The 72,089-nt window shown below is 35.4% G+C and overlaps 2 protein-coding genes across 2 annotated transcripts; both read right to left on the reverse strand.

Annotated features, from left to right (window-relative positions):
• Positions 1-32,319: 32,319 nt before the first annotated feature.
• On the reverse strand, positions 32,320-32,952 carry LOC147503601 (uncharacterized). Its single transcript, XM_086604901.1, has one exon. It carries the CDS (start codon positions 32,950-32,952, stop codon positions 32,320-32,322), a length of 633 nt encoding a protein of 210 aa, XP_086461027.1.
• Positions 32,953-33,102: 150 nt separating this feature from the next.
• Positions 33,103-33,738, reverse strand: LOC147503602 (uncharacterized). Its single transcript, XM_086604902.1, has one exon. The coding sequence runs from the start codon at positions 33,736-33,738 to the stop codon at positions 33,103-33,105; it is 636 nt and encodes a 211-aa protein (XP_086461028.1).
• Between the last annotated feature and the right edge of the window lie 38,351 nt (positions 33,739-72,089).

The following is a 72,089-nucleotide window of genomic DNA, read 5'->3' on the forward strand; positions in this document are numbered from 1 at the left end:
GGAAGTTATAATTTCTGTTTGAACATAAAACCATGACCGTACATAAGAAGCTTTTAATTATGAGTGTTTTTGGTTTTTCTGTTGTTAAAAAATAATTTCCATGTAGGGCAAAGCTTTAGGATTCTTTTTGCTCTAGTGGGGGTATCAGTGCTCTGCAAGTCTGCAACAACAAAGTTGTTTTCTGCTTTTTTTGAGATTCCTTCCTGAGTTAACAAATATTATTGATTACCTCCCCAGTCTCCCTACTCCCAAGGCCATTTGACTTGTAAGTTGCAAGTTCTCCATTTTCACGAAATTACGTGCTATTATTAGTACTAAATTCTTTGAGACAATAGTAGTAACAGTTTTATAGTTTTTACTCCTTCCAGAATTTAGACCAATTAGTTTTATCCCCTCTCTCCTAGTTCTTTCATCTAGATATTTACCCTCCTTTCCCTCAAGATCACACTACATCCAAGTCATGTAAAAAGACTTCGCTGTCTTTTGTCATGCCTTTTTAATAGTTTTCTAGCTTTACCCTCTCCCCTCCCGAACTTAGGCCAATTAGCTTTATCCTCTTAGTTATTTCATCTAGAGGTCAAGACAAATGAAAACCCTCTAGTTCTTTCTAACAAGTTTCCTTTTCACAACACATCCAAATTAACTGAATTTAACTATAACATTTTTGGTCAAGACAAATGAAAAGACTCTAATGTCCTTTTCTAGGTATAATTACCGTGTAACTTTGACAAATACAAAATTCGAATTCGAATTATTTTGACACATGTCATGATCTTGTGAACTCTATCCTCTATCCGACAGCCGTACACTACTCTAAGAGTGTGGATGTCATTTGATAAGAATTGGTATATAACAAAATATATAAAATATATAATTTATTTATTTATTTTTTTTGTATAAAATATTATATAAAATCATAAACTAATAATATAAAATTGTAATAACAAAATAATAATAATAAATGATATATATATATATATACTAGTTTTTATAATGGTAAAATTAATTATTCAAAACAAATAAAAATTTAATTAATTTTAATTTTCAGATTGGATATCCGAAATTGGATTCAGATAATTTTTTTAATATCGTTCGGATTCGGATTCGGATATCGGTATAAATTTTCAGATTCGGATACAACCATATCTGAATCCGAATCTATCCATTTGCACTATAGATGGTAGTGATTGTGTATAGCCGTCAGATATAGTTTACAAGGTCGTGACATGTGTCTTAGATGATTTGAATTCCAATTTTGTATTTGCTAAAGTCACAGAGTATTTATGTAATTATACTTAGAAAAAGGTATTAGAATCTTTTCATTTGTCTTGACCAAAAACATTACGGTCAAACTCAGTTGATTTGGATGTGTTGTGGTCTTAGAGGGAGAGGGGGGTAAACCTCTAAATGAAAGAACTAAGGGGGTTACATGCATTGACCAAAAAGATAACAATTGATTTGGATGTGGTGTGACCTTGGGGGAGGTAGATGAAAGAATTGGAGGTGGGGGGGGGGGAGGGAGGGGGGGGGGGGAGTAAAGCTAATTGGCCTAAATTCTTTGGGGGTGGGGGTGGGGGTGGGTGGTAAAGCTAGAAAACTAGTAATAATGCTGCAACCATGTATTTAATTTTAAATTTTCAAATGCAGAGAAATGATACTATGATAGTAGAAGCTAGAATCCTATGTATCGGATTTTTGTGTACATAATTTTCATGTGCTGTGTGACTTTAGTTAATCTCGGACGAGCTCTCACAAGAAAGCAGTACATTCTTTTTTTTTGATAGTGCAAAGGCAGTACATTCTTGGTCAAATTATCATTTTATTGTTTTATGGTCAATATGTCCATGATAAATGAAGCTAATAGATACAGTACAAGTATTTTCTTTGTGATTCTAATTTGAGCCGTGAAAGTAAAACAATATTTTGTATTGTCATTACAGTTGATGACTTCACATAAATTTTTATTTGGGCGGAATTTTTCAAACTAGGTACACGAAATATTCTCTTTCTAAACGACAATGTCAACATTATCACATATCGAGTGTGGTTTGTTCATTGTTTAAAAAGAAAATATTTGGAAAATGCTTTTTTATAGAGTGATTTTGGACACACCCATAAAAACACTCTCATACTCTATAACTAACTAAAGTTTTTGTTATACTCCAATAACTGTCTCAATTCAATAATATCTTTCAAATTAATATGAGATATTTTCAATAAGGGCAAAAAAGAATTGAAAACAACACACATCTTTTTTTTTTTCAGCAATTTTTTTCTTTTCTCATTTGTTAAAATTTGATTTTGATTTTTTATTCTTCATTCTCATTCTCATTAGGTTGGTATTCATCCTCATTATTTTTGTATGGTTAATTCAAATCAAAGGTGGGTGTTTGCATGTTTATTAGTGAGAAAAATATTGCTAAAAAAGAGGTTATTGGAGAAGAAATCAAGACCATCTTTTGTTTTTTGATAGAAGAAAAACATGTTATTGTTCTTTTTTAGTTACAAGTGAAAGAATGTCTAGAATTTAGTATTGGGCCTTTAATATATATTGTAATAAATAAATTGTTTTGTCGCGGGTATGCTATAATAATAAAAAAAAAGATAATTTAGGAACGTAAATGTGTCTAAAATAATTTAATTTATTTATTTTAAAATTGGGGTATAGTAGTGTTTTTATAAGTGTGTCTAAGATCACCCTTTTTATAGAGCTGCCAATAGGCCAAGCAAAGGCCCGAAGCCCAATTGAATCTGGACCAATAAGATAGGGACTTAGAACTTAAATGTTGTCTGATAAATCTATTGGACCAGTTATGGACATACTCCCATCTGACCCGATAACGGCCCGCCCGAAAACTAAGGTTGGTTTTTTAGTTTTTCAAATAAGTACTATTAAATTTGTAACTACTAGTATACATAAAATGTTAAGAGACTTATGGATTAGTGTTGTACTACCACATATAATGTTTAGGTTCGAGTTTTACTACACTCTATTTCAATTTTTTTTAGAGAAATAATAAAAAAATACACTATTTCCAATTTTATTAGACTTAGGCTAAGCCCGAATCCGATCATGTCCAACGGGACCTAGACGAGGACTTGAACCTTCTAAATATAAATATAATTTGGATGGGAATAGGTGAGTCATGTTGAAGTCCGGCGGTTGACAGCCCCTCTACCTTTTTATAAAAAAGGTTAAAAGTAACAAATAGATAGAAGAGCAAAAATTCTGTACCTAAGTCTCTTTTAATAGGTTACCAAAAAAAAAGTCTTTTTTTAATAAAAGGTTGCATTAATAATCTATAGCATGAATGCACCTAATTTTGTTTTGGCTCAAGAAACTAGAGTGCGAGTGCATTGCTTTATAGGCTGAAGTGCCGAAGTCATATTATATATAGCATAATGTATGCAGGTATGTCATACTAATCTCTTCTTTTCTTTTAGTTTGAAAGCAACCAATGTATAGTCAAAGGCAAAGGCTTTCGGTAAGTCAAAGAATTTTTTTTTTTACTTTGCCGTTCTGCGATCAGAACAAATATATTTCGAACGGTGTTTATTATTAGGCTAAATCTATGGTGCGCGAGATGTATAGTGCGCCATTACATCTCGGCCACTCATACCAAAGGGTGCGTGTGTATTTAATGGCAAAGTACTGATCCAAAGGCCCAATATTACCTGCGCACTATACGACCTGCGCACTGAAGATATGCTCTTATTATTATATTTCGATGATAATTCGAAAGGTGTTTTAGTGTTAAGTAATTCTGTAAATGGCTGTTAGGCAGTGAAGTTTGTCAAGTCCACAATGCCCTTGTGAATTGGAGGGATGTTGGGCCACCTAATTTAATGAGGCTACTGTTGTAAATGAGAAAATGGTATCAAATAATGGGGTGATTGTCTTCATTAACGAGGTCGTCAAAATGAGTCTCTATTAAATGCAATGGAGAAAGGGTAAATTTCTGATTCGGCCATGATAATGTTAATGTGTTTCCAATTCGGCCACAAATTGCAACTCAGCGCATTTTGTCAGCAACTAGTGGGATAATATTAGAAACTTTTTGCACCGAGTTGCTGACAATGGCCGGACTAAGAACAAAATGACATTATCATGATTGAATCAGGAATTTACCCATAGAGAAAAGAGTGCCCCACCAAGTTTTCCTACTCGTTCCCCAAGAATTTATTCTTTCGATGATATTATTGTGAAACGAGATGTATACAAATTTATGCAAGACTAGAGAGCGAATATGAGAGCGATAGGTTGTTACATAACTTAATGGGTAAATTTCTGATTCGGCCATGATAATGTCAATGTGTTCCCAATTCGATCACAAATTGCAACTCAACGCATTTTGTCAGCAACAAGTAGGGTAATGTCAGCAACTTTTTGCACTGAGTTGTTGACAATGGCCGGATTAAGAACAAAGTGACATTATCATGGCCGAATCAGAAATTTACCCTAACTTAATTAACTAGTTTTGTGATCCTGTTCACCGCGTACTTTTCTGTTTTTAGTTAATTTTAGTTGGTAAGTGATTTTTAGCTTCATCTTCTACCAAAAAAAAAGCTCCTACTTCTGGTAAAGTTTCTAGACAAGGTAGAAGACGAAGTTAAAGGTCACAACTTTTTAGTGTTTTAATTTTCACTATGGCAAGCAGTTCTCCAGCACCTCCTCCACCTGTAAAAGGAAACCTTTGGGTTCCTGGAGCCTCATTATTTGGAGCCTCATTATTACTACAGAAAAAACTCATATATCACTGTTTTTAAGTGTGGTCAAAGATTTTTTTACCACTGTTATTGAACCGTGATAATAGCTAGTGTGGTATATAATATTTGTAAAACCATGGTACATGTGTCTTTCTGTAGTAGTGCCTTTTTTGGAGTTCACTGTTTAATTCTTCCTAGGGATCAGGGGAGGATCCAGGATTGCCACTCAAAGGGGCTGCTACAACTAACATACACTACAAAAAATAAAAATAAAAATTGGAGTGAATTATACACTATTATAACTATTATAACTAGTATTTTATTTTTCGACGGAAAAGTTGGGTGTGCTGCAGCCCAACCCCCCTGATCCGCCCCTGCTAGGGATGTTAAAAAAAATCACAGAACCGAAAAACCAATTCGGTGAAATTAACAGTTTTTTACTTTTTCGGTTCGGTTGCTAGTTCTTAAAAGACAAAATCGACTGGTTAGGTCCGATTTTTAGTTTGGGGGTTTGGTTAATCGATACAAACCGAACCGAATAGGGTGCTAGATGGTATCAATACTTGTTTTTAACTTGAATATTTGTTAACCGATACAAACTGAACACTTGAATATTTGCTTCTTATGATTGGCATTATAACTTGTCAACAAGCCTAAATGGTATCAATACCATTCAACAAATTTATTAAAATTCACTTGGCTAGTGATCAATAGGCCTATATAGGCTTCGATTTGAAGCTTTATAGAAAGCCCAAACCGACAACCGAAACCGAACCAAATATGGCATTAGTAAGCCCATATTCGGTCCGGTTTCATCTCGGTTTTTGTTCAAATTCGGTTCGATTTTAGCTTGGATGTTTAGAAAATCGAGTATATCGGTTCGGTCTATATTTTCTCTAGGAACTGGTAGAAACCGGACCGAGAACAACCCTAATTCGATCTTCCTTACAAGCTCAAATTAAGCACACTATGTTGAGCAAGTACACCACAAACTTCGTCGGTGGGATAGCAGAAATCCCACCTGACATAGTGGACGCGGGAGTTAACTTGTGGAACGAATATGTAGTGGGGTTTTTTGTTGAGAAACGACTACCTTATCCACTTATGAAAGAGAGCTTGTCAAAGCAATGGAAAATCAAAGGTCGTAGCTATGATATCCACTATCAATATACTAAAGCAAAGACTTCTAATGGAGGATTTTCTCTCTCTTATGTGGCACTCTAATATGAGAGTTAGTTTTTTCTCTCTCCTATGTGGCATTATAATATGAAAGATAGTATTTTCTAATAACCTACAATCTCACGTACATGGAACCTCTTTGGAGAGTTTGAGTGTATTTCTAATTCTTATATTTGGAGAGTTTGAGTGTATTTCCAATTCTTATATATTTGATCAAATAAAAAAAATTGCTAAAAAATAGGTGATTTATAAAAGATAATTTCCCATTACGAATCAAACACTTTTAGTGTTCCAATTCTTATATATTTAATTAAATAAAAAAATTGCTAAAAAATAGGTGATTTGTAGAAACTAATTCCCTATTACAAATCATATAATTTTAGTGTCTATGATAAAGCATCAACTTATTTCGAATATATCTTTAACACGGCCTCAAAACATAGTTAAAAACAATTATACAAAAAATAACATCACAAAATATATAATAAAAAATGAAAAAAAAAATAACTGCAAAGCAATAATGACAAATATTTTAAAAAATATATAATACTGAATGAAACTAACGTCAAAAAACAATTAATGGTGAACCGAAAACTGGATGCAAATAGATCGAACTAACCTCAAATAATATTTAACAGGAAATCGAAAACTGGATGCAAATGCAAGCATTAAACTAATCTTAAAAAGTAATTAATAGAAAATTGGAATATGGATACAACTGCATTAAACTAACCTCAAAGAATAATTAACGGAAAATCAAAACTTGGATGCAAATATATCAAACTAACATAAAAAAATAATTGTCGGGAAATCGGAAACTGGATGCAAATGCATTGAGCTAACCCACAAAGATTAAATTAACGGGAAATCTGAAACTGGATGCAACTGTATTGAACTAACCTCAAAGAAAAATTAATTATGAATTGGAAATACGATGCAAATGCGTTAATCTTAAAAAATAATTAATAGGAAATCGAAAACCAGATGCAACTGCACTGAACTAATCTTAAAAATAAACTAGATGCAAATGCATTGAACTAAACTCAAGAAATAATTAATGGAAAATCGGAAACTGGATGCAAATTCATTGAACTAACCTCAAACAATAATTAACGAAAAATCGAAAACTAGATGCAAATGCAACTTTATCAAATAATAAACTAAAAATTGAAAACTAGATGCAAATGCATTACACTAATCTCACAAAATAATTAACTGGAAATCAGAAACTGGATGCAAATGCATTGAACTAACCTCAAAGAACAATTAACATGAAATTGGAAATTGGATGCAAATGTATTGAACTAATCGAAAAGAATAATTAACGAGAAATCAGAAACTGGATGCAATTGCATTAAACTGATCTCAAAAAATAAATAACGGGAATTGGGAATTAGATGCAACTGCATTGAACTAACCTCAAAATATAAATAATGTATGGAAAATCAGAAACTGGATGCAAATGCATTGAACAAACCTCAAAACATAGTTGGGTTATATGTTGTGGGAATGTCTCGATAAGTATAGTTTTGCATTTAAAATGGTGTTTATTTTATCTCCTTCCATATGATTGGGAACTCCTTACTATTCAAGTAGCTTCAATATATATGAACTTCACCTTATTAGGCAATCTCACAAAATTTCAATCAAACTTCTATTATTAAACAACAAAATGAAGTTGAAGGGTCTTATCAAAGGTGAGTTTTTTTTTTTTATAATGGAGAGTGAGGTTTTCACATTATAAGAAATTTGGTTGAGTGATCAATATAATATTAATATATAATAGTTCTGCATATTTGCAAATATTTTTCAGAATAATTAATATAACAACAACCATTTGTAGATAATCTTTGAAGATTTCACATAGTGAGTCATGCATAATATAAAGAATAATTAATGGGAAATTCGGGAACTGGATAATCTTCGATGATACCACATAGTAAATCAAGCATAATTTACTTTTTATGCCATGTTTGCAAGGACAGTATAGATGGATCAATAGAAGTTGGTATTACACACCACATTGGATAATTAAAAGGAAATCGAAAACGGGATTCAAATACATAACTGAGCTCTAAGAATAATTAACGGAAAATTGGAAACTTTATGCAAATGCAATAAATTAAACTTAAAAAGTAATTAACTAGAAATCGGATGGGTGCAATTGCATTAAACTAACGTCAAATGATAACTAACGGGAAATTAGAAATTAGATGCAAATCCTTAAAAAATATTTAATGGAAAATCGGAAATGGTATGCAAATACATCAAACAAACCTCATATAATAATTAATGGAAAATCGGAAACTGGATGCAAATCCATTGAACTAAACTTAAAAAATAATTAACAGAAAATAAAAAATCGAATGCAGTTGCATTGAACTAACTTCATAGAATAATTGGTGGAAATCGGAAACTAAATGCAAATGCATTGAAATAATCTCAAAGAATAATTAACAGGAAATTAGAAACCGGATATAATTGCATCAAACTAACCTCAAAGCATAAATAATCAGAAACTAGATGCAGATGTATTGAACTAACATTAAAGAGTTATTAATGGGAAATCAGAAACTGTATCCAAATGTAATAAACTAATCTCAAAGACTAATTAACGAAACATTAAAAAATAGATGAAACTGCACTGAACTAACCTAAATGAATAATTAACGAAAAATTATAAATTTGATATAACTGCATTGAACTAACCTCAAAAAATAATTAACGGAAAATCGGAAACTTGATGCAAATGCATTGAACTAACCTCAAATAACAATTAACATAAAATTGGAAATTGAATGCAACTGCATTGAACTATCCTCAAATAATAATTAACGGAAAACCAAAAACTGGATGCAGCTGCATTAAACTAAAATCAGAGATTAATTAACTGGAAATCAGAAATTGGATGCAAATGCATTGAAATAACCTCAAAAAATAGTTAATTGGAAATCGGAAGTCGGATGTAACTGCATCGCACTGACCATAAATCATAAGTGTCTGCTTTTTTAGCCTTCTCACATGAGTAATTACGAGTAATTAGGAACCCAAAATAAAAGTGAGTTTATAAAAACAGACTCTTACATGTATGCAAACTGTATAGAAATTGTAAACTATTGAACTAACCTAGAAAAACAATTAATGAGAAATTAGAAACTGTATGCGGATGTATTGAACTAACCTCAAAGAGTAATTAATGGGAGATTGGAATGTGGATGCAAATGCAATGAACTAATCTCAAATACTAATTAATGAAACATCGAAAAATGGATGCAACTGTATTGAATTAACCTTAATGAATAACTAACGGGAAATCATAAAGTGGATGCAATTGCACTGAACTAACCTCAAATAATAATTAATAGGAAATCGAATACTTGATGCAACTGCATTGAACTAACCTCAAAGAATAATTAATGAGAATTTGGAAACTGGATGCAACGTACTACATTAAACTAGCCTCAAAGAATAATTAATGGAAAATCAGAAACTTGATGCAGATGCATTGAACTAATAACCCTAAAATATATTTGTATTATATGTAGGGGGAATAAGTGTCTCGACAATTTTTTTTTTCATTTTAAGTAGTGTTTATCATAATTCTTTTATTGTGATTGAGAATGTCTTGCTATTCAAGTAACTTTAATATTATCTTCGCCACATTGGGCATTCTCACAAAACTTCAATCAAACTTCTATTGTTAAACCTAACAATAAAAAGAAGTCGATGAGTTTTATCAAGGTTTGATGTTTCATTTTTATAGAGAGTGGTGCAAGAAATTTAAATGAGTAATTAATATAATTTTCTTATCTCATAGCTATGCATAGTTGCTAATATTTTTTAGAATAATTTAATATAACGACACCCGTTCGTAGGACACGTTCATATATGTGATAAATCTTTTCAAGTGGGGGTAGTGTATTCTTTGAGGCCGAATATGGAAACAATCAATCTGTTTTAGTGATTTGTACACATTAGTACGTAAGCCGAGGGGTGATGATTTACCACTAAATCACCATAAATCTAATAAAATTATTATACAAGCTAGATCGAGTTTAAGATAATTCTATTTGAAAATTACGGATTAATATACTAAACCACAAAGTGAAGAAGCTATCTCAATTTGATCCCTTAGTTTTCAAGTACTTATGCACCATAATCGCTACTCATTAACGTATTTCGATTTATTTTCAATAAAAATATATTCTGATTCGAAAATTTGCTGCTAAATCACCATAAATCTAAGAAAACAATTATACAAGCTAGATCGAGTTTAAGATAATTCTATTTGAAAATTACGGATTAATATCCTAAACCACAAAGTGAAGAGGCTATCTCAATTTGATCCCTTAGTTTCCAAGTACTTATGCACCATAATCGCTGCTCATTAACGTATTTCGTTTATTTTTAATAAAAATATATTTTAATTCAAAAATTTGCTGCTAAATCACCATAAATCTAAGAAAACTATTATACAAGCTAGATCGAGTTTAAGATAATTCTATTTGAAAATTATGGATTAATATCCTAAACCACAAAGTGAAGAAGTTATCTCAATTTGATCCCTTAGTTTCCAAGTACTTATGCACCATAATCACTGCTCATTAACGTATTTCGGTTTATTTTTAATAAAAATATATTCTGATTTGAAAATTTGTGTGAGACATTTTGTAAAGTCTTTTCAGCACACAAAATATTTAATAGATCTCGGGCGTATGCCCGAGTCCAAAATCTAGTCTCAACTGATAAAAGTTTTTTTTTTTTTTTATTTTTATTTTAAGTTTAATATGGATGAGGATCATAATTATAAAGGTTTTAGATGCAGATCCGATATATATATATATATATATATATATATATATATATATATATATATATATATATATATATATATATATATATATATATATATATATATATATATATATAATGTGGAAACTGTTTTATGGTAAGACAGTGGACTATTGAGGTATATGCGCAAAGGCATAAAATCAAAGTTATACCAGTTTGGGTTAAATTCTTGGGTTTTCCCAAACAATTAGGGGCGCGGTATTTACAACCTAAATAATAGGATTGACACCCCTCCATTAATCATATAAATTGTTATACACCCTTTTTTTTTATCAAACAAGTACCCTTCTTCTAATTCCAATTAAATCTAGATATTTACATATAAAAAGAATAAACAAAAAGAATACAAAAGAGGAAAACTCTGGTGCTCAACTCGTGGCATCTAAAGCCCCGTTCATCGCTCAATCTTGTGAACTTTGATGATAAGCACACATAACAATTTAAATTTGAAAAAAATAAAAATAAAATCACCCACGACAAGAAGTTGTAGTGAAAAGGTAATGCCCACAACAAGGAGTTGTCGTGAGATGGCAAATCCATGGAAGATTGTTGTATTGGGTCCTTTTTTGTTTTAAATTTTTTTTTTATAGCCACCACAAAAAAAGCCAATTGCCACGAGATGGTAGTGTTCACCAAAATGGAGTATTTACTTGCGTTAATTACCAAAACTCTTCTTCATCAACTTTATCACAAGTTTTTCTTAGAGCGTATGAAAAAAATTGCCGCGAGATAGCAAGACTATGCCTCGATTATACATTTTTTTTCATGGGGTTGGTGTTGTTTTTGGAGCGTATGAAGAAGCTCTAAAGAAGAAGATGAGATATATGTATGTCGTGTGTGTTCAAAATTTGAAGTGAAAAAATAATAATAATAATTAGTAAGTGATTGTCTCCGTGCTTAGCACTTGTTGGATGCCATGAGTGGTGCTGCATCAGCTATATCGTATGACTTGTTAGAGGCCTTGATCCATGTGGTGAATCTTTGGTTATAGGGACGATGTCCACAGCCATTAATAGAATCCATAGTGAGTGCTCCACTTACTCCATTTCTTAAGCCGGATAATAGCATTCGTCCGATAGTTGTAGGCATGGGTTGGAGTTGTCTTGTCTCCAAGATTATAATGAAAGGAGTTTCCAAAGATGTGGTAGAGTACTTGTAGGATTTTTAGTATGGGGTTGGTGTTTCTGGTGGAGCAGAGGCAATTTTACATGTTGTCAATCATATGATGTATGCTAATAGTGACAATACCTCTCTTTCTATGCTTCTTGTAGATGTTCAGAATGCTTTTAACATGGTTGATCGGACCACCATGTTAAGAGAAGTTTGTATCCGATGCCCAGCTATTACCCCTTGGGTCGAGTACTTATATTGTCAATCCGTGAGGTTATACTTGGGAGGTGATTACATATGGTCTGCTACTGGGGTCCCCTTTGGGTCAGCATATGGTCAGCAAGGCGACCCTTTGGGTCCCCTTCTATTTGCATTGGTGTTGCATCCTTTGATTCTACAGATCCAGTCCAATTGTCAATTATCGCTACAGGCTTGGTACTCAGACGACAGGACTCTGATTGGGGATACAGAACAGGTGGCAACAACTTTGCGGATGATTTAGGAAAAAGGACCTTCTTACAAGCTGGTTCTTAATGTGGCTAAAACTGAAATATTTTGGCAATCTCTATATCCACGTCGCTCCACTCCTTGTCTCTTCTCTTCAAATTTGTCCCTTCTTCACCAAGGGGCCAGGTTGCTTGGAGGGGCAGTCAGCACTAATTCATCTTTTCTCATGGGCCTTGCTCGCAAACGTGTTGAAAATGCTATGACTTTGATGGACCATTTATCTATTTTGGAGGATCCACTGTGTGAGTTAGCGTTCTTACGAGTTTGTGTTGGGGTCTCTAAGTTGGTATTTGCAATTTGTACTTGTCTACCATCCTTTTTTAGAGAGGTAGCTAAGACTTTTGATCGACATTTTTGCAATGTTCTTCAGGGTATTGTAGTTTCTGATGGTCCTGGCTTCGGTGATTTGCATTGGCATTTAACGACACTCCCATTACGTCTTGGTGGGTTAGGTATTTATCGTGCCACTGATATCTCTACATTTGCTTTTGTGCTCTCCCGTTTTCCGACTTCTGAGCTTCAAAACCACATTCTTAGGAGTTGTGCTCTAGTGCTTATGGATGAGATCTTTGATGATGCTCGCAGAGCATTAAGTCTCTGTTTACCCAATTTTGACATTAATTCTCTGGCTGTGAATGTTATCATCCCCTCAAAACCACAAAAAGTTTTGGCAAAAGCGTTTTACAGTAAGATTGTTGTTGGTCTTGAGAGGGAGTTTTAGTTATCTGCTCGACAAAAGGCAATTAATGTTTACACTTTTGTATATGGGAGATTTTCAGTCTCACACACACTCAAATGCAACTTATTCAAATACCTCGCTCACGTTCACGTTCACATTGAAATATAGTTTGAATAAGGGTTTCATCCTAAACCTAAAGACTTAAACACTTTGTTATCGTTCACTGGAACCTACTCTTTAAGGAACTTGTGAGAATGATTTTTTATTAATGTCGACTAAACTACTTACTACGTTACTTGGATTACAAGTTACTAAAATTTTTAATTTTACTAAGTACTTAATTTTAATGCAAAAGAGAGATATAGATAGAAAGAGATATGTGGAGAGCTAAATCCATTCATGCAAGATTTAACTATCAATAATGATCTTCATCATTGCATCTCTTAATCAATTTTTGGGTTCATAAATAAACCTGTAAAGGATTAGAGTCTTGGTCCCTAACAAAATGAACTCATCTATGAGAACACTCTATTAGCATAAGAAGTTGAACTAGTACTTCATCTATGAATGTATAATTCAGCTCCTAGCTTGACCTTTCACCAACTGCCTAAAGTTCACATTCTGATTCCACCAAGTAGTAGCGCACACGACTAGTCTCAGTGTCACCTGGGTTATGCACGCAAGTCTATTTTGAGGTCCAGACTCCAAACTTGGTTGGTCACTACCATTTTGTGGCTGGTAGAATGTCAAGTAAAGCTTGATATTCCTAATGCTAGTGACTGAACCATTTTACATATACGGATTCCTCACATGAGTTTCATTAACCCTCCACAATGGAGGGTTTAGCTCATGATCATAAGAATCAAGATATGTACAAATTCATAAACAAGAAAATAGAAAGAAGAAGTAGAAGAATTCCTAATTTTACACTTGAAGAAAACATTTATTAGCCTTTTAGAGTTAAAGATGTTATAAAACTTAAGTTTACAAGACTAGAAATCTAACAAAAATGGAAGTTTGCTTGATGAAAAAAAATGAAAAAGTAAAAATGGAGTAAAATCTAAAAACTAGTTATGGAGTAAGCTGCTAGCTAGCTATGGAGTAAGTGCCAACCTCCTTAAGCATATCAAGGGATTGCTTTCCTTTCCACCCATGTGAAATCATGCACCTTCATTTAATTTCCATCCATCCTAATTATTTCTTTCTTATCCATTTCCTAATCAAGACAAAAATGCAATTAATAACATGTGCACAAAAGTCTTCAATCATCAATTATCAAGCTTGACTTGAGAGCTTGACTTGGTCAATAATGGAGAACCAAATCTTGTGGGACCGTATAGTGGGCCCACATACTCTGACCAGTGGCGGGTCTAATAGTTAATTTTATGTAAAATCTGGCATTAGATAGAGCTCGTCGCACTGATCGTTCTGATGGTTCACTTGTTGAATTTGGAGTCTAGGTTTAGAAGTTGTGAGCGTCGGAAGTCTGATGCTTGTTGGCACGTTAATCCTGTTATGACTTGGAAATGTCCTATTTCAGTCCCCGGCCTTTAGTCAGGTTTCATTGTTTCACGTGGGGTAAATCATAATACTTCATGCATACAGACCATTCGGTGCTTAAATACTGACTTTGTCATTATTTTTACGTTGAGTGCGAAAACCTATAAAAACACGAAAATACAATTATTTCATTATATTATTAAACACATAATTAACCAACTTGCTATGTCTCTACTACGGGGGGTTTTATATTATAGTTTTGGGTGTTTATCAGCAGTCATCGGATGCTTACAATAGGAACACACAAAAGATTTTCTACTTGTTATTCTGCCAGTCGAAGGGACTTGGATAGCATATGTCGCCAGTGGAGTATCATGCTATTCTTTGGTACCATCTTATGATCCCTCTGTACTTTGGTGGTAGTCTTTGCCCTATATGGAAAAAGAGTAGATTCGATGCTTTTAGGGACCATGCAATACATTGTAGACATTTTCCAGTTTTCAAATACCAACATGATCGTGTCAGAGACATCTTATGTGATGCATTTTGGAGGGCTGGGGTACAAGTGAAGAAGGAGGCTCCCGTTAATTTTCTCACTGATTCGAATGAGGATAAATCGACACTTCAGCCTACAGATGTCTTGATTTATAGTTGGTCTGAGGGGAAGCATGCATGTGTTGATGTAATTGGAGCCTCTCCATTGGTAGGGCTTAGGAATGGAGTCTTTGATGTAGGAGAAGCAACAAATAAAGCAGTGGTAAGGAAAATAGGGAAACACGAGGATGTGTGTGTTGCTAACCAACATGCTATGCCCATTTAGTTTCGACACTTTTAGTTTCTTGGCATAATAGTCTGTTGAGCTCCTTAAGATATTACATAACGTTATGAACAATAACGTAATGATGACTGGTTGTAATGAGTTTGATTTTAGGAAAATAGGATTTGCTATTTAGAAAGGACTTGCGGCGCGCAGCTTGTTGCACGCTTGTCATAATTATTGTAAACCTCTTTATCAATAAAATTTCCACTTGTTCAAAAATTAAAATAATAAATAATAAATAAATCCTTTGCGGCAACTCGCTACCGTGGAATGTGGGATCTCACAGCAACCCGATGTCGTGGATTGTGGGATCTCGCTGTAACTCGATGTTGTGGAATGTGAGATCTTGTGGCAACTCACTGTCGTAGAACTATTAGGCATGTCGGGTGTAAAAGGACATATAAATAATAAAGTGGGGTGTAAATACCGCACCCCAACAATTATGGACTCTCGAAGGATTGGGATATGTTTCTAGCCTAATAGGGGGTCCTATTTGTATTGATGAGGCTACCATGAAGCGACAGAATATTGAACTATGTTCAGGTATGCGTGGAGGTTCCAATGGATCACAAGTATGAGAAATATGTGCCAGTTAAAATCTCTAGTAAGGTGGTCGATATAGAGTTAGAATATCTAAGGATTCCATTGTTGTGTACACTCTATAACAAATTTGGACCCAAAGATTCAAGGTGTCCTAACATAACAAAGCAAGTTTGGGTGCCAAGAGCTACATATCAAGGTGCTAGAGCAACTACACTTGCTGATGGAACAACAACATCTCAACCACCTAATGTGCCGTCTGATCATCAAATTGCCAATTATAATTGAGGAACTCTTCACCATGGAGTACGTATATGGCAGAATTAGTTATGTTGAACAAGGTAATGAAGTTGTTAGAGCACAAGAAAATGAGGAACAGGGAGGACAAATCATTGAATGGTATAATGCTGCAGAACAGAATATAATACAGATATTGGGATTAGTTTTGAACTAACTAGGTTGAAAGAAATAGTAGTACAAGCTAGATAATATGGTGGTACATTACAAGATAATATGGTGGTACATAATGCAGTAGAGAATGTCTCTAAAGGTGATGGCAATCTAGAAGTTGAGAATATGCATATTATTGAGGAGGGTTATATACGAGAGCCTAGAGGTAGTGCTTCTAGAGTTAAATGTGCAAGAGGATTGCAATGTAGAAATTGGTGAATTCATTACACCATCAAGGAAAGAAGTGAATCATGGCAGGAATGCTTACGGTAAAGGAGATACAATAAAGACTACAGGCTATGCAGTTGAACATGAACCAGTTCCAGACTCTAGCAGATAGTGAAGAAGAATTAGAATATGAAATTTTTGAGAATGAAGAAGACTTATTTCATGATCACCTTGCAAAGGAGAAGGCAATTGTGGAAGTACCTATTAAGGCGAAGACAAGGGCATAGAAGAGAGCACAAGAGAAAGAAGTTACCATTATAGACAAAGGTAAAGAAAAAGAGGAAAAAAAAAGGTGGTAGACCTAATTAAGAGGTCTGGAGTTCAGCAAAACAACAAATCAAATCGATCTTTAATGGAGGTAAGCCTTTGTACTTGGAATGTGAGGGGGTTGAATGATAACAAGAATGCTAAAGGCATAACTAAATTTATAATGGAGAATAAGTTGTATTTTTTTGGGTTTGCTTGAGACTAAAGTAAAACAAAATTAAGAAATGCAGGTATGGGTCTATTAAAAAAAAGTAAAACAAAATAAGTTTGAACACATTGGTAGGTTGTGTGGTACTGGTTGGCAATCTATGCATAACTATGCAAGTGATGGGAGTGGTAGAATCTGGGTTTCGTGGGATCAGGGGCGGCCCTGAGTTTCGAGGGGCCCTAGGTGAGTTCCGAGATGGGAGCCTATGTAATATAATAAAAAGGAAAAAAAAACACATCTCAATTTGATGGAGAAAATGATCTAGTTGTTGTTTTTGCACTGTTAATAAAAAATTTATTTATGGTTTGAAAGTATTAACATAAGCACTATGGGTAACTTTTAGTCAACCATGAAAGTTGGAGGACAATACAAATAAATGTAACTGTAAAAATAATCACAACTAAATGGTCTATTAAAATTGTTTGTGGTCTGGCTTATTACATGTAGACATATGGCACAGAGTAGAGACTAGAGAGTTAATGGGACTTGGCATGGCAGAGGGACCAATTTTAGGTATAAAAGTATTGAAAATATTGAGTAGACTTGAAACAGGCTTTGAGTTGGATAGTAGACTTGAAACGGGATTTGAGTGGGATATAGTTGGATCTGGGCAAGTTTAGCAGACTGGCTGATTGGGGGCCTTAATTTGGGCTGAAAGTTTGGGGGGCCCAGCCAGCTGCCTGTGTGGACTGTCCTCAGGGCTGGCACTGTGTGGGATGAGGCAATATTAAGGCTCTGTTTGGTAGCACGAATAGCGGACCCTATTCATGGGTTAGGGCACACTATCCATGTTTTTCTATGTGGTCCATCTGAAATATGTATAGCTTGTTAATATAGTTGTTGGCAAAACCACAAAAAGGTGGATATTGGTATCCATGTGGGAACATGAGATTACGATCTACTTGTTTAGTTAGAAGGCTCAAAGACAAAATAATAAAACAAATATCGACGAAAAAGGAAAAAAGAAACAGAAATTTGTCTTCGTTCACCAAAAATTAGTCTCCTCTTCTCCCAATCTCCCATGATGAGTATCAAGCTTCTCTTCAGCCTCCATCCCACTACCAAGTAAGCTCTCCTCCCCAGTGCCTCCACTTCATCTTTTTTTCCAATCAAAGACAAAGTAAAATCAAAATCAAAATGAAGATGCCTCCACCCCAAGTAGTCTACTCTCCTCTTCAAGCACTTTTCTAATCTATTGGAATCAATCAAAATCATTTTGGGATAATGTAATATTGGGGTTTTTGTGTTTATGGGTTTGAAGAAGAATTTCATACTCTATAAATCAGTTTTATAATGTATTGAGAGAATATTTGAGAAGAGAATGGAGATGTTTACTTTTGTGAGATGGTTGATTGTTGAAAAATGGGCACAATTTTGGATCTGTATTAAGTTTCCCTCAAAATTTTGGTTTTTATTTTTATTTTTTTTTATTGATAACAGAAGTGAGACCAAACAGCTTCCCCACTAATTTTGTGTTGTTTATACATCTAATGAATTAGTTTTCATAAGCGAGGTTATCTACTACATATTTATCTTATGCCAAACAGAGCCTAAAGATTAACAAGATTCATAAGACAACTTAATTTGTGCACTGTAAGGTAACATGCATGCAAACTTATTTTACTTTCCTTTTAACAATTGTTTATGCAAGCAATTATAGAGTTGATAGACTGAGATTATGGATAGATATAAGGCTTATTTATAATGGAATTAATGGGCCATTGTGCTTAATAGGTGACTTTAATAATGTGATGCACTCTATTTAAAGAGTATAAGGTGAAGTAGTCTATCCTAGAGAAACCTCTACCTTTGTTGAGCTTCTAACTGATTGTGAATTGTTTGATCTTAAGTTAGTAGGGTGTTTCTTTACTTGGACAAACTATGGATATGGAAATAATAGAAAATGGTCTAAGATTGATAGGGTTCTAGTTAACTATCAATTGACTTCTATGTTTTCAAATGGTGTTACAGAGTTCTTAACACAAGGAGTATCTGACCACTCTCCCATGATGATCAACATTGGGGGAAAAAGTACGTAAAGGGTAAGTTTCCCTTTAGATTTTGCAACTATTGGGCTTTACACCCTGATTTTAAGGACACAATTCAAATTTGCTGGGACATTCAACTGTATGGGAAACCCTTGTATATACTCTCCCAGAAGTTGAAGTTACTCAAGCCAAAACTTAAGGTGTGGGCAAGGAAGTTTCTATATGATCTTTACAAAAGAATTGAGGCTACTAGAGATGACCTTTCATAAATACAAAATATTTTACAACACCCCTTGGATCATACTTTATGTAATAGAGAAAAGGGGGCTAGAGTGAAACTCTGTGATCTAATGACTATGGAAAAGGAAGATGTCTGATCAAACCCCAAATGTGCATATTTATCCCCTTATATTACTGCATTACAACCATTCTTACGCATAATAAATAGGCAACTCATAGCTTTTACAATCATTTGTAGGTTATAGGCCATTTCAGACTACTTATCGTAAAAGATGCACTTTAGCACCAAAAAGAGCTCTATTAACGCTACTTAGGAAGACTCTAGCTTATATAAGAAAGTGTTGAAAAGTCAAAGTCAACGGTCAACGGTCAAGAACTCAAACCCAAAAGACCGAAGATTCTGTCTTTAACTCAAAAGACTGAAGATGATGTCCTTATCTTAAAAGTGGTCTTAGCTTGCTCTTGCTTGCCCTAGCTTGCTCAAGAAGAAAAGATAAAGCATAAAGCAAAAGGAAAAGCAATTGTATGAGGTGTCTTACATCTAAAGGAGGAGATCAAATCAGTAAATATAAAAGTAGGGGTATATAAACAAAAAGTGTAGAGAGAAATCATTATTCAATTCATGGCTTGACAAACCAAGGATTGAGATCATTACTCATGCTTTTTTAGATAGATTTATTTTATTTCAAGTTTTATTTTTTTGTTTTGGTATTTTCCATTGTTCAAACTTATTGCTTTCTTTACTATAAAGTCTTTCCTTGCATTTAAATACTTGTATTTCAATTTTGTTATCAATCAACTTGTTTCCTACACTTCCCCTTTTGTCATTTCAATCAATAGAAGCAAGTTACACTCATTTGAATCAATCAAATGAGTGTGACTTGTTAACCAAGTTATTTCTTTTCTTCCCTTGTTATTTCAAGTATTTAATAAAAAACAACCAACTTTCAATATTTTCATCTTCCTAGACAACTTGTTTTCAATCCTTTTAGAGTTTAGAACATGAATAGGAGAAGTTTTAGGCAAGTTATTGTTTTTAGCCATCAAACCATTCTCTCCAACATAAGATTTAGGATGAACTCAACCCCAATACCCTTACTCACCACACTTCATACACAACTTCAATGTCAGACAGAGAACAGATAATGATTGGCTAGTATATGGTGACATGTCTAACTCCTTTCACAATGCAATAAAAGAGAAGACAAAACAGGAATACTGTGTGGGTTTTGAATGATCTCAATGGGAATAGAGTTCAAGGACAAAAAGATCGACCTAGGTGAGGACTTTGTGAGTTACTACAAAGATCTTCTAGGTGCACAGTTATAAGTTATGTGCAGTGTGATGTACATTGATAGGTTGGAAACATTACAGATAATAAATGAGGTGGATGCTCAAACTGCTATGCATCTTACATAAGAGATTATTAAGGATGAAATCGATCACTAGTTCTCTTTTCTTTATGCAAGACAACAAGGCTCCTAGTTCAGATGGATACAATGTATATTTCTTTAGAGCAGCATGGTCTATATTGGAAGGTAATTTTTATTAAAGATATTAAGTTTATCTTTTTCAATAATAACATTCATAAATGAGTTAACTCAACTTTTATATGCTTAATCCCAAAAAAACTAAGCCTTCTAAGATAGATGAGTTTAGGCCCATAGCTTGTTGTAAAGTCATTTACCAGTGTGTTTCAAAGATTCAACATGTTGAAGCCTCATATTCCTGAGTGGATTGACATCAATTAAGTTGCCTTTGTACCTAGGAGAACTATTCAAGACAATCTGCTCTTGGCACATGAACTGATAAGGGGCTACAACATAAGCTCAGAGATATACTATCAAGGTAGACATTCAAAAGGCTTATGATTTTGTGAGTTGGGATACTATGCAGAAGGTTCTCAAGAGATATAAGCTTCAAGTTATTTTTATTGAGTGGTTAAAGATGTGTTTCTCTAAACCTTCTAACTCTGTATTAGTAAATAGTATGCCTCAAGGATATTTTGAAGGAGGAAGAAGGCTCAAGCAAGGTGACCCAATTTCACCATATTTGTTTATTACGTTAAAGGAGATTTTGGCAAGGCTCAGGTAAGGCTCTACTTAAAGATGTTGTATATATATATAACAAGAGGATTGCCTATCACTTAAGATGCAAAAGAATGGAGATTGCACATCTGTGCTTTGCAGATGATGGTCCACTATTCTATAAAGGGGAAGAAAGTTCTATTGCAGGAGTTAAACATGTACGTGTTATATGAATTCTATGAGTTAACAGGACTCAAGTTGAATACTAGCTAGCAAAACTACTTTACTTTCTAGTAGTATGAGTCATGATGATGGAGTGGCATACTAGATCAAAGATGTTGGAGGTGAGTCTCATTACTCCTCCAGTGAACTACTTAGGCTTACCACTTACTGGATCAAGACTAGGAGCTAGAGATTGTATACCACTCACTGAGAAAATAAGTATGTGGATTTCAAATTGGAAGAATAAGTCATTGACCTTCGCAAGAAGGATTCAGCTGATCCTGTCTATGTTCTCTTCTTTCAATACTTACTGGGCTAAAACTTTCATTTTACTAGTGAGTATGCTGAACAAGGTTGGGAAGACATGTAATTGGTTTCTATGGTCATGACCTAGTATGGAGAGAAGGCTACGTACGCAAAGCAAGTCATGAAACCTTAAGACTCAACAAGCAAAAAGGTGGACTTGGCATTGTAAATCCTAATTAAATTGTAGAATAAGGCAGTTTATTGTGGGTTGGTATTCTAGATAGCAAGCAAAGATGATTCTCCTTGGTCAAAATGGACATGGTCTTACTAGATAATGGGGAGAGAGAGAGAGAGAGAGAGAGAGAGAGAGAGAGAGAGAGAGAGAGAGAGAGAGTTGGTCAAAGGATTGCTCTTGGACATGGAGGTGTGTATTGAATAATAGGAAAGAGACTATCAGGTTTATAAGACACATAATAACTAATGGAGAAGGAACTAGCTTATGGCATGAACCTTGGTGTTCTTCAAGCCTACTTAACTCTAATGTTATAGCTAAACAATTGATATAGTTACCAGATGATGTTATGGTAAGTGACTTGATCAATCAGGGTGAGTGGAACTACCTAATTACAAATCTACCTGATGGGGAACTGAAAGACATGATTCTCAATACTGACATTCATGCAGCCAAAAGATGCAGTGGTGTGGAATCCCTCAAGCACAGGAAATTATACCACCAAGTCTGCCTATATGTGTTCGAAGCAAATAAGAGAGAAAATAAAGTTGTACAAGCCGGTTTGGGGAAAACTTTCAATTCCTATGCATTTTTTTTTATTGTGTGGCAATTGTTCAATGAGTTTTTATCCACACAAGATATACTCATATATAATAACATTTTGTCCCATTCTGAGTGTTGGTTATGTGAGCAAGATAAAGAAAACTCTCAACATCTCTATTTCAATTGTTGCTATACTAAATCTCTAAATCTATTTGGTCTGAAGTCAAGAGGAAACTAGGATTGAATGCAACAATCCAAAATTCTAAAAAAGAGTGTGATGTAGAACATAGAGCCTATGGTTATTGTCTAATTGTTTTTAGTAAATCCAAATTTACTAAAAACAAATTGTTTTTGTTTTTATTATTTAAGTACAATTTAGAAGTGTCTAAAAGTCTAGTTTATGAGTTTTAGTAGTCTTAGAAGGTTATTATTATGATATAGATACATTAGGAAAGTGTTTCTTAGTGTTTTAGTAGGTTTCTACGATGATTTCAAGGAGTTCTCTATATAAAGAGCTTTATGGACGAAAATTGTAATAAACTCTTCAATATTATCAATAAACTTATGTTTTAATTTATCTCTTTTAATGTTCTATTGAACAATTTATATCACTTCCGCTACGTCAATTGGTATCAGATTTTGCCGGTGTTCTAAGGTTCATACCCAGTTCGGAGAACATTCCCAAGACGTAAAGACTGGTTTTCTTTCATTCAGAGTATCTTTGAATTGAAGATTTTTATTGAAGGATTTGTGTCTCACCAACCATAGTGTTGATACTATCTTTCCTCATTGAAGATCATAACAAGAAGACAAAGGTATGAGTTTTTATCAATTCCAACGCACCAACCATAGTGCAACCTCCACATCTTCAGGTTTGGGTTTCTATTATCTCTATTTGATATCTTCCACCCCATCACCTTATCACCAACAATCCTTAATTACCCACCATTGCTTTAAATAAATCACCATTGTTTTCATTAAACCACTGCCACCAAAAAAAAAGCTGAAAAATTGAGTAGAAAATACGTCATATTGATGAGCTTCCACATATCAGAATACTTGGAATTTGATTGTGTGCTATATATCATTATGAAGCTTATCAAATCTACTTTCCAACGCAACTGACGACGCATTGTTTGGAATTTTCTAGAGAGGGAGATAGTTTGATTTTTGTCTAGCCTGCCAGATGTTTTACAAATTCTGAATTTTGAAGAAAAAGAAAAGTATGACAAAATCCGTTTCTCACTTATGTCCACAACAACTTCGTGATCAAATTTATGCTATCGAAAAGAGAATATGTGAACTACAAGAGGAGCTTCAAGATATTGATTTTGAGAACTATAAATCTCCTCACCATGATTACTATGATCATTTATGGTATGTAAAAGACTATCTTGATTGTTCTTACAAATTGTCTCACTTACAAGCTGCTCATAAAAAATATTCTCAAGTACTTCAAGATTATGAATTTCGTTGTCAATAAAGTATTAGGCAACAACAATTTTATGCACACAGAATTGCTGAATAACATATGTATGCACAAAGAGTTACTGAAGAACTAACAGATGTATGCTCAATAGATTGCTGAAGAGAATTATCGTCGAGTGCAACAAGAAAATGAAGAGAATTATCATAGATTGCAACAAGAAAAAGAAAGAAGATGACAAGAGGAACAAAGACATGCAATGGCTTTCTAACATGAGTAAAAGAGTGATTTTTGAAAGTCGAGTTTTTGTTACTAAGAAGTCATCTTCATCTCTACCACCATGTGAAAATGTATTTTCTGCATCTACTCTTGAAGTTTGTGATTGTATAGTGCATTCTACTCCCCAGAAAGATGAAGTTCAAGTGCGTACAATTGTTCTAGTATCAAATCAAATTATGGATAATGAACAAATTGTAGATATTTATTTTGAGGAGGAGAAAAATATTTAAGAGAAGGTTAATGATACTAAAGTTTTAGGAGATGATGTTAATTTGTATGAGATAATGTCACTTGTTGCTAAAGAAGTTGTCAATGTTTCTAATCTTGAGCAAGAAATCGAGGACGAGTTAATTGTTAAAGAGAAGGAGAATATGGAATATCACAGTTTTCCAAAGAAATTTATTTTTGAAGAACCATACTTGAAGTTTTGCCAAAACTTGATTGATGTTCGTGTTTGCCTTAAGAATTTTGTGTTGGATTGTCAAAAGAAAAGATGGAAGAATCAAGCTATTGTGTCTACTTTGTCTTGCTCCAATCGAAGAATTGTCATTCCAATGCATAACTCGAGGACGAGTTATTTTAAAGAAAATGAGAATGATGTAGAACATAGAGCCTATATATGGTTATTGTCTAATTGTTTTTAGCAAATCCAAGTTTATTAAAAACAAATTATTTTTGTTTTTATTATTTAAATACAATTTAGAAGTGTCTAGAAATTTAGTTTATGACTTTTAGTAGTCTTAGAAGATTATTATTATGATATAGATACACTAGGAAAGTGTTTCTTATTGTTTTAATAGGTTTCTACGATGATTTCAAGGAGTTATCTATATAAAGAGCTTTATGGACGAAAATTGTAATCAACTTTTCAATATTATCAATAAACTTATGTTTTCATTTATCTCTTTTATGTTTTAATGAAATTTTTATATCGTTTCCGCTACGTCAGAGTAGAATAGTATTCTGATCGAGAAGGACAAGAAATAATTCTAATGATTCAGAAATTATAAGGTGTACGGTGTGTGCAACTATGTATGCAGTGTGGAATGAGAGGAGCAATAAAAGATATAACGGTAAGAAACATTTTCCATTACATGTGGTTAATGACATCATGAAGAAGATGAAAGTGTATTTACAGAGCAAGTTGTAGTAGGCTAATGATACATCTGCAACAAGAGCTATTATTGAGACACTAGGTATCATAACAAAGTAAAATGTTAAGGTGTCAACCATTTGTGACTGGGAGAAACCGCCAAATGGAACCTTTAAGCTTAATCCGGAAGGAACTGTGTGTAAAAATATCATAGGATTTGGAGGGTTGATAAGGGACAGTGTCGGTAATGTACTTCTAATCTACACATGAATAAGCACTCAGAGATCAGCATTACTTCAAGAACTTAATGGAATACGAGCTGGACTACAAGCAGCAAAGGAGCTTAATATAAGAAATGTCATAGTCAACTCAGATTCAATGGAAGTTTTATTTTCTTTTACCCCATATATACATACTTGGAAATTGGAATCCATGACAATTTGCCGACTAGTATTTGCAGTTTTCACAAATTTTGCATTAGATAGATGCATTTACCGAGTATGTTATCAAACTCAAAAAGGATGATCGATTGTAGTAACTTTCTTCATTCTTCTTCTTCTTCCTTTTTTTCTTTCTCTCATTCTCATTTCTCATTTTTCAGAATCCTTGATTCATGTAAATCAAAAGTTCTTTATCACTCTATGTAAATAATTAAGAGCATATCTAAGTGGTGGACGTATCAAGTGTCATGTTTGAGGCTAAATTTGAGGCAAGCATGCGAAACTATTAGACGTAAGAGAGTGCACAAATAAGGGGCGCATGCCCTAAAGTTGATGCTAATGGTAAGTTAGGCTTCAAAAGAGTATTAAAAAGGTTCACCATAGATTGTTTCGAAGATGGATTGGTGGGAGTTGTGAAGGAGAAAAGGTAGTATTCTTAGCTTTAGGACTTGTTTTTAATGACTCAACTTGTATTGAATGAACAACTTAAATGAAGCAAATTTAATTGATTAATGTAAGGAAATTTTTTGAGTGAAGATTGAAACATAAACTTGAAAGAAACAACTTTGATTGAATAATTGAAACATAAACTTGAAAGAAAAAAAGATTGAATTGAAGAAAAAAAAGTAAAACAAATTTGAATGTAAATGACTTGAAAATAAATCCTACACTACTCCTACATGATACTAGAATAAGTCTAGGTACATTCTCTCATCCTACTTTTAGGTTCTTATACCTCTACTTTTACAAAAGTCTGATTTGCCCTCTCTCGGCCTCTACAATCAAGACACCTCATCATGTTGTTTTATGCTTTTCCTTTTTTCCTTTTCTTTTTCATATCTTCTTGATCAAGCTAGGTTTTGAGCAAGTCTTCTTTTGTATCAAGGCCATCCATCTCTAGTCTTCTGAGTTAAGGACGTGACTTTCACTTCTCTGGTTTTGAGTCATTGACCTTTGACCTTTAACTTTGACTTTTTCAACACTTTTTTTATAGTGGCTTTGAGTCTTCATAATAAGCATTAATAAGGCTCGTCTTGGTGCTAAGATACAGCTTTTATGATAAGTGGTCTGAAATGCTCTGTAACCTAAAAAATATAATAAAAGCTATGAGTTGTATTTTCATTATGCGTAAAAAGGGCTGTAATGCAGTAATGTAAGGATAATAAAATGCACATTTAGGAGCTGATCACCACCCTCAAATAGCATTTTTCTTGTCCTCAAGCAAGGATGATAGAAAAAACTAAGATCACAAATGAGTGATTTATTATTTATTATACTAATCTCATTTCGCAGAGTGTGATTGCATTGACCATATGCAACAAGACCTTAAACCACTAGGAATTCCCTAGTGGACGAGCTTAAGCCTCGTGAGAGTTTTCTAAAGAAGGTACTCACAAACTTCACCTATCTAGTACAAAGGGTCTTGTCTCCTTATTTATTCTTAGAAGTCCATACATCTCATTAGTAGGGAATAAGGACAAACTCTTTTGAACTTATAACAACATATGTATAGTAATTCAATTATCTAAAGATAAATGCGCAAACATGAGCAATGAAATGCAAAAGCAGAGTCGTTTCCGAAACTTCTGGAGAGTGTCCTTAAGGTGGGTTCTCACAGGGATATGTTAAAACACAAACTCTCTGATAGATTCACTCAAGTTTCGTTCTCTCAAATGTAGCGGGCATTTATATTCTTTACATACACGAATGACGTCCAAAGTAAACTGGGGTTGATTGATCACACTTGCCACTTACTATCACACCATCTTATTCCTAATTGAGATGGAGGTCTTTTATTAGGAGTTATGGGGCTAAGGTGATGGTTTATAAGAAAAAAATGAAGGGAAAAACAAAATCTGATAAGTTGAGAAATTGGGTCATCAAGATACTTGTAACTAGAGAAAAACCTCGTTTTGTTCTTTGCTTCCGAATTATTATTCATTCTTTAGCCCTTTGGCTTTGTGACTCCGTATGATTTTAATTTTGGGAGTTCTAACTTTGCTTTTGTTTCAAATATCATCTCCCTTTTGATTTTGAATTTTTGGGAGATTCAATTTTTGACTACTTTGATTTTTTTCGAGTTTTGGTTTTTGATGGGTCTTTTTTTCTTTTCTTTATTTTATTTTCTTTCTTTTCTTTTCGAAGCAACTAACTGATATGTTTTTGTACAAGGTCTTCTCTTCTCTTTTTCTGATATCCATCCAATTCTGAACTCATCATCTGGGTAAGCTTTTTATTGTGTGTTGTAACTGGTGAGGGATTTACGGCGAAGAATAAAAAGGCTTTTAGAAAATTGTGAAAGTTCAAGAAGTGTAACTAGAGGAAAAACTATTTTTTGGGTTTTTAACATTTATTTGGCTATATCGATTAAAAAATGGCCTAAATTCTCTCCTAGGATATGGCGTGATGATCAAGTAAGTGGAAGTGTGGTCTTTCTATCCGGACATTCTTTTTGTCATCACTCAATAATCATTCAGATGAGGCTTTTGGCTAGATTCTCACAGGATATGGAACTTACTTGTTTTAACATTTGTCTCGGAAACTCACTACTATATACAATCAAACGCTTATGCATGTCATTCATGAAAATATGCAGATGAAACTATTGTACATATATTAGTCTAAGTTCGAAAAACGAATCCTTACTCTATTGCTATAATGAGACTTCTAAGCCTTTTATTCATCATAGAAAAAGGAAAAAGACTTTTAAAACTAAACAGAAAAATATTTTTGGTCTTTTTTGAAAAAAAAAATTTTAGGAAGGAAGAAATATTTTTGGTTTTTTTCGAAAAAAAAATTCTTTTTTTTTTAAGAAATGAAGAAATATAAAGTTTGGGGCATAGAATGAGAAATACATGGTTTATTGTATTATGGATAATTATTCTACTATGAACTTTTTAGGTTTTTGTATTTTTGAAAACATATGTAATACATAAAAGAAAAATGGAAAATTTTGGCATAATGTATTTGTATTACCCTCTACTCATATACCAAATTCCACATAAGAAATAAATAAAACAAGCAGATAATAATAAAATTACACTATAGTTATAATTATACATAAGTGCGAAAAGAAAACAAGACAAACAAACTGAAAATAAAATATAAACTATCTATACGGACATTAGGGAGCTGCCTAGTCAGAATCAGTGCGTGACTCGTCATGACGTTGAGAATATCCTTCTCCTTGCTAACGTCGAGTCCTAGGGTGTCTATCACTATGCGGGAGTGCATCTCTAATGCTTTGCAGTGTCCTTGAGACACTGTGCTGAAAACGTTGCTGCCCCTACTGAAAAGATTGATGCTCCTCTCTGAGGGTTTGCTGAGCCTGCCTAATAACTTGCTGACCTTGCCTGAGGTGGTGGACGTGCTGGTGTAGAATCCTCTGGCCTTCATGGAGGAAATGAATTTCGTCCATAGGCTGAGTGAACTGTCGAGTGGCACCTTCAGCAAAGGTAGTCCACTGGCTCGGTAACATGTGCTTGCTCGGCAGCTCTGGTGGCAGGTGGATGCTAGAGTTTCTGAACGCAGTGGGCATAGATAGGACCAATGGTAGCATCCCTTACCACCACTAGAGCATTTGTACCATCGAACCCCCAGTGTTGCATGATCCTAGTGATCAGCACTGGTAGAGGGGCGATGGACCTCCTGGGCTTGTAGAGTTGCTCCGAGACGAAGGTGGCGATGCAGAAGTTGTTCTTCTGCTCTTTAAGAATCCATAGGATATGGAGTATCACCTTATCGATATCAGAAGGCTTGACTAAGCCTATCAAGTTGAAGGTTGTCCATTGAGATACTCCTAACTGATTCCTTCACAGCAAACTCTAAAACGCACAGTGTGACGTGTTTTTCCTACCCTCGAAAAGCTTTTCTGCCATCACATCGATGGTCTTGCTGTCTGGGGAATGTTCCATCTGAGTATAGACTTTCAGAGGAATCCCCATAGCCTCACTCACCACCTCCTTAGTGAGCTCAAATGTGTGGCCATCCCTGACAGCCATGATGTGGTCATCCTCCCCTAATTGTATGTTGTAAAACGAAAGAGGGAGAGAGGGAGAATAAGTCGTGACCTCTAATAAAATCGAAGACTCCCATCATCTCCTTCTAATCTCAGCCTTGAAGTGAACTTCAAATATATCAGAATTGAAGAGGGGTTTGAAATTTTGCTCCAACACGATTTTTAGGACTCGAGCCATTTTGAGTAGGAGTTGATAAAGTCGGGGTTTTTAGTTGGAATGAGGGTTGAAAATGGAGCTTACTATACAAATTTGGAGGGGTAGTTTTTGTAGGTGGGCAGTCGCATAGTGGAAGAGGGTGGACACGGGCCTGGTTAGTGCAACTAGGGTTTGGGAAATTTGGGAAGATGAGAGTCGGTCGGGTGGTCTCGTGGCTATAAAAAGACTTGATGGCACATGCCACTTTAGTTGTTTCGAAATTTTGGCCCAAGCCCAAATAAAATAAGGTAATTCCGATCATATCCTTAGTGACTTGAAAACTTTAACAGCCGATCCACGCTTCGTTACTTGTTCAATCTTGACTCGTGAGGTACCAAAACGATTAGCATCGAAAATGCTACGCAAAGGTATATGGTACACTCACATCTAACGGTTGATGAAAAACAGATAAGGGAAAGTAACAAAAAAGAACTGAAAAGAAATATATACAAAACAAAAGAAGGAAATATTTTAATTATTTTTTTTGGGTTTTGAATATATTTGAACTGAAATTTTAAATGGTGGGTCGTTTTAAGTCAGATTCTCAAGACTTTTGAAGTTTTTGAAAACTTGAGTCAATCCCAACCAGATGGTTGGATTACTTTCTTTAGCTATGCTCAGTGAGTAGATGGCTGGTGATCAGTTCCCAAATGTGCATTTTATTACCCTTACATTATTGCATTACAGCCCTTCTTACGTATAATGAAAAGACAACTCATTGCTTTTATACTCAATTTCAGGTTACAGGCTATTTTGTACTAGAAATCTTAAAACGTGCATTTTTACACCAAAAGGAGCCTTATTGATGTTGTTTAAGAAGATTCCAGTTCATGCTGAAAAGTTAAGTCAAAGTCAAAGTCAACGGTCAACGGTTAGTGACCCAAACTCACAACGTCAGAAGATATTATCCTTGACCCAAAAGACTAGAGAAGACGTCCTTATCTCAAAAGTAGCCTCAAGCTACATTTGTTTTTGTTATTCAATCAATCAATCATCTTTCTTTGTTGTTCTTTCTTTAATTTATCATTTCCTTTCATTGCTTTCAAGTTTGTGTTATTTCAATCATTTCAACTTAAGCTTTTCAATGTTCTTCATAACTAGTTAACCAATACAAGTCCTAAACTACAGATTCTATACCTTCCTTTCTTCTAAAAATCTCCGAACCATTGAAACTCTAAACAATCTATGGTGAACCACATTAATAACTTTGAGATACTCAACACTACACTACTTCAAATGGCACTGCCGTCATAGATTTAAGAAGTAAGAATGCTTAGTTGAGCATCTAAGGAGGAAGCACCACTCTCACCTTTTCACTTCTTATTTTTCTAATTTTTGTTGATTTATTTCGTTGTTTTTCATTACTGACATACTTTTTTGCAAATCCAGGTTCAAGATCAACATGCTGGAGAGGAGCTGAAGCTACAGCCGAAAACCAATAGAACTTGGTTGGAATTCGACGGGTGACCGCGCCCTTGTTGGCAGGCGACCGCGAGTCCACCTCAGCATTCCAGTGTCTAGCTAGTTTTTCACAGTTTTTTTTTTTAAAAAAATAAAAATAATAACTAGGGGTTTGGACACCCCAACCTTTTATTTATATCAGGTTCTCAGATACAACGTTCCTTCCTTATCTCTCGTGATCAATACATGCATTTTTTGATCCATAGGGGGAATAAAGAACAAAATACCATTACAATCTTCTCTGTTCATTTTTGATAGGTAATTAGCTACTTGGTTACCCTCCCTGAAGACATGGACAAAGGATAATTGATCAAACTTCAAATTCTCGGCTTGAATTTGGGCAACTAGGTTCCTATAGTACCACTGTGGCTGATTGCACTTGAAGATGTTTGATGTTCAGCTATGCCGCACCTTCGAGCCCTTTTAATACTGCAAGGAGTTCCTGAAAGATCACTGACAACCTCTTAGAACTTCCACTATACGCCATTAGCACTTCCCTATGACTATCCCTCAAGACTCCACCATAGATTGCCACCCCTTCTTGCACCGACCCATCAGAGTTCAAAACCACTTTACCCACCTCTGGCTTTTCCCATTTAACCCATTTTTCCTCTCTGTCTTTGAATCTTACCCCGATTCCCAACTTTGCCAACAACAATTTGGTTTCCATATCTTCCTAGACTGATTCCAGCGTTTTCCCCAAGTAAATCTTCATACTATTGAGGACCTTTTGACTTACCTCGTCAACTACTTTAAATTGGTTTTTCTTTAATCTCCAGTTTCTCTTAGTCCAAATGGTTTGCATTACTGCACATATGAATGCTCTTATCACTTTTGACACCATAGTATTCGATCTGCATAATCACATTAAGTAATACCATTCATCATAGGATGCTCTAATAGTGACTGGTAGGCCCATAGCCCTCTTGAACTCTTCCCAGACCAATTTAGAATAGGAACAATTGAAAAATAGATGGGAAGAACTTTCATCATGGTTGACACACAAACAACATTTTGTAGTTCTAATGACTTTCTTCGCCATCAGTTTATTCTGTGTTTGAAGAGCTCCGGAAAACAATTGCCAAATTGTGAATGAGTGCTTTGGAACTGAGTACTCCCCCCATACTATCTTAAACCATTTGACTTTACTCCTCACATTCTTAAGGAGCGAATAAGCTGAAGATGTAGAGAATGCTCTTGAGCTGCTAGGTGTCCATGTAACCTGGTCCTCTGTGGTGTAGGCATTAATCTCCGTTTTCATAATCCATTCCTTTACCTCGCACTCCTGTAGGTCAATGATGATCCTTGACCAGCCACCATCAGCTATCACTACTGACACATTTGCATCTTCTGGGACAACATGTGCTAGTAGTGCTCTGGCTTGACCATTGAGAATAAGTGGGCTTGAACACCATGGGTCATGCCAGAAGCTAGTACCATTGCCATTTGCAATACAATATCTAATGAACTTCCATGAGATTTCTCTGTGTTTCATTATTCTTCTCCACACCCATGAACAGTCCCTCGGTGCTTTCATTGTCAAAAAATGCTTGTGTTTGATATGATGTTGCCATGACCATTTGACCCACAGACAATCTAATTTCTGCGCAAGTTTATAACTCAAGCCACAATATGCAGCTTTATTCTAAACTCTAGGGTCAACGACGCCAAGTCCTACGTGTTCTTTATCTAGTCTGAAGGTCGCACTACTTGCATGATGCATCTTCTTTTCCATGCTTGGCCCTACCCAAATAAACCTGTTGCATAACTTTGCCACCTTTTCTATCACATTCTTAGGAAGGACAAAAATTTGAGCCCAATAGGTTTGAAAAGATGATAGGACCGATTTCACCAATTGCACTCTTGCAGCTCTATTTAGGTCTTTATTCTTCCAATTAGATATTCTAGCAGATATCTTCTCAATCAGCAGCAAACATTCTCTGATGCCTAGTCTCGTTGCAGTGAGGGGGAAACCTAAGTAGGTTATAGGTGGAGTGACCACTGAGATATTCAGAACTGCTGCCAATTCTAACCCTTCTGCGTCAGTCATGCTGCCTATTAGGAGGGTCATCTTTTCATTGCTGAATTGAAGTCCTGTTGCTTCTGAGAAGAGTTTTAGAGTATCTCTGATGGACATCATGGATTCAATATTGCCTTTACATAAAAGTAGCACATCATCCGCAAAGCAGAGGTGTGATATGGCTAGCTTTATACACTTTGAGTGAGCATTGATTCTGTTCATCTGCAAATCTTGGTGAAGAAGTCTACTCAAGATCTCCATGACAAGTACAAATAAATACAAAGAGACTGTATCACCCTGCCGAAGTCATCTTTTTCCTTCAAAATAGCCTTCAGGCATCCCATTCACTAGAACTGAATATTTAGGAGATGCATAACACATTTTCACCCATTCTATGAACAGGTTGGGAAACTTGAATTTGTGCAATATGGCTTCAATAGCTTGCCAAGAAACTGAATCGTAGGCCTTCTTGATATCAAGCTTTATTGCACATCTTTTCTGGCCATGCTTTCTCGAATACCCCCTTAATAACTCATGAGCTAAGAGAAGGTTGTCTTGAATAGACCTCCTAGGTATAAAAGTTGATTGGGAACTTGAGATTAGCCCAGAAATACAAGACTTCATCTTGTTGGTTATTACTTTTGACACACATTTGTATATAATGTTGCAGCAAGCTATGGGTCGAAAAAAGCCAACTGAATATGCAGTTTTCATTTTTGGGATGAGGCAGAGGAAAGTGGAATTTATACCTCCAATCATTTTTCTGTGGAGGAATTTATACTTGATAGCTCTGATGAAATCTGCTCTAATAGTATCCCAACTTTCTTTAAAAAAACAAGCATTATAACCGTCAGGGCCTAGTGCTTTATTATCCTCCATATCGAATAAGGCTTCCTTGATCTCTAGTTCAGTAATAGGGGAGATGAGAGAGAGGCTTGTATTTTGATCGACCTCCTTTACTATAAGGTTATTGAGGAATCTAGAGTCACAATATTCTTCGGAAGACACCCCCAAAAGTTCGGAATAGAATTGGAGGAAAGCAGCAGCTATTTGGTCATTCCCTTCTCTTTTTGTGCCTTGTGCATCTGTTATAACCCCTACATAGTTTCTAGTTTTCTTCTCTTTCAGCGCATTGAAAAAATATGCACTACACTTATCCCCGAAGCATAGCCAGTCAATATCTGTTTTATGGAAAATGTCAGCTTCCTCCATTTAATTTTAATCAAGCTACATAGCTTTTCTCGCAACTCAAACTCTTGAGCACTAAGGAAGCAGTCCAATGGATTCTGGTGTAACAAATCTTGCACTGATTGGAGTTGCATTCTTTTTTCTTCAACCATCCTCTGAGTGTCATTACAAAAGGATCTTGCCCAACCTTTTAACACTGCCTTTAGACTTTTTAGCTTACTTGTCAACATGAATGGAGGGTTACCATGGTCTAGTATACCCCAACACTCCTTGAGAGAAGCCTTGAAGTCTTTGTGAAGCAACTAGAAATTACAAAACTTGAAGGGGTGGCTTTTACCATAACTAAAGAAAGACATAACCAATGAGTAGTGATTTGAGATTCCCTGGGTTAATATTTCAACACTTGTGGACAAGGTTAGAGATGTCCAGGCATCATTGACTAAGCATCTATCCAGCTTTTGACCATTTTCTCACGTTAGCCCCTCCACTATTCCAAGTATAGAAACAACCTGAAGTAGTATGATCAAATAGCCCTGCTACATTTAAGCAACTAGCAAACGGCTAAGTTTCCCTGGGATGTACAACCATGTCTCTAATTCTTTCATGGGAGAATAACACATTATTAAAGTCTCCCATTACACACCAAGGACCATGGATACCTACACTTAAGGCTTTTAACTCCTCCCACAAAAGTTATCTATCGTGATGCTTATTGCTTGCGTACACAATAGTTAACGAAAAGCTGAACCCATACTGCAAACTGGTAGCCTTACAGTGCAGAAATTGTACCCCTTCCACCTCCTTTTGAACATCCAAAATACTTTTATCCTAACTGAGCCATATTCTGCCATACTCATCACTAGTATAATTGTGTTCCAATGCCCATTGGGGACACACTATACTTTTTATGTTTGCCATTTTCTCCATTCTTACCTTTGTTTCCAACAGTCCCATACAACTAATTTTATTCTCCTTTATAAACTTATTCAACTGCTTTGCTTTCATGTAGTCATTTATTCCCCTAACATTCCAACTACTTACTCTAATCATTGGGATGGATTAACGGCCTTTCTTCTTTCCACTCCCTTCGGGTCTCCCCTTTCCTCTCTTCCCTGACTATGATTGCGACTGTTGCACTGCCTTTTGCTTCTGGGCTCTTGTTTGCACTGCAGACCTCTCCACTCCTTCTGATTCTGGTCTAGGCGTGACCACCTTATCCTCAAATAGTTCAGGGTCAGCATCAGAAATATCATCATCTTCCAAGTCTGCCAATTCCTCAAATATATTTCGCTCTGCACAAAATAAGTTTGCTTCAGGGTGTAGACCTCTCATCTGTTGGATAGGAGATTACATAACTACTCGAGACTGATCCTCAGTAGGATGGTCTTCAAAGTTAATCTCTACGCGTCCAGGGGAAACTAAGTTTATATTACTGAGAGAGTGGATCTCGCTATGACTCTGATGGGCTTGCTGCCCATTTTCTTCCATAATACAGAGGCTTGTCTCTCCTGCACAGTTTCAGTTTCATTTCCCTCTTGGCTCAGAGTATCTCCTCTTGTTCTGTTAGTTGTTGTTGTTTCATCACCATTTCGCTAAACTGCCATTTGTCTCCATACCAAAGCATTGGTATGTTGAATGCCCAAACTTGTTGTAGTTTGTGCAAGACTTCGTTTTCCATGGATATTCCAGAGGTATAGCAACCTCTCGGTTTCCAACTTTCACTATTATAGCTTCTTTATATTCATAGTTTATAGGGAACTCAATACAAAATCTTGCGAATGATAATCTTTTCCTTTTAGCTGTAGCATCGTCCATAAACATAGGTGTGCCTCCCACTAAGCTTGCAAGATATGAGAGTCCATCAAAAGTCCACATTTCTTTTGGTACATCCATCAGCTTAACCCATAGAGGGATGGAGGCCACCTTGTTTTTGTAGTTATCAACCTCCACTGTCCATGGCTTAACTACAAACACTCAGCCCGCAATAAAGATCGGACCTTCATCCAACACCATTTGACGATCTTCTAAGCTCGTAAAACTCATATAGAACAGTTCTTTGTCTGTGGTAATGTCAAAAACCCTTTCAATTTCCACTTTTTTTTCAGCACATCCTTTACCATAAAAAAGGACAATCTTTTATCCAGAAAGTACCCCACCAGGTAATCATCCCATTCTTTTATACCTTGTTCCAGTAAATCCGACGGAAACTGAGCCACTCCATCAACATAGATGGGAGAGAAAGACTTAAAGGCCACTGTGGACTCTAAAGACCCAGACCAAGCAAACAGAGAACTCCATGAGGTGCCACGAGTATCCATAGACCTATTTGGGTTGCTTGAGGAAGCCATGTGTATATGACGAAGAGGTATCCTGTATTTGGAGAAGGCTATCGACAGAGGACAATGTTGCCTATTTGGCCTTGGTTCCTCTGTGAACTCACACTATATGTAGTGGAGGATTTTACCAACAGAGGATGGACAACTATAAGCTTCCACTAATAAACTCCCACCGTTGACAATGGAGGATTTTACTATTAGTGGAAAAATAAACGAAAAAACTAGATAAGAAACCTACAAAGGGTTTTAGATTTATCTATTCTTGGTAAGAAAAGATGGCACCAGATCAAGACAGTGACTTAAGTTATCTCACTTCATGTCACTTCTAAACCTGTCCCCATTGGAATGTTTTAGTTGATATACAATCCAGATTTTTCACAGTTTTAGTTGTTTTGTAATGTTTAGTTGATATACAAATCCAGATTTTGTAATAAAGTAGTATAAATCAGTGGAACTTATTTGTAATAGATAGAGATATAAAGAAAGAAAAAAAATGAAAAAAATAGAAAATATGACTTTTTGATTGATTATGTGGATGAACATGAGTGAAAACTTGGTTGAAGTTCTAAACTTACCAAGAGATTAGAGTTTTCATTGTCTTGAGAAGTTCAAGTGAGCGAGGCGAGTCGTGAATCATACACTCGCACACTTTGAATCAGCTTGGTAATCAACACTCTAACAAAGTTTAGCTCTAGTTAATCTAGATAATCTATCTAAACTAGTTAATCTATTAGATTAGTTTTAGTATTAGTTTACTTTTATGTTTTGGGCCCTAGAAGACAAAGTTGTTTAATTATCAAAAACCCAAACTGTGGGCTTTTTAAGTGGACTTTTATTATAACTTAAAACAGGGAAAAGCTCAAACGGTTGGGCCTGATTCTCAGATCACGCGCCAACCAACGTAGCCTTCTCCTCAAGTAGTGTGTAAGCATGGCTTGAGAGGTAAATTCTAAACCTCCTCGAAGCCTATGTAAGAGGATACCTTGTGTGTTCAAACATGCTTACGTGATTATTTGAAATTTAATTTCCGCACTGCAATTTCCATTCACGCATAAGGCTGAACCCGAGTCACATAACAACTATTGGGAAGTCATTCCCCAATATAGATAAATTGGACGTTGCTTGATTCTTGAAGCCCTATACCAAAAAAAAAAAAAAAATTAAAATCAATCAACTATAGCCCAAAGTAGTCACGCTCCTCCAAAAAATGACAAAAATATAGCCACGAGGATTTAGAGTAATCAGTTACCAGATTTCGGTGGACCAACTACCTTCTTCTCACCCCTACCCTAGATTTATCGTGAGTAAGATTCTTGGTAGCACACCATTTAGTGAAGTGACTGCCTACTTTTCTAAGACGTGTAGTAGAGTCATCCTAATCTCGCGCCAAATTGTTCCTTTGAACATGGCATAGTAAATTATAGACCAAGCAAAGTTTTCAAAACTCCATACTTGCAAAAACGAATTTCGATTGCTTGAGCATACTTTGCATCGTTTGCACATGTTAGGATAGTTTTGCGGTCTTTCTAAAAGTGCATGATATTACGTTCAGGCACTACTGGTATTAGTAAGAATAAAACTTACTCACGTAGGAGAGCACGTCGTCCTAGACAATCTCCTATTTCTAGTCCTCCATCTGCTAAGATGGCCGACGAAGTAGCACAAGCTGAAGAGCCTCTCTCAAACTTCTACACACCGTTGCGAGATGGGCCTCCATCTTGTATATGACTCACACCGCTCACGAGCAATTTTCACATTCCACCGAACGTGTTCAATCTTCTACCCATCTTTCTCGGGTTTGAACACGAGTTATCATACGAGCATCTATGCCGAATACATGAAATATGTAATACTTTCCACCATCCAGGCATCACCGACGATCAAGTAAAGCTACTAGTGTTTCCTTCCACTCTAGCTGGTAAGAGTCACGCATGGCTTCTTTCTCAGAAGCCCAATTCTTTTTATACATGGGAAAAGGTTGTGTTCCCCTTCATGAAGAAGTACTTTCCGCCGAAGAAAACAGAAAAGATAAGAAGCAAGATACAGTTCTTCAGACAAAGTCCAAGTGAGACATTTTCTTAAGCATGGGATAGATTCTCTGACCTACTCCATTCATGTCCTCACCATAAACTAGAAAAATCCACTCTTGTCCAATTTTTCTCCAAAGGTCTTCTCCAAGAACACAAAGTAACCCTCCAAAGCCCTTAACCTTTCTTGAAAACCAAGCTGAAAATAGTACCCATTGGGGCGACATAAACAATTCCATAACAGCCCAACCCAGTACATCTAAAGCTAGTGGTATTTTTTAGGTGAAATATGATCCAGAAATCAAAACTTTAATCAAAACCCTCACAAGAAAGATAGATGCCCTCACAACCAAAAAAAAAAAAACCTCTCATCTTGCCATGAACATAAATACCTCACCATGCAATTTCTGTCTAAGCGTAAATCATATAGATGTCACTTATCCCTTGATCACAAACCTATGTTCACTTCAACCAGAAGAAGTATGTGCTTTCAATGTACCAAATGCACCATAAAGACAACATCCAAACTTCACATAGACTAACATTCCACAAAACCAACCACCGCCAAGTTTCAACAAACCACCAAATACATTCAGGCCATGACAAGAACAAGGTAGTTATAACAATTAGAACAGAGCATTGGTTCCATCCTATTTTAACCAAAACTACCAAAACCCACATATCAACAACCAAAGAGACCTAGTTCCCATTACACCATCAACTAGTGTCCAAACAGATAAGCCCACCGAAATAAAGCTATCTGTCATGCAACAACAAACCCAAATCCTAGCATCCATGCAACAATCTTTAAACTTGTTAGCCCAAGACAAAACCCAAAAATGTGTGTTCCCAGGACAAGCTATTCCAAACCCTAAACCAATAAACATAGCATTTGAAGCAACAAGTGACGTGAACGAAGCTGGAGCACTAAAAACTCTTTCATGATCATCCTATCTACGAGGATTAAATCCTATTTTCCTAGATGTATTCTTTCTCCATTCCATTCCATATTTTTCTTTAAGGGAATACATCAATAAGGTAACCATACCTCTCCACTTTGAAGGTGTGGTTATAAGTGCTGGAGTCTTTAGTCCACGTATATCTTTCGCATTCCACGTTAGCACTTTTACTCGTCGTTTGAGTAGTGTACCCCTATGGAGCACTATTACTCATCATTATTTTTTAAATTCCTTGTCATAATTTTTACATTTCCCTACTTTCTATTTTTACCTAAGTACTTTCTTTCAATCTTCACCTTTGACGCTTGAGTAGTCTTTCCTCTATTAAGAAAAGATGTGAAACAAAGCAAAGGTGAGATGGGGATTGAGTGAAGGTGTCTTATAGTTGTTTAGCATGTTTCCTCTTCCATAGGAATGCCAAACCATGGGATGGCTGGTAACTTGAGCCTTTTATTTCAAAAACTTTTTTCTTTTATGGGTGTTTTCTAGTTGTTTTGAGTTTCGACTTTCTCTCTGGTTGGAATAGCTACCAAATAGGGCAAACTGGAGATTAAGAGATGAGAGACTAGATTATCTAGAAATAGAGCTAGTCATCTTCACTAGATTTACTTTCTTGCAAAAACCAGGAGGTACGCAATTTAGGGAAAGCCAAACCCCACGCAGGTTCTCAATTAGAGTCACTTAATTTCAAACATTTTTTTTAATTCGATAGGGAGGATCACTTTTCATCATAGTGATGATTCTTAGTAGTTTTTATTATTATTTTTTTTTCTATTATAGTTAAGTAATGTAGGAAAAAAAACCCAAAAAGCAAAAAACAAACAAAAACTCTCTCTCTTTTCCCTTCAAAAATAATTGTTTGTTTTCACCACGCTTATAATAGATGATTCTCGATACATCAATAGTTATGTGATTTCAAAAAAAAACAAAACGGGCAATAGATTTTACATAGGCCAACCCCTAGAACAACGTAATCTAGGGACAGTTTGATATCAGTTTTGCTTACTAAGGGCCGCATATATCATCGAGCTATTTGCCCGGGTTAGAACATTCCATGTCTTGCATAGTAAATCCCCCAACTCGCATAGGTGAAGCTTTGTCTGCAGTTGAAGATATGGACACATATACCGAAAATCATTCCTAGTTTAGATAAGAGTTCATATGCACGTAAGAGACGAGCTATGAGAGAAGGCTGGTGCTCAAACTATCAAACACCAACTTGTCCCGGTCTTCAACCTCATAGTGAAAATTCAGTTTTCAAGATTTTCATGTGCCAGTCACCTACTCATCGAGCGCAGCTGAAAAAAGTAATCCAACCATCTGGTTGGGATTGACTCAAGTTTTCAAAAACTTCTAAAACTTGGGAATCTTACTTAAAACTACCCACATTTTTAAAATTTCAGTCAAATTTATTCAAAACCCAAAAAAATTAATGAAAATTTTCCTTCTGTTGTTTGTACATATTTCCCTACAGTTCCTTTTCGTTTCTTTCTCTCATCTATTTTTTATTTACCGTTAGATGTGAGTGTATATCATTGCGTAGTATTTTTTATGCTGATCGTTTTGGTACCTCACGGGTCAAGATCGGATGAGTAATGAAGCGCAGATCGGCTCTTGAAGTTGGCAAGGCACTAAGGACAAGATCGGAATTTCCTAATTTCATTTAGGCTTGAGCCAAAATTTCGTTTTAACTTAAAAGTGCCATCAACCCTATTTAACCTATGCGACCGCCCAACCTACAATCATCTTCCTCACAATTCACAAACCCTAGCCGCCCCAAGACAGCTCGTGACCGCCCCTAGTTAGCTCGCGACCGCCCGTTCATCCCAAACACAACCACTCCAAATTTCAACATCCTCCTCCATTTTCAACCCCCATTTCAACTAAAAACCCATATTTTATCAATTCATACTACAAATGGTCCGAGTTCTTAAAATTGTGTCAGAGCAAAATTTTGAACCCATCTTTAATTTCGATATATTTAAAGTGCACTTCAAGGAAGAAGAAGATGTGAGGCTTTGGCTTTGTTGGAAGGTGCGGCTTTTTCTCCCTTTCTCACTCTTTCATTTATAATCACATGCTTAGAGGGGAGGATGACCGCATCACGGTTGTCAAGGATGGACGAACGCTTGAGCTCACCAAGGGGGTGGTGAGTGAGGTTCTGGAGATTCCTCTGAAAGCTTATGTTCAGACGGAACAATCCCCAGACAATAAGACCATCGATGTGATGATAGCAGAGACGCTTCTAGAGGGGGTGAAAAACCTCAAGTTTCACTATGCGTTTCAGAGTTCGATGTGAAAGAATCAGTTGGTAGTATCTCAGTAGACAGCCTACAATTTGCTAGGCTCAGCTAAGCTTTCTGACATCAGTAAGGCGATGCTCCATATTCTATGGATTCTTAAAGAGCAGAATAATAGCTTCTACATCGTCACCTTCATTTGGGAGACAACTTTGTAAACCCAAGAGGTCCACCGCTTCTCTACTAGTGTTGGTCACTAGGATCATGCAGCACTGGGGGTTCGAGGCCACAGATGCCCTAGTGGAGGTCAAGGATGCTACCACATGTCCTATCTATGCCCACTGCATCCAGAAATTCTGGCTTCCACCTGCAGCCATAGCCGCCGAGCAAGCGCGCTCTACTAAGAAAGTGGATTACTTCGCTGAATATGCCACTCGATAGTTCACTCAGCCCATGGACGGAATTCACTTCCTCCATGGAGGCCAGGAATTTTGCACCAGCACATCTACCATCTCAAACAAACACAGGGAGTCATTTTTAGCAGAACAGCAGACCCTCAGATAGGAGCAACGGTCTTTCCAGAAAGAGCAGCAACGATTTTCAGTAAAGTGTCACTAAAACACTGCAGAGCATTAAGGATGCACTCCCGCATAGTGATAGACAAGCTAGGACCCGATGTCATCAAGGAGATGGATCTTCTAGATGTTAAGACGAATCACACACATATTCTGACTAGGTAGCTCCCTAGTGTCCGTATAGATAGTTTGTAATCTATGTTTTATCTTTAGTTTGTTATTTTATTTTTCTTTATTTTGACGTTAGTATAATATTAATTCTATATATGCTTGTTTTATTTGTTTTCTTGTGGTATTTGGTATATGAGTAGAAGGTAATACATATACATCATGCCAAATTTTTCCATGCATTTCATATGTTTTCAAAAATACAAAAACCCAAAAAGATAATTCATAGTAGAATAATTATCCTTAGTACAATAAACCATGTATTTCTCATTCTATAACAAACAACCTACACCCCAAACTTATTTGGGGGTGGTGTATTTTCATTATGAAGAACATAATACAGGTGTATCGCCATTTTTGCTCATATTTTTATGGTAATCTCTCTCCTTATCTCTTCATACTTTGAGGACAAAACATATTTCTATTTGGAGGTGGTATAGGCAAAAACTAGGCATTTTCTATATTAGATATAGTAGTATATTTATTCCTTTATAAAAAATTTGTTTTTCGAAAAAGACCAAAAATATTTTTCTAATTAGTATTAAAATGTCTTGTTTCCTTTTTCTATGATGAATAAAAAGTTTAGAAGTCTCATTATTGCAATAGAGTAAGGATTCGTTCTTCGAACTTAGACTAATATGCGTACAATAATTTATGTATCTTTTCATGAATGGCATGCATCAGCATTTGATCGTATATAGCAGTGAGTTTCTGAGACCAAGGTTTGAACAAAGGATTATTGAGTGATAACACAAAGGATGTACGGATAGAAAAATCACACGTCCACTTGCTTGATCACCACGCCATATCCTAAGAGAGAATTTAGGCCCTTTTTGGATCGATACAGCCAAATAAACGTTAAAACCCCAAAAAGATAGTTTTTCCTCTAGTTACCCCTCTTGAGCTTTCACCATTTTCTAGAAACCTTTTTATTCTTCGCCATAAATTCCTAACCCGTTATAACACACAATAAAAAGCTTACCCAGCTGACGAGTTGAGAATTGGATGATATTAGAAAAAAGAGAATAGGAGACTGATCAGCTCCTAAATGTGCATTTTATTACCTATATATTGCTACATTACAGTCCCTCTTACGCTTGACGAAAAGACAACTCATAGCTTTTACTGCCTTTTTCAAGTTAAGGAGTATTTCATACCACTTATCATAAAAGTTGCATCTTAGCACAAAAAAGAGCCTTAATCACGCTTATTATGAAGACCAGAAGCTACTATGGAAAAGTGCTGAAATAGTCAAAGTCAATGGTCAAAGTCAAAAGTCAAAGCCCTCAAATCAGAAGACCAGAGATGGAGGCCCTTATCTCAAAATATGATGTGCATTTGGTTTGTTTAATTTCTTGTCGAGTTTTTCAATTCATGTGTGTACTTTCTTGTTGTTTTATTTCTTATTTCAATCAACTTGTTATTTACTTGTTTTTAGTTCAATCAAACTTGTTATTTACTTGTTCTTAGTTCAATCAAACTTGTTATTTACTTGTTCTTATTTTAATATTCCTTTCATCTTGTTGTTCTTATTTCAAGTTGTTTCAATCTTCTTTTCAATGTTATAACAATCAAAGCTTTCAAGTTTTCATTAGCTTAGAACCATTCTAATCCATATAAGAGTCTACCTTTCTTCTTCACATCTCCCTCACTCAAACTCTAAACAATTTAGGATGAACCTCACTTCTAAAAACAAACTCTTTTGAAGTTACTACCACTATCTAAAACTTCAGAGACCTTGTACAAAAATAGATCAGTTAGTTGCTTCGAAAAGAAAAGAAAAACCCACCAAAATCTAAAACTGCAAAAAATCAAAGGAGTCAAAAATCGAATCTCCGAACAGTTCAAAATCAAAAGGAGACGATATCATAAAAAAAAAAAAACAAACAAACAAACAAACAAAAGCAAAGTTAGAACTCCCAAAAATTCAAAATCATATGGAGTCACAAAGCCATAGGGCTAAAAGAATGAATCACAATTCGGAAGCAAAGAACAAAACGAAGTTCTTTTCTAGTACAAGTATCTTGAAGACCCAATTTCTCAACTTATCAGATTTTTTTATTCCTTCCCTTTTCTTTCTAAACCATCACCCTAGCCCCGTAACTCCTAATAAAAAACCTCTAGCTCAATTAGGAATAGGATGGTGTGATAGTAAGTGGCAAGCGTGATCAATCGACCCCTATTTCTAGGATGAATAAAAGTTTTAGAAGTCTCTTTTTAGCAATAGAGTAAGGATTTGTTCTTCATACTTAGACTATTATACGTACAATAGTTTCCGCATCTTTTCATGAATGGCATGCATCAGCATTTGTTTGTATATAGCAGTGAGTTTCGAGACCAAGGTTAGAACAATTAAGTTCCATATCCTGTGAGAATCTAGCCAAAAGCTTCATCTGAATGATTATTGAATGATGACACAAAGGATGTGAGGATAGAAAGACCACACATCCACTTGCTTAATCACCACGCCATATCCTAAGAGAGAATTTAGGCCCTTTTTGGATCGATATAGCCAAATAAACATTCAAAACCCAAAAAGATAGGTTTCCTCTAGTTACCCCTCTTGAGCCTTCACCCCTTTCTAAAAGCCTTTTTATTCTTCACCAAAAATTCCTAACCCATTACAACACATAATAAAAAAGCTTACCCAGCTAACAAGTTAAGAACTGGATGGATATCAAGAAAAAGAGAAGAGAAGACCTTGTACAAAAATAGAACAGTTAGTTGCTTCAAAAAGAGAAGAAAAGAAAGACCCATCAAAAACCAAAACTCTAAAACAATCAAAGGAGTCAAAATTTGAATCTCCCAAAAGTTCAAAATCAAAGGGAGACGATATCATAAACAAACAGAAACAAAAGAAAAGTTAGAACTCCCAAAAATTCAAATTCATATGGAATCACAAAGCCAAAGGGCTAAAGAATGTATCATAATTTGAAAGAAAAATAACAAAACAAGGTTCTTCTCTAGTTACACGTATCTTGAAGACCCAGTTTCTCAACTTATAAGATTTTGTTTTTCCCTTCCTTTTTCTTTCTAAACCATCACCCTTGCCTCTCAAATCCTAATAAAAGACCTCTAGCTCGATTAGGAATAGGATGGTGTGATAGTAAGTGGCAAGCGTGATCAATCGACCCCGGTTTCATTAGACATCATTTGAGTATGCGAGGAATATAGGTGCCCATTGCACTTGAGAGAATGAACCTTGAGTGAATCTATTAGAGAGTTGTGATTGCAACACACCCTTGTGAGAACCCACCTTAAGGACGCTCTCCAAAAGTCTCGGAAACAACTCTACTTTTGCATTTCATTGCTCATGTTTTGCACATTTATCTTTAGATGATTAAATTATTGTACATATATTATTCTAAGTTCAATGGAGCTTGTCATTATTCCCCACTAATGAGATGTATGAACTTTTGAGAATAAATAAGGAAACAAGACCCTTTGTACTAAATAGAAGAAGTTTGTGAGTACCTTCACTGGAAAACTCTCATGAGGCTTAAAGTTCGTCCACTATGGAATTCCTAGTGGTTTAAGGCCTTGTTGCATATGGTCAATACAATCGCACTCTGCGAAACGAGATTAGTATAACTTATAATAAATCACTCATTTGTGATCTTAGTTTTTTTTCTCTCATCCTTGCTTGAGGACAAGCAAGATGCTATTTGGGGGTGGTGATCAACTCCCAAATGTGCATTTTATTACCCTTATATTACTACATTACAACCCTTCTTATACATAATGAAAAGACAACTCATAGCTTTTATTGCCTTTTTCAGGTTACAGAGTAATTCAGACCACTTATCATAAAAGCTACATCTTAACACCAAAATGAGCCTTAATCACGCTTATTATGAAACCAGAAGCTGCTATGAAAAAGTGCTAAAAAAGTCAAAGTCAGCGGTCAAAGTCAAAGGTCAAAGCCCTTAACTCAAAAGACCAGATATGGAGGCCCTTATCTCCAAATATGGTATTTTCCGAAACCTGCCTTAGTTAAGAAGAAATCAAAAAGCAAAAGGAAAAGCAAAAGCAAAAAGTGAAGTGTGAGGTGTCTCAAATGTAATAGAGAAGGGCAAATCAGTAAAAGGCATAAAGTAGGGATATATAAACTAAAAGTGAAGGAGAGAGAAGGCATCCATTGCATTTAGGATCCAAACCAATTGGTTTGTAGGAGTAGAGAATGCACCTAGACTTAATCTAGTGTCATTAGGATTTATTTTTCTTGTTTTTCAATTCAAGTCATTTACTTTATTGGTCTTCATTTCTTTCATTTCAATCTTGTTATTTTGCTTTATTTCAATCAATCAATCAATCTTCTTTTATTGTTGTTATTGTTTAAGCAATCAATCTCCTTTCTTTGTTTCCAAGTTATGTTTCTTTCAATCATTCAAAAACTTAAACTTTGCTTTTAATGTTCTTCACAACTTAGATAAAAACACAAGTCCTAAGATAAAAACTCTACCTTCCTTTCTTCAAACTCCTATCATTCAAGCCCAAACAATCTAGGATGAAACTCACTTCTTATAAACTTTTGAAGACTCATCACTCTACATCAACTTCAATCATTGAAACTGATCCATCTAGTCTTGCTAGGTGGAGGATTTTTGTTCTTAACATAAGACATTTTTAGAAAAGTTTTGAAAGTTTTTAGAAAGAGAGATTAAGAAGGGGAAAGATTTTGAGAAGAAATAAATAATTTTTTGAAAATTTGTACAAGTTTGAGTCTTTTAACGTCAGATTCTCGAGACAAATAAAGAGGTGGAGGCAAAAGATAGAATTAAACAGAAAATAGTATCACTTTGGGTTACTCTATTTGTTTAATTCTCGTTCGGAGACGCCTCATCTACTTTTTTATTTTTTTTAGTTGGTTTTCCTAAGAAAAAGATATCTCTAACCTAAGCAAAACTGGTCTCAAACCTCCCCTAGATTGCGTTGTTCTAGGGGTTGGCTTGTGTAGAATCCATTGCCCATTTTGTTTTCAGAAAATCACATAACTATTTATGTATCGAGAATCTTGCATTAATATAACAGAGAAAACAACTGTTTTGAAAATAAAGTGTAAAATAAAGAAAATAAAAATTGTATACTCGCTCCATAGGTTCACACTTACTCAAACGATGAGTAAAAAGTGTTTTACAAAGAATATACAAGATATACATAGACTAAGGCTCTGGCACTTACAACCACACACTCTAAATGGAAGGTTCGGTTACCTTATTGATGTATTCCTTTAAAGAAAAAGATGGAATGGAATGGGGAAGGAATACATCGTGGAAAAGAGGATTTAATCCTTGTTGATAGGATAATCATGAAAGAAGTTTTAGCGCTCCAGCTTCGTTCACATCACTTGTTACTTCAAAGGCTGTGTTTCTTTGTTTAGGGTTTGGAATAGCTTGTCTAGAGAACACACCTTTTTGAATTTTGGCTTAGGCTAACAAGTTCAGCGATTGTTATATGGATGCTAGGATTTGAGTTTGTTGTTACATGACCGATAACATTATCTCGGTGGGCTTATCTATTTAGACACTAGTTGGTGGTGTAATTGAAACTAGGTCTCTTTGGTTGTTGATAGGTGGGTTTTGGTAGTTCTGGTTAAAATGGGATGGAATCAATGCTCTATTCTGATTGTTATAGGTGCATTGTCCTTGTCTGATTGTATTTGGTGGTTTCATGTGGTTATTGAAACCTGGAGGTGGTTGGGTTTGTGGATTATTAGTCCATGCGAAGTTTGGGTGTTGTCTCCATAGTGCATTTGGTACATTGAAAACACATACTTCTTCTGGTTTAAGTGATGATAGGTTTGTGATCATGGGACAGGTGGCATCTATATGATTTAAGCTTAAACATAAATTGTATGGTGGGGTATTTATGTTCATTACAAGATGAGGAGTTTGGTCTTTTTGTTTGGTTATGAGGGCATCTATCTTTCTTGTGATGGTTTCGATTAAAGTTTTGATTTCTAGATTGGATTTCACTTCAGAAATACCACTAGCCTTAGATATATTGGGTTGGGTTGTTCTGAACTTGTTTATATCGCCCCAATGGATACTCTTTTCATCTTGGTTTTCAAGAAATATTAGAGCTTCGATTGCACCTTTATCCAAAAAATTGTCATTACTCATGATGCCGAGGGTTACTTTGTGTTCTTGGAGAAGACCTTTGAAGAAACATTAGACAAGAGTGGATTTTTCTAGTTTATGGTGAGGACATGAATGGAGTAGGTCAGAGAATCTATCCCATGCTTCGAAAAATGTCTCACTCGGACTTAGTCTAAAGAACTGTATCTTACTTCTTATCTTTTCTATTTTCTTCAGTAGAAAATACTTCTTAATGAAGGAGAACACAACCTTTTCCCATGTATCGAAGGAATCGGGCTTCTGAGAAAGAAGTCATGTGTTACTCTTACCAGCTAGAGTGAAAGGATACACTCGTAGCTTCACTTGATCGTCAGTGACGCCCGGATGGTGGAAAGTATTACATACTTCATATATTTGGCATAGATATTCGTACGGTAACTCATGTTCAAACTCATGAAAGATGGGTAGAAGATTGAACATGTTTGGTATAATGCGAAAATCGCTCGTGCGCTGTGTGAGTCGTATACAAGATGGAAGTCCATCTTGCAACGGTGTGTAGAAGTTGGAGAGAGGCTCTTCAGCTTGCACAACTTCGTCGGCCATCTTAGAAGGTGGGAGACGAGAAATTGGAGTTTGTCTAGGACGACGTGCTCTCCTACGTGAGTAAGTTTTATGTTCACTATAAACTAATAGCCTAAATAGTTGGGGATCAATCCATAAAAACATATAAAAGCATACACCTCCAAACAGAATGAGATGATGATGTGGAGTGTAAGATGCAGAATGATAAGAGAAAGCTTATGTAACCCATCATGGAACTTATACAATAACCCATCATAGTTGAATTGTCCACAAGAGTGAGAGGTTGGCAGTAGATGTTCTTCATAAAGCTCAAATGATGGGGAATAGGACATACCAGGTTTCTCAACTACTGAAATGATAGACTTTTGTGTTTATATATTGGTCAAAGTCTCTTTACTGGGAAGGTTTAGAAAATTATGAATGATCTCAAAGGAAATTGGCTAATTAAGTGCGAATTTGAGGTTTCTTTGAAATGGTTTAGTGGCGCAGTCCTCAGAAATTGGTGAATTTTTTTTATGAATGGAGGTTTGATTTCAAGAGGTGTTAATTTGGGATGGTGATATTTGGGTGGTGGTTCTTCACATGATTTCGAGGACTCAGAAAATTCTTCATCTAGTTTTGGTGTTTCTACAAGATTGTGGTTCATATCTGAAATAGTAAGGATGTCACAAATTTGTTCCATCGATAAGTTTTTAACGACCAAACTAAATTGAAATCCACCTCTTTTCCAAGCACTTCATTTTTTTTTGTCCTCTCTGCCTAAATCTTCATAAATTTTCTCAATGCCATTTTCCAAATGTGTCGAGTCCAATACTTGCTCTTGAGTTTGTTATGCTGGAGTTTTCTCATTTATGGGTGATTATGCATTAATGCATGTAAGAGAAACTATGACTTCGGGCATATAGTCATCATTATAAGATTTGGAATTCTCACGATAGTCAGGTAAAGGTTGATGGGGATTTAATTGGTCAGAAGTATCAGGATGGGCTTTAATAATTGCCTTTGTTTTAGTAACACCTTGTTTCTCTTTTCGGCTGGGTTTTGGACCGGTGGGAAGAATATTAGTCTCAAATATGGCATCTTTTGAATCGGATTAGAGAAAACATAAGGTAGTTGCTATTTACTGAGTTAAAATTGTTTGCTTGGCCATTTCCTGGTAGAGTTGGTCTGTGATAGATGATGTAGTAGAATATGAATTTGATATGGATAGTGATGTAAATGGTAATGGACTTTGAGTGAAATAGCACTCTTAATGACTATATGGATACATGAATGGTGGTTGACTATTTGTGGTGGAACTCCATGAATTGTCGACATGACTAGAAAACTCTTGAGTGTATTACTAGGGAAGTTTGGAAATTGAAGTTCGTAATCGTAAGAATTTCTCGTAGTAGACTTGAATTCGGTACATGATGGACATTGAGACAACCAGTGATACGGACTAATACAAAAAGAACAAGCTTCTGGGTTTACATTGTAATTCCATGTCGGTTACGATGCATATTGATAAGCCATGAATGCTCAATCAAGGATGATGCACAAACAATAGAAATTCATTTTTTTGGAATTTTGAAAATGTTTGCTTGGTTTATAGATTAATATGCCCTGTTCAAACGAATAATTGGGCATGAAACTAGGATGGATCTACTACACGGCTCAGAAGAGTAAGCAATCACTTCACCAAGTGGTGTGCTACCAAGAATCTCACTCACGATAAATCTGGGGGAGGGGAGTGAAGGTAGTTGGTCCACCGGAATCTAGTAACTGATTACTCTAAATCCTCGTGGTTATATCTTTATCCTTTTCTAGGGTAGCATGACTACTTTAGGCTCTAGTTGATTGATTTTAATTTGGTTGTTTGGTCTAGGCTTCAAGCATTAAGCAATGTTTGTTGTATCTACATTGGGGAATGACTTCCCAATGGTTGTTATGTGGCTCGGGTTCAACCTTATGCGTGAATTGAAATTGCAGTGCAAAAATTAAAATTTAAACAATCACGTAAGCATGCTTGAACACACAAGTTATCCTCTTACATGGGCTTTGAGGAGGTTTAGAATTTACCTCTCAAGCTGTGCTTCCACGTTGCTTGAGGAGAAGACGACGTTGGTTGGCGCGTGATATGAGAATCAGGCCCAACCGTTCGAGCGTTCCCTATTTTAGGTTACAAAAAAGGTTAACTTAAAAATCCCACAATCTGGGTTTTTAATAATTAAACAACTTTGCTTTCAAGGCCCAAAATATAAAAGTAAACTAACACTACTACTAAGACTAATAGATTAACTAGAGTTAATCGTAGTTATAGTGTTGATTACCAAGTTGATTCAAAGTGCGCGAGCGTATGATTCATGACTCACCTCGCACACTTGAACTTCCTAAGGCAATGAAAACTTTAATCATTGGTAAGTTGCACAACTTCAACCAAGTGCTCAACTCATGCTAATCTACATAACTAACATAAACTCATTTATATATATATATATATATATATATATATATATTTATTTATTTATTTTTTCATTTTTCTTTTTCTTTTCTTATCTTTATCTATCACAACAAAGTCCACTAATTTATACTACTCTATTACAAAATTTGGATCTTTAGTTACAACCACACAAATATTTTGATCGAACTGTGAAAAAATGGCAGCGGAGTGCTTGGAGGTGGCAGGGCGATCGCTGGCCAGCGGACAGGAGGTCGCCCCACTGGTTCTGGCGATGTTGGGTTGGCTTTTTGCAGCAGCTTCAGCTCCTTTCCAGCATTTGAACCTCGAACCTGGACTTAAAATAAAATAGATCAGTATTGAAAAATAAAGAAATAAATTGGCGAAAAATTTAAAGAACAAGAAATGAAAGGGATAGAATGGTTCTTCCTTCCTTAGAGCTCAACCAAGAATCCATGTTCTTTTAATCCATGACGGCAACGCCAATTGATGTTTGTAGCTAATGGTAAGTTAGGTTTCAAAAGAGTATTGAAGAGGTTCACCATAGATTGTTTGGAAGATGGATTGGTGGTAGTTATGAAGGAGAAAAGGTAGTATTCTTAGCTTTAGGACTTGTTTTTAATGACTCAACTTGTATTGAATGAACAACTTAAATGAAACAAATTGATTGATGAAAGGAAAAACTTTTAGTGAAGATTGAAACATAAACTTGAAAGAAATAACTTTGATTAAATGATTAAAACATAAACTTGAAAGAAAAAAAGATTGAATTGAAAAACAAAAAGTAAAACAAACTTGAATGTAAATGACTTGAAAATAAATCCTACACTACTCCAACATGACACTAAAATAAGTCTAGGTGCAGTCTCTCCTCCTACTTTTAGGTTCTTATACCCCAACTTTTACAAAAGTCTGATTTGCCTTCTCCCTCTACAATCAAGACACCTCCCCATGTTGCTTTATGCTTTTCCTTTTTGTTTTTGCTTTTTCATATCTTCTTGATCAAGCTAGATTTTGAGCAAGTTGATCAACTCCCAAATGTGTGTTTTATTACCCTTACATTATTGCATTACAACTCTTCTTACGCATAATGAAAAGACAACTCATAGCTTTTATTGCATTTTTTAGGTTACAGAACAATTCATACCACTTATCATAAAAGCTGCGTCTGAGCACCAAAAGGAGACTTATTTATGCTTATTTTGAAGACTCGAAGCTGCTATGAAAAAGTACTGAAAAAGTCAAAGTCAAAGGTCAAAGGTTAATGACTCCAAACTAGATAGTTGAAGGCCAAGTCCTTAACTCAAAAGACCAGAGATAGATGTCCTTGATACAAAAGAAGCTTTTCTCTAAAACCTAGCTTGATCAAGAAGAAATCAGAAAGGAAAAGGAAAAAGCACAAAGAAAACTTGTTGAGGTGTCTTGATTGTAAAGGGAGAGGGCAAATCAGTTTTTTGTAAAAATAGGGGTATAAGAACTCAAAAGTAGGATGAGAGAATGCACCTAGAATTTTTCTAGTGTCATGTAGGAGTAGTATAGGATTGTTATTTTTCAAGTCATTTACATTCAAGTTGTTTACTTTTTGTTCTTCAATTCAATCAAGTTATTTCTTTCTTTGTTCTTCATTTCAATCAAGTTATTTCTTTAAAGTTGTTCTTCATTTCTTCAAGTTATTTCTTTCTTTCAATGTTTGTGCTTTCAACCTTTCATTCAACAAGTCTTTTATAATGTTCTTCAATACAACTAGAGTTAACTAAACAAGTCCTAAAAGAAACCTACCTTCCTTCCTTCTAAACTCCTAATCTTCAAACTCCAAACAATTTATGGTGAACCTCACTCAACAAACTTTGGAATACTAGCCACACATACTTCACAAGTCTTCTTTTGTATCAAGGACATCCAACTCTACTCTTCTAAGTTAAGAACATGACTTTCAGTTCTCTAGTTTTGAGTCCTTGACCTTTGACTTTGACTTTGACTTTTTAGTACTTTTTCATATTAGCTTTGAGTCTTCATAATAAGCGTTAATAAGGCTCCTCTTGGTGCTAAGATGCAGTAGATTAGAGACGCTTGAACAGTAGAGAAAGAGGTGAAAACAGTAGATAATATACTCTCAATATCGTAGAAATAAAGAGGAGTAGTCGTGTTCGCCAAACTCTAGTCGTACACTACTTGGATGCAAGTTTAGATTAGAACTATGCTTTACTAGTGAGAGTCAAAACAGTAGATTTAGGCTCTGTTTAGCAGCAACAAATTATACAGTATAAGGTGGTACCTAATCAAGTTTGGAGTATCTAATTTTAATAGTTCATGTCTTAGAGATAATCAGTACTGAAAGTGTTTGGTTCTCACCTAGATCTTTCTCAAAATTTATCGCACCCAATTATATAACAACAAAAAAAAGTCGAAAACTTATCCAAAATAATCTGAATCGCTTCAAATGGAAAACTCAATACAATTAAATCTAAAAGGGCAGAGTTATTCACTAAGATCTAAAATTAATTTACGAAGAAAACAACTCCATACATATTTCTATTTTCTTGAAAAGAAGTTTACAAACAAAAATTACATCAACTTCTTTGATAGCAACACCAACAATTCTAAAATCACCAAATTCAAGTAGGTTTGATCTTGTATATTCAAATTTAGACTAATTCCATCTTTTAAATTTCTTAAAATAAAAAACTTGGAGGAATCAAGAGATGTTGTGAGGAGGGAGATTTTCAAGTTTGAAAAATCAAGGATTTTATTGTGAAATGAAAATGGTGATTTTGTTTAAGGGTTGACTTCCCCTTTTTGTTTCCAGGAAGAGAAAGGTGTGGAGAGAAGATGGTGGGGAAAAAGAGAGAAGAAGAAGAAAAAGTGTACATCTTTTACCTTTTGAAGTGGAGATCAATCATGTATCAATGAAAAATAAGGGAAAGTGAAGAAGAAGTACGATTGTGTTTTTCTTTTATTTCTCTCGGTCTTTTTCTTATTTGTTAAGATGTAGATTGAAATCCTAGCTTTCCCCATAGATACCGTTATCAAGGTTTTTCCACGATTTTGGGTCTCCATTATACTTTAATTTACACCCACAAACCACAAAAAAATGTACCAAACAGAAAATACACTATGAACCTTCTTATACAATGTACATGCTTCCTTATCCAGGGGTGCCAAACAGGGCCTTAAGGGTGAAAACAATGAATTTAAATGATGAATAAAGATATTATAAGGGGTTTAATCTACCACATGATTCGATTGACTATTAGTTAGTATCAAATCGCTTGTATTGATCCCTAGTGAACACCAAGTCCTCTTGGATCAAGGCTTCACTAGCATGAGCGTATAGCTCCACCACAAATATCTTTGGTGGTGGCTCTATACTCTAGTTATCCATTATGAGCTCTATCTCTAGTTACTAATAACGAAGAACTTGACATTCTTTTATGCAACACAATAAAACTAATAGCTACTCATCCTCACATGGATTCATAAACCTCCTCTAATGGAGGTTTAGCCTTGTATCCTTGGAATCATTACACTAAAGCAATAATAAGAAGACATAAGTGAAAAAACAATTGAATTGGAATTAACTAAAGCTTTTGATAGATGGGAAATAATGGTGGCTACACTGCAAAACTTAAAACTAAACTAAAGAAAGTAAACCTAATTAAAACTACTAAGGGTTTGCTAGAAGAGGTCAAGAGGAGGAGGACAAGTGTTTAGCCTTAACCCTCTTTATATATATAGGAGAGGGTTAGGGTTACATTTTCGTGCATGGGCCAAAAATGGAGATTTTGGGCCTCAAAAGTGAGTCAAAAGTCTATTAGGTTAAGTCTAAAGAGGCCACATCTGTTTGAAATTACTTTTGTACCCTTTTTCATATACTTTTACAACTCTGATTGATGCAAAGCCAAGTCCATTAGAAATTTTATTCCGAGCCGGTCGTTTTGACATAAAGTATGCCCAATTCCGAGGCCTGAGTCCAACGATACAGCGTATTGCAGTTATGTTGACTTTTCTGTCCTTTTTCTATCCGGATTGACTTTGACTTCCCAGCTTTGACTAGGCTTGAAAAAGGCTTTTCTCCATGATTCTTGGGCTATAAATGTAGAACTTCTTCAGCAATCATCTTGACTCGTTTTCCATGCAAAAGTGGTGCCTTCAGTCACCTAATCAACTACAAGTCCTGAAATACATAAAAACACGTAAACAATACTAACTCTCATTTATTATAAACATAATTGGCCTAAGTAGAATATTATTAAGGGGTTTAAAATCCACTTTTGGGTGCTTATCACACCACCCCCTAACAATATTTTTCTTGTCTTCAAGTAAAGATGAGGAATAAAAATAGATAAGTGACCAAAAATGTGGTCCTAACTAACTCATTTTGCAGAGTGCGATTTCATTGACCATATGCAATAAGGCCTTAAACCACTAGGAATTCTCTAGTGGACGAGTTATAGCCTCGTGAGAGTTTTCTAGAGAAGGTACTCACAAATTTCATTTATACTACAGCGACTAAGAGATAAAAATAAAATTTTCTAATTAATCTCAGATATCTATACATCTCAATAAAAATATAATAAGAACAATGCTTTTTGAAATAATAATCAAATCATCTAAAGATACACATGCATGTTATGAACTATGTTATGAAATGTGATAGAGATTTAACCGGCCTAAATTAACAGGCTAATTAAATCCTATTTTACTTATACTAATACTCGCAAGTGCACAAGGTCTATTGTAGTAGGTGTGCGAGAACAAGGTTGAACCCACAGAGATTGCGTGTTGGGTACAATTGCATATTAAAATACTACTCAACCTAATCCGAAATATATTGGTTTGTAGGAAAAGTAATTATTAACTAAAGCTAGTTAAACTATGAAAATAATAAAACTAATATTAAAACTATTAATGGAGAGAATACTAAGGCATTCAAATCCACCCTAAACTGTTGTAGATTATCTTAGTTCAACTAATTTAAAGTTCTCTTTTAATTACGAGTAGCACGAGGGAAAGGTAACCCTAGCTTGCTCGAAGATGTGAACGTTGAGCTCTTATATAAATCTATGTATTGGTTTGATTGAATTTCAGCAAACGAGAATATAAACTCCTAGCAAAAATCGTCTTGTTACAGCACAACTTCTCACAAGTTTACGTAAACGATAAAAACGATGCCTTGATAAGAACGGAATATTTATCTAATGATTAACTAATCAAGTCATGAACTTTAACATGCGAGATATAATTAATGAAAGTATACCACTAATATCAATATGAAAACAATCAATGAATCTTTAAGTTCCGAGAACAATGAATCAACTAAACAGTATAAACCTACGCAAGTCTAGGGCTTCATCTAAGCCCTAGCTTGGATTTAGCTACACACAATCATAATAAGACAAAAGCTAAAGTAAGAGATAGATAAACTTATGTATGTCGACAGTGGTTTTGTTTTTCCCTCCCTTCAAGCTTATGTCTTTTTCTTTGGTTCACTTCTGCTGTTCCAGAGCTTCAGCCTCAAAAGATGTCTCCTATTTTTGTGCAAGCTTACCTCCTCTCATGTTCTCTTCTTTCTTCTCTCTCGGCCTCTCTCCTCTTGCTACTGTTTCTCTCTTTCTTTTCTCTACGTTTCTGTGTTCTGGAGAGCCCCTTGTCTCTTCGTTTTGCTTTGTATATATAGAGGCTTTGATTAGGGCATGCAAGCTTTGGAACTCCTTTAGAAAGCTTTCTTTTCGTCTTTTAATCAGATTTGGAACTATCCAAATCGAGTTCAAGCGGTGGAGATAAGATGCGAAGGGTGTTGTGAAAAACACTGTAATTCTGCGATTTTAGAAGGGGGTGCGGGCGCACTTTGACATAGGCTTATTATAGCGCGGGCGCGCTTTGTCATAGACTTCTTCAGGGGTGGGCACGCTCTGACCTCTTAACAACAGTACCTCAACTTTTTGCAGTAGCTTTATAATGTCATACACATGTTATTTCATATCTCGTTTTGTGTAGTATCTCTATGTAATCAAGGCGTGAGAATCTCACAACTCTGTATAGTCCTCGATCTCAGCTCGTTTCTTCGTATTCGCGTTTATTTCTGTAAAACCAAGAAAATAGACTAATCAAATGCACTTATATTAATTAACTAGACAATATAACATAAATACGGGCTTACGTGTGTAACATTTATGTGTTTATCAAATACCCCCAAACTTACATTTTGCTAGTCCTCGAACAAACTAACTCTAAACTAATCACAAAAATTAAAAATTCTAACTCATTTTCATAGGAATCACGATTACACTTAGCATGTGCAACAAGCCTTTTAAACCCCTAGGTTTACCCTAGTGGACGAGTTTAGTCTAGTGAGAGTTTTCAGAGAAGATACTCACAAACTTCAACTATATTATAATGACAAAGAAATAACAGTAATGTTTCCTTAATTTAATCTCAAGTGTCGATACATCTCACTAGCAAGAAATAAAGAATACTAATTTTAAAACCTAAGTTAATACATGCATAATAATCAAATCATCTAAAAATAAATAAACATGCAATGAACAATACTATGAAATGCAATGGCAGGTCCGTTTATGAAACTTTGGATTATTGTCACTAAGTAGGTCCTCACAAATATGTCAAGACAAAAATAATCTGATTTTTCCACTCAGGTTTCGTTCACTCTAGTGTGCAATGGGCACACTTTTCCTCTCAATCTCATTGACATCCAAAGGAGTCGAGGTCGATCAAAAACATCTACCATTTACTATCACACCAACATATTCCTAATTGGGCTAAATGTCTTTATTAGGTGTTATGGATGGTTTTGGTGATGGTTTAAGAATAAATGGAATGGATAAAAAAAAAAAAAATAGACAAGTCTGAGAAAATAAGGTCTTCAAATTATGTAACTAGAGAAAGCATTGTTCTTATTTTGCTTCTACACTTTGTTTCCATCCTTAGCCCTTTTGTTTTGGCTGTTGACTCCTTTGATTCTATTTTTAGAGTTCTAACGTTTTATTTTATTTCTATTCATTTTTCTTTTCTATGGATGGAAACTTTCTTTTCTTTTTCTTATTTTTCTTTTGAAGCAACTAACAAATATTGGTTTTCCACAGGTCTTTCTCTTTTCTTTTCTTTATTTCATCCTATTTCTCAAACTTATCCAGTGGGTAGGCTATATTTATTTTGTTTTTATAAAGGGTAAAAAATTTGTGGTTTATGAACAGGCTAATAAAAGGCTCAGTGAGGCGACTAGCGAAAAAAATATTCTTTAGGTTTGAATATATGGCTATATCGATCCAAAGATAGCCTAAATTCTCTTTTAGGATATGGTATGGTGATCAAACAAGTGGACGTGTTATTTCTTTATTCAGATTTAACTTCTCTCTTATGTCATCACTCAGATATCAACTCATATGAGGCTTTTAAACTAGATTCTCACAGGATATGTAAAATTAAGCAATCTAACCTAGGTCTCAAAAAAGTACTGCCAAATACAATCATGATGTTCATGCAAGACATTTATGAAAAGATGCAGAGACTATTACCTATTTATTAACCTAAGTTTCTAATAACAACTCTTAATTCTAATGCTAAATGAGATTTCTAGACTATTATCATCATAGATAAGGAAACAATATCATTATCCCTAAATGCATAGTATATATAATTTCTATTTTTCACTAAACAAAATATTTTGTCCCCACCCCCCAAACTTATTTTAGACATTGTCCTCAATGTTGACATATATGCTCAATTCCAAAAATTAATAACATGGACAAGTAAAATAATAAGGAAAGAAGTTACCAATAGCTCCATGAATGAAAAATAAAGCTCGAATCAGCTGTAGAAATTAGTACCTCACAAAAGATATAACAGTGATAATATAGAATAGGAACCAAATTACTACAATGACTAAAATGTGTCACGTATCTCATTCTATAAAGTTACACGTCTCCAAAAAGGCAGAGAAAATGTGCTAAAGTGGAATACATGAAATATGTGCACATAAGACTCAGCAACAAAAATAAAAGCATGGGTTGCCCCCCATGAGCGCTACATTTTACGTCTCTAGCAGACAAATGCTTGCAATGTCATGCAGAAAATCAAATAGTCCAAACTTTAAGCAAAAGATCATGCAAATGATACCCCCAAACTTATGCAAAACAACATTTAAACATATTATGTATCACCTAATAAGATATGCAAAAGCAATAAATAGTAAGTGAACATAAGACAAAGCATCTAACAAATAGTAATAATGTCATCAGATCTTCGCAAGTCAGAGAACACTTTCAAATCATCTTTTCGTACCCAAATGGCACGGACCTTAGCTGGAAAATATTTAGGTTGTGTTTGTTTATATTTCACTCCCATTTGCTTACCATGATTCCTAGGCAAATTATAATCACATCTCATAACTCTATTAGGTATACTAGATATAACAACATCATTAGCATGGATATGAGATGGAACACATGATTTTGGAACCTGCTTCAAAAATGATATCGGGTGGTCATGACTAGTAGACTTACGCCAAATCTAAAAATTGGTTTTCCTAACATGACAATGATACTTAATATGACCTACATCTCCACAATAATAACAAATAATAGGTGGCCTAGTACGATCAACATGGGAGGTGGAAGGGACATTAGCTGGTATACACCTTGGTTCTAACAAAGATACAACTGAAGTAGAACACATAGCAAGATTAGCACAAACACGTGGACACTCCTCAACATTCAAATTTATATCACCACTACAAAGATCAGGAAATGTCATATTGGGGTTCATATTCTTCTTTAAAAGATCAAACACAGTTTCAATATCCTTTTGAGTTTCTTTAATGATGCCAAACTCACATTTCAAAGAATTATTCTTATCCCTAAACAATTCATTCTCTACCTGTAACTTGTTAGCAATACACATATTTTCATTAAATGTGGAGCTCAAAACAGTGTTTTCACTTTCAAGAGATATTACCCTTTCAGCCAACCTCTCGTTATCATTAAGCAATTCATGATTTTCTTTTAAAAGTGCAACATACAACTCATGAAAAAATTTATTAGAATCACTCAACACCATATCACGGCTAATACTTAGACAAGGCTTATTAATAGGACATGACGAATTATCATTAAGAGGATTACGAAAATAATAGTCTTGAGATATAGGATTCACTACCTCTCTTGGTTCCACATCATCACTATCACTAAAATGGTTTGGATGAACATTTAAATACCCAGCAGAATCAGACCAAAAACCATCATCAGTGTCATCAGTATTACCTAATAGTTGATCATTAGTCTCAACCAAATTAAGCTCACATATATTATTTGACTCCCCAAGTTGCTTGCTTACATTCAAAACATTAGGTTCTAACTGGTTTTGGTGTTCTCCTTCATTATTTTCCTCAATAAGGTTGACTAACGGATTGACACAAATTTAACTTAGTTTGGTTGCCTCATAGGTAGCTAGTGCCTCTCTCTGGCCCTCTTGCATTTTCAATAAACTTTTCATGTTCAATGTATTTTGCTCCATTTGAGCAAGGGTGTGTGCTATAGAAGATGAAAGTGTAGAAGGATTGTATATGTTATAACTCTATATATTTTTTTAATTAATGAAAATATGAAAATCCACACAAACAATATTAAACAAATATATCGATTCCAATTTAAAAATAATATGTTTAATATTGTTGCTCCTAAACCCAAATAACACGATTCCCAGTTCTTGTGCAAATGCACCGTCACTCGACCCACGTGTCAAAAAGGTTTTCCTAATGAGCGGACTTAACCTGTCCTAATGTAAAATGCCTAAGGCTGGTCAAAGTGAATTATCCTTCCTAATTGCAAATAAAACAAAAACAAAAGCAAAACACACGACACAAACAAATTCAATCCCACAAGTTAGAAAATTTACCTCCTGGAGTTTCTTCGTGTCCTGCGGCCTTTGGAACACTTGTACAAGCAAAGTTCTGGGTTCTTCACAGCAATTGGAAATAACTTGAAATGCCTCAAGATCAAGTCAAGGCACAGCTCAGAAAACTTCGGGGAACAAAGCGTGTGCACGCTGTGTGCTTAATTCGTAGAAAACAAAAGAAAGCGCGGGCGCGAGTTTCTCACAGGTAGACCTGCAATTTTTCAGAGAGGTTCCTACAGATGCCAGTAACTTATTAATGTGGTCGTATACAGAAAAATCTAAACAGACACTTAAATTATAAATTAACAAAAACTACGGCTAAACTAAAACGAAAAATAACAAATTACGTAAAGTAAGACTCTAAGACTCAATTGAACCACTGCAATCCCCGGCAGCGGCGCCAAAAACTTGATAGAGATTTAACTGACCTAAATTAACAGGCTAATTAAATCCTATTTTACTTATACTAATATTCGCAAGCGCACAAGGTCTATCGTAGTAGGTGTGCGAGAACAATGTCGAACCCACAGAGATTGCATGTTGGGTACAATTGCATATTAAAATACTACTTAACCTAATCCGAACTATATTGGTTTGTAGAAAAAGTAATTATTAACTAAAGCTAGTTAAACTATGAAAATAATAAAACTAATATTAAAACTATTAATGGAGAGAATACTAAGGCATTCGAATCCACCCTAAACTGTTGTAGATTATCTTAGTTCAACTAATTTAAAGTTCTCTTTTAATTACGAGTAGCACGAGAGAAAGGTAACCCTAGCTTGCTCGAAGATGTGAACGTTGAGCTCTTATATAAATCTATGTATTGGTTTGATTGAATTTCAGCAAACGAGAATATAAACTCCTAGCAAAAATCGTCTTCTTACAGCACGACTTCTCACAAGTTTATGTAAACGATAAAAACGATGCTTTGATAAGAACGGAATATTTATCTAATGATTAACTAGTCAAGTCATGAACTTTTAACATGCAATATATAATTAATGAAAGTATACTGCTAATATCAATATGAAAACAATCAATGAATCTTTAAGTTCAGAGAACAATGAATCAACTAAACAGTATAAACCTACGCAAGTCTAGGGCTTCGTCTAAGCCCTAGCTTGGATTTAGCAACACACAATCATAATAAGACAAAAGCTAAAGTAAGAGATAGATAAACTTATGTATGTCAATAGTGGTTTTGTTTCTCCCTCCCTTCAAGCTTCTGTCTTTTTCTTTGGTTCACTTGTGCTGTTCCAGAGCTTCACTAGAGCTTCAGCCTCAAAAGATGTCTCCTGTTTTTATGCAAGCTTAGCTCCCTCCTGTTCTCTTCTTTCTTCTCTCTCGGCCTCTCTCCTTTTACTACTGTTTCTCTCTTTCTTTTCTCTGCATTTCTGTGTTCTGGAGAGCCCCTTGTCTCTGCGTTTTGCTTTGTATATATAGAGGCTTTGATTAGGGCATGCAAGCTTTGGAACTCCTTTAGAAAGCTTCCTTTTCGTCTTTTATTCAGATTTGGAACTATCCAAATCGAGTTCAAGCGGTGGAGATAAGCTGCGAAGGGTGCTGTGAAAAACACTGTAATTCTGCAATTTTAGAAGGGGGCGCGTGCATGCTCTGACATAGGCTTATTATAGCGCGGGTGCACTTTGTCATAGACTTCTTCAGGCATGGGCACGCTCTGACCTCTTTACAACATTACCTCAACCTTTTGCAGTAGCTTTATAATGTCATACACATGTTATTTTATATCTCGTTTTGTGTAGTCTCTCTATGTAATCAAGACGTGAGAATCTCACAACTCCGTATAGTCCTCGATCTCAGCCCGTTTCTTCGTATTCGCATTGATTTCTGTAAAACCAAGAAAATAGACTAATCAAATGCACTTATATTAATTAACTAGACAATATAACATAAATATGGGCTTACATGTGTAGCATTTATGTGTTTATCAAAATGCAATGGCAAGCCCATTTCTGAAACTTTTAGAATAGCGTCCTTAAGTAGGTCCTCATAGTTTGTCAAGACAAAAATACTTTGATTTTTCCACTCAAGTTAGCTCACTTCAGTGTGGAGTGGGCACACGTTTTCTCACAATCTCAATGACGTCCAAAGGTGCTGAGGTCAATCAATCATATCTACCACTTACTATCACACCAAATTAATCACAATTGAGCTAGAAGCCTTTATTAGGTGAAGCTGATGGTTTAAGAAGAAACGGAATAGATATTCAAATAAACAAGTCTGAGATAATAGGGTATTCAATTACATGTAACTAGAGAAAACCTTGTTCTTACTTTGCTTCTACACTTAGTTTCCATCCTTAGCCTTTTTATTTTGGTTTTTTTACTCATTTTATTCTATTTTGTAGTTTTTGTTTTATTTCTATTTTTCTTTTCTTTTCTTTTCTTTGGATGGAAACTTCTTTTATTTTTTTTCTTTTCTAAAGAAACTAACTAATTTTGGTTTTCCACAGGTTTTTCTCTTTATTCTCTTTACTCATCCTATTCTCATACTCATTCAAAGATGGGCAGGCTTATTTTTATTTTTATTGGTTTAAAAGATGGGTAAAGGATTTGTGGTTGCAAAAAGGCTAATTGAAAAGCTCATAGGGGCGACTAGCGGATAATTACTTATAGGTATAAATTTTTAGCTATATTGATCCAAAGAGAGCCTAAATTCTCGTTTAGGATATAGTATGGTGATCAAGCAAGTGGATGTGTGTTTTCTCTACTCAAATTATATGTCTCCTTTGTGTCATCACTCAGATACTCACTCATATGAGGCTTTTTGGCTCGAATCTCATAGGATATGTAAAATTAAGTAGTCTAACCTAGGTCTCAGAAAAATACTGCCAAGTATACTCATACATGCTCATGCAAGATGTTAATAAAAAGATATAATGACTATTACCTACGTATTAACCTAAGTTTCTAAGAACTATGCTTAATTCTATTGCTACTTCAGATTTCTAGACTATTATCATCATGGAAAATGAAATAATACCATTATCCTAAGTGCATAGTATAAACTATTTTTATACTTTTCTACTTTTTAAACGACAAATAATACGTAATATACAACCTAATATATGCTTAAACATTTACAACATGTTTCTATACTATCGCCAAATAGAATCATGCTTTGTCCCCAAAATATGGAATGAAAATAAAGGAGAGAGAGTACCATAGAAACATGATTGTAAATGGGAGCACCTGTAAAAGAAAGTTACACGATACAAATATAAATAAATAAATCGCAGACGCAACTCCTATATGAGTTCCATCCGTTATGGAGATAACAGGAAATAAAAAGTCACTTGGGACAGAAACGGACTCTAACAAGAAAATTATAAATATTATCATATATAGTTGCTTCTAATCATGCCTTTTCCTCCGGTTGCTCCTTACTTGTGAGATGAGGCTCCTTTAAGTCTTGCATATCTATGACTACTTTCCATGCCTTTATCCTGTTTTCATCTACCCTAGCTAACCTATTTAGTGCAATTTGGTCGGACGGGGTGCTTGGGACTACTATGTGAGGTTGTAGGCGCCAGCCAGGCTAAACCATAGCACGTAAAGAACGGACTATAGCATTGGTCGTGCGCATTGTCTCAACCTTAACCCAATCAGTGAAATGTGTACATAATTTGGGGGAAAAAAGGTCATTATACATGTGAATGTGACTGGCATAAGAAGGTATTGATGCCTTACAGTCTGTGCTCTTGCAAGACCATCCACTATGGTTTTGAATATATCATAATACCAACGCCCTTCTACTAAAGCAAAGAAGGCATTGCATGTGCGGGGAATCCGCAGATTTGAAGTGCCAATCTCCTAGGATATTAAGCTTAAGGAAAAGGATAGCAAGGCCCGTATTAAGGGACATGCTTCCTAAGGATACGTTATGTTGGCCTTGGTGTACTACTTGAAATATACCAACACCATATGTCTCGTGGAAGTTTACCCAATCATAATGGTTGTCATTATCATCTATATTGTTAAGCTCAGTATGTAAGGTAGCGGTTGGAATTTCTAAGGCACATGCAATTAAGTACTTAGTCAGTAAACAAGGTTTGTCATCTAATGTCACTATGAGTCCATCTTCTCCAGGGGAGCGTGTATAGAATTCAACATGCTCATAAAAATATGTAGTAAGTGCAGGAGAATAAATTTGATCAGGTCTTACCAGTAGGGTTTCCCAATGGTGCTCCATAATCATATCATCAAAGTATGCACCGTACTTATCATTGAGAAATAGGTCCTCAAAAGACTGTTCCAGTATAGTTTTTGGAAAAGACATAGCAAACAAGTGATGAACTTGAGTACTGGAAGTGTTAGAAGAAGAACCTGGAAGCTTGCAGTGAGGGCGCGTGCACTTGGAATAACCCTTCGGAGAGCACGATGCGCGAGTAGGAATGCTGATACCAAATTAATACGAGCGCGATGTGCACTAAGTTTGTTCGTGTGTGAGGCGCGTGCGCACTCTGAGATGCAGTGATGTGTTTAGGGTTTTCAGTTATGAAACTACATACTTAGAGATTGTTTTTATAGTGTTTGGTTGCTAAGTCTAAGGCCAGATTGTTGCTAAAATAAAAGATGTGAAAAAAAAAAACATATTTTTAGTATAGTTTCCTACACATGAATTCTATTTCAGTTTTTAGAATTTCTATATATGATTAGCCTTCAAAATTCCTTGAAATGTTGACATTCTACGAAATTTAAGGTTCCTAATTACATTATGGATCCCAAGTGATGTAAACAAGGCCAATGGGTTGTTAAAATGGGTTTCTCTATTACATTAGCTTCTGAAATTCCTCGAAATATTAGGTACCTAATTATATTGTGTATCCCTTATAAATTAAACAAGTCCCAAGGGTTCTTATATTTTGGCCCAAAATTTATAAAAATGTGATTAAAGCATGCAATTTCATACGTGCACATATATTAAAATATATACCACCCCAAACAATTTGAGAGGGGGGGTTCATGACATTGATCAGTTAAATTACCTAAACATGCTGAATATCAACTTAAAATCTATATGGTAAAATAAAAATATGTGATTAATCATGTATTAAATTTAACAATATGTACATAGATGAATAATCACATAAACAAATAAATACTAACTACTTAATTAAAAATGAAATTAACAATTAATTAAACTAAAGTACTAAAATTAAAACAAGTGTGAGAATTAAATAGTTATTACAAAACAGAAATAATTCTAAATCAAATTCATCACAACAAATGTAAAAGAAATAAGCTATCCTTGAGAAGAAGAAGGTCCACAGCCATCTAAAGGACGACGACGACGACGACGACGCTCACGTCTAGAGTTAGAAGAAGAAGACGAACCTCCTGGCTAGGGCAGACGTCTCAAGACCTTGGCCTCAAAAGTTGCCTGCGCCTCTTCCATATTCTCTATAGAATTAAGCATGTCGGTGTGGTTATCGGCTATGGTTCGAATGTTATGCTCTAAGCTACAGTGATCACGTTGAATGGAACCCTGACACTACTATATCAATTCACAGAGTGTAGATAGGGTTCGCTGATGATCATAAAGCGTACGCATCCAGCTATGGAGTACTGAAAAACGTGCAAAATCAGAAGTAGCACGATCCATAGCATTCTCAGCAAAACAAACAGGATATTCATCTTCATCCTCATCCTAATCTATACCATCAGCTCTCTCTTCAGGCAATGTCCAATGCCTTTGAACACAGTCACTATACGCCTTTGCGTTTGAGTGAAGCTTAATATGAGTCCTAGGTGACTCAAGCACACAACCCCAAGATAACATAATCTTAGTAACTAAAATAGGTAGGGTGCGCGGTGCCAGGCCTACAGCCATAAGCTTTTCACGTAGAAAATCAATGAGGCAAAAACCATACCTCTTGTTCTACAAAACCCAAAGAACATGCATAAATGACAAGCTGATGTCACTTGGCTTCGAAAAGCTACAGAGGTTCTTTCTTAGATACTACGTCACAGCCTAGTGGTTAATCCTAAGCGACTACTGCCTGGCACAGTGAGAACGATCATTGTATTAACCCTCAAGCAGCGTCTCTAGCATCAACTAATGCACTCCATCAAACTGGGATCTCTGTAAGGTCAAGGTGACATATTTAGCTGGTATCCCAGTGATGGTAGAAAGCAAATCATGAGTCACATTCATGTGAACTCCATCCAAATCCATAAACATTCTCTCTGAAGGAAGTATCCTCTTATTCCGATAAAAACGCAACACCAAACCCTCATGGTAGTACTCCTCAGTAGAATACCACATTCTATCCCACCCTCTAGCACGCATCTCCGTACCGTAGAATGGGTGGAATATCTCTGGGCCATTGTATGGTTGAAATTTGAATACTGATAGGGGTATAAGTAGGGGGTGATAGGGGAAAGGTGTTGTAAAAATTTGGAGAAGGTATGTTTTGATAAGGGTGCGTGGCGTGCTTGGATACAGTTTCTAATAAGCACGGAGCCCGTTGGGATCGATTTAGGTCAGGTTTATTTTCATTTGAGAAGATGAAGTGAATGGGTCGGTGCACGAGTTTAAATGGGATGGTTGGGTGGGGTGTAAATATCATGGGTTGGGTGGAAAAATAAATTTTGTCCCAAGCCCAAATCTTTTCTAAAATACCCATCCTGTCCTGCTACCTCGTAAACTTAAAACTAAGATTTCTGATTCATTAGCAGTCCGATTTTTGCAAATGAGCTATGAAAATGATCAGCATGAAGAATGCTATCTAATGATCTAGAAGAAAAAAACTCAAATATACCCGTAGGTGACATATGAAATGGTGGAAGAACGCCTCAAAATGCGTAAATGGAATAAGTTATGAAGGCGAAGGAAAATCTAGAAAACTAGATTGTGTCACACAAATCTATACAACTTAAAGCAGCATAAACAAAGATAGGAAAATGAGAGAACAATTACCCACCCCCAAACAAAATTTTAGAATAAGATGAAAAAAATTTGTTGTGGTGAAAAAGAAGGTCTTTTAAAGTCAGATACCCTAGACTTTCTAATCTATCTAATATTTATGGGTTTTATATTTTCTAATTTTTATGAAAAGGATTTTTGAAAAGAAGAAAACAAACAAAGCAAGTAAAAATGTAAATCACTCCATAGAAAAACATTACTCAAAAGAAATGAGAAAAAGTGCAAGAAAGGAATGCGTGAATTATAGGAACGTGATCTAAGGATCCGACACTTACAACTACACACTCCGAAAGGAGAGTCCGGTTACCTTAATGGAGTACTCCTAAAATATAGAATTAATATAGGAAGTACACCAAGCATAGAGGTCAGTCCTCATAAACAGGGTCTTGTAGAAGAGTTTCTTTTACAGCGAGCAAACGTAATTCGTGGAAAATGTTTTAAGTGTTAGCCATTTACTTGAAAGGTATTGTTGTCCTTGGGATTTACCAATGTAATTACCCCTTGAGGAGTGACATCAGCAACCAGAAAAGGTCTGGACCAACTTGTTTTTAACTTACCAGGAAAAATATGCAAACATGAGTTATATAGCAAAACATTTTGACCAAGGTCAAACTCTTTATGCAAAATATGTTTATTATGAACATGTTTCATGTTAGCTTTATAATCCTTTGTTAAATCGTAAGAATCACTACGGATTTCTTCAAGCTCATTTAATTGCAATTTGTGTTTTACACCAGCAGAGCAGCGTTAATGTTGAAATTAAGACTTTTAATAGCCAACAGGGCACAATATTCCAACTCAACAGGCAAGTGACAAGGTTTACCAAAAACTAAACGATAAGGGGACATACCAATAGGTGTTTTAAAAGCCGTTGTATATGCCTATAAAGATATGTTAGGCGTCTAGCCCAGTCTTTCCTATCAGGATTAACTGTCGTTTCTAATATCTTTTTAATTTCTCTAATGGACACCTCTACTTGACCACTAGTTTGAGGATGATACGGAGTCGCCACCTTATGGGTAACTCCATATTTCTTGACTAAAGCTTCAATAACTCTATTACAAAAGTGTTTTTCCTCCATCACTAATGATGGCCTTAGGTACGCCGAAACGTGAGAAGATATACTCCTTCATAAACAATACTACAATTTTTTTGTCATTATTATGACAAGCCATGGCTTTAATCCATTTAGAAACGTAGTCTACATCTACAAGAATATAAATGAAACCATACAAAACAAAAAACGGGCCCATGAAATCAATACCCTAGACATCAAAAATCTCCACTGTAAGAAAAGGATTTAAGGGCATCATATTACGTTCAGTAATACGCCAAAGTTTTTGACATCTAATACACGCTTTGCAGTGTGCATGGGCATTTTGAAACAGGGCCAGCTAATAAAAACCGCATTGAATAACTTTGGCGGCAGCTTTCTTTCCACTAAAATGACCCCCGCATGATTGTTCATAGTAGAACGATAAGACTTCATTATGCTCCCACTGGGGAATGCAATGACGAATTATCTGATCTGCACAATATTTAAACAGGTAGGGTTCATCCCTGTAGTAAAACTTAACTTTGCCCAAAAATCTCTTGCGTTCATTCCTTATCCATATATCAGGAATGATCTCAGACACTAAAAAATTAACAATGTCTGTATACCAAGGTGCAGAAAAAATTGAATAAAGATGCTTATCCGGAAAAGAGCCAGATATCAATTAAGAATCACTGTCATCCTCAATAGTTAACCTAGATAAGTGATCTGCGACTACATTTTTAGCTCCTTTTTTATCCTTAATTTCTAAGGTAAATTCAGTTAGGAGAAGAATCCAACAGATCAATCTCTGCTTAGCATTCTTATTTGCGAGAAGGTACCTAAGCGCGACATGGTATGTATAGACGATGGTCGTGGAACCAACTAAATAGGGACGGAACTTATCTAAGGCATAGACAATGCCTAGAAATTCCTTTTCAGTAGTAGTGTAATTACGTTGAGCATCATTTAAGGTTTTACTAGCACAAAAAATAACTGTAGATTTATTATCTAACTTCTATCCTAGCACATCACCAATGGCATAATCACTAGCATCACACATAAGTTCAAACAGTTTTGACCAGTCTGGTGGTTGTATGATAGGTGCAGAGGTTAAAGTGGATTTCAAAGTTTCAAAAGCCTGTTTGCAGTCATGATTAAAATAAAAAATGGCATCTTTTAAAAGCAATTGTGTTAAAGGCTTAGCTATTTTTGAAAAATCTTTTATGAAATATCTGTAGAAATTTGCATGGCCTAGAAAGGCTCTAATATCATGGACAGTCTGTGGTATAGGCAGAGACACTATTTTATCTATTTTAGCTTTATCCACTTCTATTCCATTTTTAGAAACAATATGACCTAAAACTATGCGTTTAGTGACCATAAAATAACATTTTTCTCAGTTTAAGACTAAGTTCTTTCCCTGACAACGTTTCAAAACTTTAGAAAGATTTGAAAGACAATTTTCAAAGGAATGACCATGAATGGAAAAATCATCCATAAATACTTCCATGAATTTCTCCACCATATCACTAAAAATATGTAGCATACAACGCTGAAAAGTACCAGGTGCATTACAAAGGCAAAAGGGCATTCTTTTATATGCATACGTACCAAAGGGACATGTGAATGTAGTCTTCTCTTGGTCATCAAGGTCAATAATAATCTGAAAATAGCTAGAGTAGTCGTTTAAAAAACAATAGTAAGCATGGTCGGCTAGACGTTCAAGCAGTTGGTCGACAAAAGGTAAAGGAAAGGGATCCTTACGTGTCATAGCGTTAAGCTTCCTATAATCAATACAAATCTGCCACGTTATAGGAATTTGGGTGGAAACTAACTCTTTATCGGAATTATGAATGACTGCAACACCTAATTTCTTAAGGACTACATGAACTAGGCTCACCCATTCACTATCTGAAATGGGGTATATAATGCCAGCATCGAGTAATTTCAAAACTTCCACTCTAACTACCTTTTTCATGGCAATGTTCAAACGACGTTGTGGCTCATGGGAGGTTTTTGCATTATCCTCCAAATGTATGTGATGTTTGCATACGCTAGGGTCAATACCTTTAATATCGTCTAAAGACCAACCAACCGCAGAATGATGTTCACGAATAACCC

This window comes from Coptis chinensis, chromosome 4, assembly GCF_015680905.1.
Source record: "Coptis chinensis isolate HL-2020 chromosome 4, ASM1568090v1, whole genome shotgun sequence".
Lineage (NCBI taxonomy): Eukaryota > Viridiplantae > Streptophyta > Magnoliopsida > Ranunculales > Ranunculaceae > Coptis > Coptis chinensis.

Bases quoted from the DNA above. Each gene is read 5' to 3' on its own strand.
- LOC147503601 (XM_086604901.1), bottom strand. From the start codon at position 32,952: ATGAAACACAGAGAAATCTCATGGAAGTTCATTAGATATTGTATTGCA.
- LOC147503602 (XM_086604902.1), bottom strand. From the start codon at position 33,738: ATGGAGATCTTGAGTAGACTTCTTCACCAAGATTTGCAGATGAACAGA.